General features: G+C 47.6%; 5 protein-coding genes across 10 annotated transcripts; 4 read left to right on the plus strand and 1 right to left on the minus strand.

Annotated features, from left to right (window-relative positions):
* The first annotated feature begins 13,782 nt into the window (after positions 1-13,782).
* LOC123448259 (trafficking protein particle complex subunit 1) lies at positions 13,783-25,660 on the plus strand. The gene is made up of 5 exons (XM_045125089.1): positions 13,783-14,106; positions 22,240-22,354; positions 24,091-24,209; positions 24,819-24,880; positions 25,329-25,660. The coding sequence occupies exons 1-4, from the start codon at positions 13,856-13,858 to the stop codon at positions 24,868-24,870; spliced, it is 537 nt and encodes a 178-aa protein (XP_044981024.1). The 5' UTR covers positions 13,783-13,855; the 3' UTR covers positions 24,871-24,880; positions 25,329-25,660.
* A 1,129-nt stretch (positions 25,661-26,789) lies between these two features.
* LOC123448260 (probable GTP-binding protein OBGM, mitochondrial) lies at positions 26,790-40,208 on the plus strand. Of its 6 annotated transcripts, none has more exons than XM_045125090.1 (9): positions 26,790-26,930; positions 29,408-29,480; positions 30,126-30,208; positions 33,243-33,325; positions 37,538-37,682; positions 37,786-37,894; positions 38,272-38,354; positions 38,656-38,718; positions 38,807-40,208. In XM_045125090.1, the coding sequence occupies exons 5-9, from the start codon at positions 37,548-37,550 to the stop codon at positions 39,968-39,970; spliced, it is 1,554 nt and encodes a 517-aa protein (XP_044981025.1). In that variant the 5' UTR covers positions 26,790-26,930; positions 29,408-29,480; positions 30,126-30,208; positions 33,243-33,325; positions 37,538-37,547; the 3' UTR covers positions 39,971-40,208. The 6 variants fall into 6 exon arrangements, with proteins under 6 accessions (XP_044981025.1, XP_044981028.1, XP_044981029.1 ...); XM_045125094.1 differs by having other exon boundaries at positions 26,803-26,930; positions 37,533-37,682; XM_045125096.1 differs by lacking the exon at positions 33,243-33,325 and having other exon boundaries at positions 26,803-26,930; positions 37,533-37,682.
* On the minus strand, positions 30,178-32,632 carry LOC123448262 (probable GTP-binding protein OBGM, mitochondrial). The gene is made up of 5 exons (XM_045125097.1): positions 32,093-32,632; positions 31,881-31,989; positions 31,421-31,503; positions 31,057-31,119; positions 30,178-30,968 (listed from the first exon to the last, which is right to left on the minus strand). The coding sequence occupies exons 1-5, from the start codon at positions 32,225-32,227 to the stop codon at positions 30,198-30,200; spliced, it is 1,161 nt and encodes a 386-aa protein (XP_044981032.1). The 5' UTR covers positions 32,228-32,632; the 3' UTR covers positions 30,178-30,197.
* Positions 40,209-44,859: 4,651 nt separating the features above from the next.
* Positions 44,860-45,670, plus strand: LOC123448263 (metallothionein-like protein 1). The gene is made up of 2 exons (XM_045125098.1): positions 44,860-45,105; positions 45,254-45,670. The coding sequence occupies exons 1-2, from the start codon at positions 45,053-45,055 to the stop codon at positions 45,426-45,428; spliced, it is 228 nt and encodes a 75-aa protein (XP_044981033.1). The 5' UTR covers positions 44,860-45,052; the 3' UTR covers positions 45,429-45,670.
* Positions 45,671-54,026: 8,356 nt separating this feature from the next.
* On the plus strand, positions 54,027-59,255 carry LOC123448264. Its single transcript, XM_045125099.1, has one exon. The coding sequence runs from the start codon at positions 56,223-56,225 to the stop codon at positions 57,057-57,059; it is 837 nt and encodes a 278-aa protein (XP_044981034.1). The 5' UTR covers positions 54,027-56,222; the 3' UTR covers positions 57,060-59,255.
* The last annotated feature ends 11,012 nt before the right edge of the window (positions 59,256-70,267 follow it).

Consider the following 70,267-nt stretch of genomic DNA (forward strand, 5'->3'; position numbering starts at 1 on the left):
CATACGGCCTCACTCCGATTTCCGAGGCCCCTAGCCGGCTTGTGTCGATCCGCAGCCGTGGTCGGTTCATTGCCGAGGTCCTAGGCGGCGATCAGCCCACCTACGAGACCCCTGCAGCCAACATGTGGGGCGGTGCAGGCGGCCATGGAGGAGATGGCGAGCCTGGAAGGCGAGGAGCACGCTTTCCAGGAGAAGCGAGTCAAGGATCTCCTTGACGCCGGCACCAAGCAATAGACTCGGCTTGACCCCGGTCAGGCCCAGTTAGAGTCTCCGGGACCCAACTCTGAAGCACGCCGCAACCCAAGCGGTCAGCATCACGCAGAAGGATCTTCCTTGCATCGCACCACCGGCCGGAGGGGCGAGGGAAGCCAAGACCGGCGCTCCCAGCGGCAGAGCGAGCACACTTCGAGCAAGCATCATGGAGGTGACGAGGGCGATTCAGAGTGTGAGATTCTTCACTGTGGAAGAACTCATGTCTCGGGTTCGTGAGGCGCCTCCCCTCTCACTACTCGGATTGGCGCTTGCACTCCCCAGGATGATCGGGACGCCCGCAGGCGTCTCATCGTCCTGGCCCAGTCAGCCCTCCTGGAGGAGGACGGTCCCATTGGTCTGGCCTGCTTCGGCCCCCGGATCCGAGGGGAGCCGTTCCCCCGAGGTTTCACGTTGCCTCGGGACACACCCAAATACAACGGCACAGCCAAGCCAGAGGACTGGCTGATCGACTACACCACGGTCGTCGGCATTGCCAGGGGCAACAAGCGCGTAGCAGTCCGCTATGTGCCACTCATGTTGGCCGGCTCGGCTCGGACTTGGCTTAACAGCCTTCCGGCCGGAAGCGTCAACTCCTGGGTGGACTTCGAGGAGGCGTTCGTCCGCAACTTCACTCGCACCTACAAGCGCCCTGGCCGGCCTTGCGAGCTGGCCATGTGCGTCCAGAGGCCCGACGAACCCCTTTGCGACTACGTCACCCGGTGAACACAGCTCCGCAACTCCTGCGAGGGGGTGCATGAGGTACAAGCCATCCAGTACTTCATCGACGGTTGCCGAGACGGCACCCTCCTCAAGCACAAGCTTATGTGCTCCGAGCCCACCTCTCTGGCAGTGCTCATGGCCAAGGCAGACAAGTACGCCACGGCCGACTCGGCGATGCGCGTCAAGGTGACCGCCTCGGACAAGGCTGTTCCCACGCCGGCTACTCCCAAGCCGGCTGGGGACAATCGAGGCGGCCAGAACAACAACAAGCGCAAGGCGGATCAGATGGATTCGCGCTTCAACAGCAAGTTGGTAGCCAGCGTGGAGGGCGAGACGTCGGCTCCTCAAGCCGGCCCTCCACGGAAGCGCTCCAACAGGAACAAAGCCAACTGGCTGCCCAAGCAGTCCTTCGAGCAACTGTTCGACGCCCCCCTGCAAGATACATTCTGGGGCGCAGCCGTCCAACCACACCCTTCGACAGTGCATCTTCGCACGCCGGCTGTCGCAAGGGGATGGCCTGCCGGCTCCCCCAGGTGTGTAGGCGGCGCCTCGCGCACCGGCTCCTGGTCCTGCTCCGGCTCCACCACCGCCGCCTCACGACGACGGCCACCTCCATGACGACTACCCGCATCAAGATGGAGCATTCATCGTCTTCACCAGCGAAGGCGACGACAAGCACAGCCTGCGCCAGAGACGGCGCGAGGTGAATGCCACGGTTCCCCCGGTTCCCAGTACATGCATTGGTCTGACAAAACCAATCACATGGAGCCGGGTGGACCATCCTGCGGTGATGCCCAACCCGGGCTCATACACGCTCGTCCTCGACCCCACCTTCGCCTCCAAGAGGCTCACCTGCCGGTTCTCCCGGGTGCTGGTCGATGACGGCAGCAACATCAACATCCTCTACCTCGACACTCTCCTCAAGCTCGGGCTCAAGGAGACGGACGTCTTACCGACCAGTACTATCTTCCACGGCATCGTGCTTGGGCAGTCCTGCTCGCCCATTGGCAAAATCCAGTTGGACGTCCTCTTCGGCGACAAAGCTCACTTCCGCCGAGAGTCCATATGGTTCGAGGTAGTGGACCTCAGCAGCCCGTATCACGCGCTGCTGGGCAGACCGGCTCTGGCCAAATTCATGGCTATTCCGCACTACGCCTACCTGAAGATGAAGATGCCGGGTCCCAAGGGCATCATCACTGTTGCTGGCGACTACAAGAAGTCGCTCGAGTGTGCCCAAGATAGCAACCGCCTCACCGACGCCCTGGTGATCGCTGAGGAGAAGCGGCAGATCGACCGGCTCGTGGCCCAGGCTACTCAGCAGCCGGCGATTCCTTCTCCTCTGTCCCAGTCGGCCGGCGAGGGCTCTTTCAAGCCGGCCAAAGAGACCAAGCAGGTCCCACTCGACCCTGCCAACCCCAAGAAGTGCGTCACCATCGGGGCTGGCCTCAGCCCCAAATAGGAAGGCGAGCTCGTCGACTTCCTCCGTGAGAATCGGGACATCTTTGCATGGTCCCCCAAGGACATGCCGGGTGTTCCGAGGAAGTACGCCGAGCACAAACTTCACGTGCGACCGGATGCAAAGCCAGTGAAACAACCTTTGCGCCGCTTCGCCGAGGGGAAGCGGCGCACAATCGGAGAAGAGATCACCCGGCTCCTTGCAACCGGCTTCATCATGGAGGTTTTCCACCCGGACTGGCTGGCTAATCCAGTCATGGTGCTGAAGAAGAACAATACCTGGCGAATGTGTATCGACTACACTAGCCTGAATAAGGCATGTCCGAAAGACCCTTTCGCGTTGCCTAGGATAGATCAAGTGATCGACTCCACTACAGGCTGCGAATTGGTGTCATTTCTGGATGCTTATCCAGGCTACCATCAAATCAAGCTGGATCCAGTTGATCGCCTGAAGACCTCCTTCATCACGCCCTTCGGGGGCTACTGCTACACCACCATGACGTTCGGTCTGAAGAACGCTGGTGCGACGTTCCAACGCTGCATGCAGCAGTGCCTACTGCCACAGATCGATAGAAACATCCACGTCTATGTGGATGACATCGTTGTCAAGACGAAGCAGCACTTCAGCCTCCTCGACGACCTGCGGGAGACGTTCGCCAACCTGCGCAAGTACAAGATCCGGCTCAACCCGGAGAAGTGCGTCTTTGGGGTTCGAGGCGGCAAACTCTTGGGGTTCTTCGTGTCCGCTCGTGGCATCGAGGCGAACCCCGAGAAGATTGGCACCATCAAGCGGATGGTCCAGCCGGCTCGAATCCTAGACGTCCAGAAGTTCGTCGGCTGCCTGGCGTCCCTTAGCTGGTTCGTCAGCCGGCTTGGCAAGAAGGCCCTTCCACTCTACCAGCTCATGAAGAAGAAGACGAAATTCGAGTGGAACGACCAGGCGGACGAAGCTTTCCGCGACCTCAAGCGGGTCATCTCGAGCCTGCCAATCTTGGCAGCGCCGGCTGAAAGGGAACCCATACTCATATACATTGCCGCGACCACTCGCGTGGTTAGCATGGTGTTGGTGGTTCAGCGCAAGGAGGAGGGCAAGGTATTGTTAGTGCATCGCCCTGTCTACTACCTCAGCGAGGTCTTGTCCACCTCCAAGCAGAACTACCCACATTACCAAAAAATGTGTTATGGTGTTTACCTTGTTGCAAAGAAGTTGAAGCAATACTTCCAAGAGCATGCCATCACTGTGGTGAGCACTGCTCCACTTTCAGAGATCATGGGCAACCGTGACGCAACTCACAGGATTGCCAAATGGTCCATCGCCATGGCGGACCATGATATTCGGTACGAGCCTCGCACCGCCATCAAATCTCAGGTGGTGGCCGACTTCTTAGTCGACTGGGCCGAGACCCAGTTCGAGCCGCCGCCTCCAGACTCTATGCATCGGCGGATGCACTTCGACGGCTCGAAGATGCGAACGGGTCTAGGAGCCGGCATCGTCTTGACGTCTCCAAAAGGGGACCAGCTCAAGTATGCTCTCCAGATCCACTTCGCCGCCTCCAACAACGTCACCGAGTACGAAGCACTGGCTCACGGCCCCCGGCTCGCCAAGGAGATTGGCATCCGGCGGCTCATATGCTTCGGCGACTCGGACTTGGTGGTACAACAAGTTTCTGGTGAATGGGACGCCAGGGACGCCAACATGGCAAGCTACCGCTTCCTCATCCAGCAGCTCAGCGACCCCTTCGAGGGCTGTGAGTTCCACCATGTTCCCAGAGCAGACAATGAGGCGGCTGATACACTAGCAAAGATTGGCGCCATGAGACAGGCTATCCCAGCCGGCGTCTCCCTCGAGCAACTCCATAAGCCGTCTATTAGGCCGTCTCCTGAGTCGGCATCGATCTTCATGCCGGCTGATTCTACGGTGCAAGCGCCGTCGGCTCCACCAGCTACGTCGGCTACAACTCCTGTGCCGGCTACGCTGGTGATGCCGACTCCAATGGCGGCACCGGCTGAGTCCACGGTGCAAGCGCCGTCGGCTCCACCAGCTACGCCGGCTACAGCTCCTATGTCGGCTATGCTGGCCATGCCGACTCCAATAGTGGCACCGACTACAACAACGACTCCGGCTCCGCCCTGCCTCGAATCTTGTCGTCTCGACACCCAGTGGGTGGACGTCATGGAGGTAGACGGCGAGCCAGCTACTGCAGCAGCACCAGGGACACCTCGTCTCGAGTCCACGACCGCCGCTCCACCAAGCACGGGGGCTACGGAAGCCCCTAACAGTCAGGTCGATGCAGAGCCAGCCCTTATGTCAGCTCCGGCATAGGCTCAAACTATCCTGGCCTTCCTCCTTCACGGTGAGCTTCCTCAAGACGAGGCGTAGGCGAGGCAGATCCAGCGCAGGTCTGCAGCCTACGCCATCATCAATCGCGAGCTGGTGCGATGCAGCGTGACCGGCGTGTTCCAACGTTGCGTCGAATCAGAAAAGGGACAGGAGAACCTCAGAGACATTCACCAGGGGGGGTGTGGGCATCATGCCACCTCTAGAACCCTGGTGGCCAAGGCGTTCCGCCACGGATTCTACTGGCCCACGGCCCTCGAGGAGGCCGTGGATCTGGTCGACAAATGTGAAGGTTGCCAGTTCTTCAGCGCAAAGAGCCACATGCCGCCTTCGGCCCTCAAAACCATCCCCCTGTCATGGTCGTTCGTCGTCTGGGGGCTGGACATGGTGGGACCCTTCAAGACGGCTCATGGTGGAATGATTCATCTCTTGGTAGCCGTCGACAAATTTACCAAGTGGATTGAGGCCAGACCTATCAAGAAGCTTGATGGCCCCACGGCCGTCAAGTTCATCACGGACATCTCTGTTTGATATGGCATTCCCCACAGCATCATCACCGACAACGGCACCAACTTCGCCAAAGACGCTCTGGCGCTCTATTGTTCCAAGGTAGGCATCCGGATCGATTTGGCATCAGTGGCACATCCCTAGTCGAATGGCCAAGCGGAGAGGGCCAACGACCTGATTCTGGCCGGCATCAAGCCAAGACTGGTGGCACCACTTGTCAGATTGGCCGGCTGCTGGATTGAAGAACTGTCGGCTGTGTTATGGAGCCTCCGCACCACGCCCAACCGGTCGACCGGCTTCACTCCGTTCTTCCTCGTATACGGGTCCGAGGCTATTATTCCCACGGATATCGAGTTCGACTCGCCTCGGGTCACCCTATACATGGAAACGGAGGCGAAGGAGGCAAGAGAAGACGGTGTGGATCTCCTCGAAGAAGCAAGGGACTTGGCCTTGAGCCGGACGACCATCTATCAAGAGAAGCTGAGATACTACCACAGCAAAAAGAACAAGCCTCTCTCTTTCAGGGAGGGAGACTTGGTCCTCAGAAGAATCCAGCGCACTGCCGGCCAGCACAAGCTCTCATCCCCATGGGAGGGCCCTTCATCATCAGTAGGATGTTGCACAACAACGCTTACTACTTGATCGATGCCCAAAAGCCAAGGAAGCGCAAGAGGGACGATTCCGGCCAGGAGACGGAACGTCCATGGAACGCGGCGTTGCTTCGCCCGTTCTACTGCTAGAAGGCAAGTACCAAACATGGAAAGAGCATGCATACGTATCTTTCTCCCTCTTCTGGGATCCTCAATGAATGCAATAGAAAGAGCATGCCTCATGCTTCTTTTTAGAATTCATATCTAGAGTGCTCACTCTGCGTACGCCCCTTGCTAGCTTCAATAAGCTTGGGGGCTCGCTAGCCGCCCGGACGCCTTCCTTATGTTCTAGAAGAACACATAGTGTAAGCCGGACCGATCCCTGGTCACCTCGTATCAGCTTGCAGACCGGCTCCGACCGTCCGGCTTGCGAGGCGACGCCAGGTAAGGCCGGATGCATGCAAAGTTCAACTACAAAAGGGTTGCCGGCTCGGGTTGGCTCGATCAAATTTACGATCTCATTCAGGACGACCTCTGCTGGTTTGTGTCTTAATCTTTAAGTCTTGATGGCTTTGAAAAATCTAAGTCTTGTGTTCTAAGGCCAGAAACCTCGACCCAGTCACAGACCGGCTCCCGGCTGTCGGGGTGGCGGGGTGGAAACTTGGGGATACAGGGATTGGAGAAAAAGAAGTCAACCAGGAATCAAAAGATAAAGATATAAAACAGCACACATGGCAATACGAATATGATGCTGAATACATACATTCAAAATGCATTGGCCCACGGCCGAGGTTCATTACACCCCGCAGTGGGTGGAACTGTTGGACTGACAAGAAAATTGCAGACAACAAACAAGACACCGGCTACGGGGCTGCGGCCTCATCGGTCGCCCCGGCTGCTGCTCCTGAAGTGGTGGCTTCACCATCCCCGGCTGCTCCCGAGGCGGTTGCGCCATCTCCTTCGCGAGGGCTCCCGGCTCCATCCTCACCGGAGTCGGCGTACGCCGCTCCGCTGGAGGCGACAGCAGAATCTACACCGTGGGCCGCCTCGCCGGAGCTGCCATCGGGGTCATAGGGCTGAAGGTCGCGCAGATCTTCAGGGATCACACCACCATCTCCACCCCGCTCCAAAACGAACTCGTCCCAAGCGACGTACTCGGCAATGCCGCTGGCCCTCACGCGCAGCGCCTCCTCCATGGCCTACAGCTCCGCCTCCGAGCCGTCGCGCTGAGCGACGAGCTTGCCCAAGTCCAGGTTTCGATGCCAGGACTTGGCCAAGCGCAGGGCCATGTAGGCTCCAGCGCGCGCGACAGAGGCGCGCCAGGCATCCATGCGTTCATCGCCAGCTGCAAGCCAGCGGGCGAGTCGGCTCATCAACGCTGGCTCCACGCCAGACGGCCACAAGGCCGCCACCATCGACGAGCCTGCAACCTGGAGCTGAGCCACAGACTCGCCCAGGGCGTGCAGGCGGGCCCGGAGGCCCATCCCGATCTCCTCCACGCTCCAGCCGGAGGTAGTATCTACCTCCTGCCCAGCCGCGCGGCGCTCCTCACGGCTCACCTCGACGGCCGTGTCGGCTACGACCTGGGTCGCATGGAAGAGGCCTGAGACAAGAAAACAAGGGCGCAGAAGCGAGTAAGAAGAGGAGACGGTCAAAAAAGCTCAAGACAAAACAAAAAAGAGAGACTCACGATGGAAGGCGCCATCGATCTCATGGTCATGGGCGCTCTCGAGGACCTCGAGCTCCCGTAGCTTGCTCGCATGAGTAAGGCGGGCAACCTCCTCCTCGAGAGTCGCCGCAGACTCGAGGGCCTTGGCCAGCTGCGACTGCATCTGGACAAGGGCCCCCTCCTTCTCCCTCAAGGTGGCGCCCTTGAGCTCCATCTCCTTGAGATGAACCAACGCAAGGCGATCCACGTCGGCAGAATATGAGGCTTCCTTCTCCTGCAGTGTGCCGCGCAGCTGCTCCAGCTCGACCCGGCTGGCCGCCTCGAGCTCCTTCTTCTCCGTCTGGAGAAGAGCCATCTGCTCCTGGAGTCGGTCGCCAGCGCCTCACACAGCGTCCCGCTCCATGACGACCTCGCCCAGCCGAACTTCGAGCTCGGCGATCTAGCCATCAGCTGCCTGATGCTGAGTCCGCAGCTCATTATAGGGCTGCGCCTCAGCATCATAAAGCTCGTGCCAAAAAGCAAAGAAGATGCAGGAATAAGATTCGGCCTGGTTAAGACATAACCAGCCCGATTCTCGGGGGCTACACCCAGTGGGTGCGCTGGTGCGCCCCCACTAAAGAAGCAAAACAAGAAAAGAGGCTCAAAGAGATTCGGCCCGGCCAATGATCGGACGACCCGATTCTCGGGGGCTACACCCAGTGGGTGCGCTGGCGCGCCCTCACTGAAGCAAAAGGAAAAATTCAAACCCAAGATGAGGCACTTACCCTGGTGCGGGCCTCCAGGCGCTCCAAGTCGCCGCACACCATGCGGGCTGACTGTTCCACCTTGGACCGGCTGCTGGAAAACAACGACACCAGCTCCGGGACACCGGTGAGCGCAGTGCCGGCGGGCAGTCGCATGCGCGCCGAGTTGGCCGCCCGCCACGACTTCATGGGTCGGCTCCCGACCCAGCCTCCAACTCTCGACGCAGCTGGACCGTGGTGGGGGACGATGGCGCCGGCTCCAGGTGCCGGCTCGGCCGGCGCTGCCTCCTCAACGGGAGGTGGATGGGCCCCATCCGACGCATCCATGGCCACCCCTGGCGCATTAGGGGCCACGTCCGACACGTCCAGGATCAGTTCCTACGCGTCGGGCGCCGCCTCGGCCGTGGGGGAGTCGGGTATCGTCTCCAGGTCCACCAACGCCGAAGCATCCAGCTCGGAGGGCTGGCCCCCCTCAGCCCTTGGGGCGTGCCTCGGAGCCGCCTCGCTAGCTGGCTCCTCCGTGCGAGCATGCGCGGAGGGGTCATGTCTAGCCTTCGCACGCTGCTCCGCCGACCTCTCGGCCCGGCTGGGGCGAGACTGGCCCACGGCCGTCTTCCCCACGGCCGCATCCCATCGGCGATTGGAGTGCTCCTCAAGCTCTCTCTGGGCAACATCGGCTGCTGCCCAGCCAGCCTGCTCGGCAGCGGTGGTGGTGTCTTCCTCCACGTCCTCCGTCTCCCTGTCGAGCGAAATTCTTAAGGAACAAATCTTCCCACAAGATAAATGAAGAAAAGGAGGAGGGAATCTTACCCCGCGACCATGGGCACCTGCCTCCTGTCGGCACCACGGCGCTTCTTGGCGCCGCCTGCCCGTGCTCCGGCTGGAGGACCCGGCGCCGACCGCTTAGGGGCCGGCCTGGATGCTGTGGCACCCTTGCCCTTCCTCCCGTCCGCCTCGTCAGCAGCGGTTGCCCCGGCCCTTTGACGCCGACCGCACGTCAGTGACGGGCTGGTGACCTCCTCCACCCCGTCGGAGTCCTCCTCGAAGGCTGCATCAAAGAAGAATGAGGGAGTCTCATCGTCATCCGTCCAGTCTACGACGGAGGGCCGTGGGTACTCACCAGACGGCTCTGTCCCTTCCGACTCCAGGGCGTTCTCCGAGCCTGCGGAGGAATCCGAGCAGGACTCAATCACGCCCTCGTCCTCAATCTCCGAGGCGTCGGACACATCCATGTCGGGAGCGGGCAGACGGAGGGATCCCTGCAGCTTCTCGAACATCTACGAAAAAGGATTCAACCGCCGGCTCAGCGAGACGGTCGGTTGCAAGACGAACAACGAAGAACAAAGAAACCACTTACCATTGGAGGTGGACGGGACCTGTTGAAGGGGTCATCCCCCACGACCATTTCCCACTGTCGTCCATGCGGGCGGTGGAGATCAGGTTCACCCTTCGCGCTACCGTGCCGGGGGTGAACCTCTTGGTGGACACCCTGCAGGGATCATGCCGGCCGCTCATCTGGCAGACCAGATGTGGCCGCCTCTGCAGCGGTAGGATCCGGCGGGTCACCATAGTGGTGAGCAGGTCGCGGCCGTGGAGGCCGCTCTTCTCCAGGATCTCGAGGTGGACACAGATCAGCGCCACCTCGGGAATCGGCTTGGGGGTCTTCGCCGCCCAGTTCAACCTCGTCGGCGGGTCGATGTTGAACGGGGGCATGTTGAGGGCGTCCTGGGCGGGGTCGGAGTTCTTCACGTAGAAGAAGCCCTTCTGCCACTGCTTGATGGATTCCTGCAGCGGCATCTTGGGGAAGCCCGACTTCGAGCGGTGATGCACCAACGCGGCTCCGCACAACGTCATCGGGCGCGGTCCGGCGAGCTTCTCCACCTCGGATTTCTCCATGGCGATGGATTGCTGCTTGAAGAAGAACAAGCTGCGCCAGAGATCGACGCGGGGCTCGATCCCCACAAAGCCTTCGCACAGGATCACAAAGGCCGACAGCTGCAGTATGGCGTTCGGCGCCAGGTGATGCGGCTGCAGGCCAAAGAAGCGAAGCCACTCGGAGAAGAAGGCGTTGGCCGGAAGCCCGAAGCCCCGGTAGAATTGCTCATTGAAGACCACGACCTCTCCCACGACGGGTGTGGGAGCGGTCTCGGCGCCGTGGAGCCGCACCAGCACCTGGGAGGCTGGGGCAGCAGCCGATGATGACGGAGCGCCTCGATGTGGTCTTCGCCGATCTCGCTGCCCAGCCAGGCTCCCTGCGACGAGGCCTTCTACGACGAAGACTTTTTTGAGGTGGAGCCGCCGGCTATGGCTGTGGGAGGCTAAAGCTCGAAAGGGCTGGTGGCTTTGTGGCGACAAAGGCAAGGAAGACGAAGAAGGCGAGCTCTTTCTCTCTGGGCTCATGGAGGAAGAGAGCGTCGATGCGGGGCGAGAAGGGGGGCGAATGGCTCCTCGGAACCCCCGCATACCATTTAAACCCCACGAAGCGTCGTGGGGAGGGGATCCGGTGCGCGCGGGACCCCCACTAACCTCATGTATTACGGGTGGTAACGCTTCCCTGAGCCCAACCGTCGCGGTGTAAATCTGCAGAGGATCTCTCGCGCGGAGGCCGAGGGGGCGTCGTGGCGGAACCCAGGGCCCGGTCCCGTCACCAGTAATCACCATCATTACGTCAGGCGGGGCCTGGCACGTGGCGCCTTCGGGGCGACCTACGACGAAGCCGAGGCGTCGCTTCGAAGCCAGCCGGTTTCGGAGCCGGCGCTCCTCGTCACGAATGGCGGTAGAAATACCAAGACAAATCATCAAGCCGGTGAGGCCGTCCTTCCGCAGACGGCAGGCCTCTCCAGCTTCGGGGACTACTGTCGGGGGCATAACCCCGGGGTAGGCTCATCAAGCCTGCTCCTTCATTTCCTGCCCAAAGGATATGAACAAATACAGTTTCCTAAGGCCCAAGTCTTCTGGCTGGCTAGGGCACGCCTACCAGCTAGAGGACGATGCGGCCATCTCTCTGGCCGGCCAGGCAACCCCTGCCGGCTAGAGTCGAGACGGTTACCTCTTCCTGGCCGGCCTGGTCCAGCCAGCCGGCTAGGAACGAGGCGGCCGTGCCCAAGCTGGCTGGCCAAGCAGGCTAGCCGCCCGGGGATCACAAGTCACATTAGATCGTAGGTCAGGATGAGACTTACGATTAAAGGTAGCTACGCGTAAGCAAAGGTACTAGATCGGAGTGTCTGGCAGGTACGAGCGTCGGCGGCCACGCCGCTGACCTACCCCGGCTCTGATCCATCACCTAGCATAGTGTCGGACCGTCACACTCCCACTCCATTACTGCACTCGGCGTGGGGAAGAGTGGAGACGGTCGTACTACCTGCCCATGACGAATCTCGCTGGACGACGCTCGACGTACAACGCGTGCTCGGCGTCAACCTTACGCGAGAGCTTCATTGGCCAGCTGGCGGGTCCCACAGCCAATCGAGACCATGCAGCCGGCGGGCCCCTCAAGTGACAAAGACAAGACTCTCGTGGGCCCCTGGTCAGCCGGCGAGGCTGCCAGCTTGGTCCCACTCTTGTACCCTTTATCCATATTGTAGGTCGGTGGGTTCGTCTATAAACCCCCCCGGTCACCCTCCATGCAGAGGGTCGGTGGAACAACACTTCACACCCACCAACCACATAGAGAGAGGCAGAGACGAGCCGGCTGCTCCCCTCTTCCTCCTCCCAACACAGCTCTAGGAGCAACCATGTAATCCCTTCATACGCATCAAACACTCCGGCAGGACTAGGGGTCTTATCTCTACGGAGAGCCCTGAACCTGGGTACATCGTGCGTTCCATGCTTGTACCAACCTCGTTCCGAGCGCCCTCCTTTGTCCCTTCGGTTCTCACCGACTTTAGCCTACCTATGGCATATGTTGTGAGTATTCATCGACAGGAATAGAGTATGATGGTAGGTTTAAAATGAGTATAAGTGGAGAAGAAAGTCTGGCGTCAACTAGGCGGATCAACGTGCTATGGAGATGCCCATCAATGGATATCACTACAAGGAGTAGGGATTACCATGCAACTGATGCACTAGAGCTAAGTGTATGAAAACTCAACCAAAGCTAAGTGGGTGTGCATCCAACTTGCTTGATCATGAAGACCACACGCATTTGAGGAAGCCCGTCATCGAAATATACAAGCCAAGTTCTATAATAAAAACTTCCCACTAGCATATGAAAGTGATAAAAACATGAGACTCTCTATATGAAAAACATGGTGCTACTTTGAAGCAGAAGTGTGGAAAAACATGTAGTATAGCAATAGTATGTAAGTTCAGAAGGATGACAAAAACTTGCTATGCACATGAGGTGTTTGATGAAATACTAAGGCTGGCTAGGGATTTTTGTTGAATTTGGAAATTGGCAAGATGATGGCTCATTGGATGATAAAGATGGTGGCGGAGTTGGTTTGATAAAAGAAAAAACTTTCTAGTGCAAGTTTTACAAAAACTAATAATTCTGGACCGAAACTACAAGAAATCATTTGATGATCTTACAATGCTCAAATGGGCTTAGCTTCTAGACTTAAGGGTTCCTTTGGAAGGACCATAAGATGGGAAAGTTTCAGAAATTATTGAGCTAGGGAAGATAGGGTTGTAGTTCAATGCTCAAATTAGACCAGAATTGAAAAATGGAAGCTGTGCTCAAAATTTACAGAAGATATGAATGTGCTTTTGCATAGAAGTAATCAATAGACATTAGAGGACCTCTCAGAAGTTTTGTGAAAATTTTAAAAAAATATTTGAACTATTTTTAATGCAACAAAACACATCTCACAATTTGAAAATACCATTAAAAGAATTACTTTGGGGCTAATTTATTATGAAAATATTTCCTACTGAATTTTAAAAATTAAATGAAAGGATTCAAGAAAAACTTCCAAACTCACAATATTTTCAAAAAAAATCTATATAGAAGGAAGGATTTTGAAAAACATAAAACAAAAAGAGTCTGAAATTAATAAAAGACCCAATATAATTTAAATTTTTTATAAATTTTACTTAGTAAAAACTTGGATTAAAAATTTAGGGTGTTACAAGGTGGAGGCATAATGTCACTTATGTTGATCTTATTAGGGTAAACAGTAAAGCCATAATATTTATTTCATCTACGCTTTGCTATCACCATGGAGACGTTGTCGTACAAGAGATACAACCTAACATGATGAACACTTCAAATACGCTGCAAACACACATTTACCATCTTTTTAGCATACACACATGAGAATTATTTTGTGTGTGTGAGGGGTTATACACATGAGTTTTTTTTTTTTTTTTTGGAATACACACATCTTTTTTTTTCTTTGAGACAATGGAATACACACATCTTTTTTTTTTTTTTGAGAAAAATGGAATACACACATCTTGTCTCCAGGCAAGGCACATTTGGGCCCGAGCCTTGAACCACTTCGTTCGTGTGGGCTCTATGTGTTGGCCCATAATATCTATGCCATACCGGTCCACACGATCTTCTCCAGCAACAACTCCTTTTCCCCGGCGGAGATCTACGCCATACCGCGGTGCCGCTCCGCCCGCCTCGGCAGCTGCTATGCAGTTCTTCAGCGGGTCGTCGCTGACGTCTGTCGCGCCGGAGTCCAGTCCCGCACCGGCAGCGCCTCCTGGGACTGGAACGGGCTCCAACGCCCAGGTGATCTACGTCTTCAACCGCAACGGCGTGTGCCTGCTGTACCGCGAGTGGCACCGGCCACTCCGCACGCTCGCTCGCAACCAGGACCAGAAGCTTATGTTCGGACTCCTCTTCTCCCTGCGCTCATTTACCGCCAAGATCGACCCCACCTCGTATGTTTCTTTCTATCACACTATTTCAGTAGTTGATCTCGGCCACTGGTTATTGAGTTAGCTAGTTTTGACTAATTTTTCGGTGGGTGACAATGGACTGGACGCTTCTTGAAATGAAGATCCATTGAATTTATCGGTAGTATATGCTAGTCCACGATTTGTTTCGGTAGGAGCAATGCACAGTATGACCAATTTGATAGACATTATAGGATTTTGTCCGTAACTTCATATCCATGATTCTAGAATTTTCTCCATCCACGACATTTGAACCTTTGATCTTCCTCCCCGAGTGGAACTAACAGAGTGGTTGCTCCCACGATGCGCGTCAGGGAGGAGACCTAGCCGCGGTCACCTTAGACCCGCCTCCTCCATTCCTCGGCGGCGGTGGCGGGGCGGCTTCTCCTCTTCGTTTGGAGGCGGGTGGCGCGGGACGACGCATCCAGGCGGAGGTGCGGCGCATGCAGGAGGCGTGGTGGCGCGGCGACTGGCCTTCGGGCGATGCCGCCTGGTTGTGGTGGCTGCGCGGGCAGCTCCGTGTTTGCGAGGGTGGTGCCGGCGGCGAAGGCTGAGCGTGCCCAGATCTAGCACCTGGTGTGCTTCCGAGAGGCTTGGGCTGGATGATGGCTGGGCTTGTTCGGCTTGCGTGAGAGCTCGGCTGGCGGTGGATTTGGTTGCCGTTGCACCCGTTGTTGGTTCTGCGGAAGATGGTGGTGGATGGCGCCGGATCTGTCGCGTGGATCCAGGTGGATGATATGGGTGGGGTAGTTGCTCGATGTGGTAGCTGCTTTGGCCGTGGGCGGCCGCGGCGCGGTGAGGTCTGGCCTCGTGGTGGCCTTCTTGTGATGTGTCGGCTACACGGTGGTTCGACGGTCACGGCTGTGGTGGTGGTCGGACTCTGCTCCGGCGTCGGCTCGCCTGCCGGCGGATCGGTTCGTCCTTCATTCCCCCTCGTTATGCTTGTGCTGCCTTCGCCTGAGGGCTGGTCCGCTCCCGGTCAACGTCCATCGTTGAGGGATGATTCCGCCGCTGGGAGGGCCGGGAGTCATCCTTGCCTCCCGTCGGTGATGGTGTTCCACCGGGGAGCTCGTTCGTTGCCCGGGAGGGGCAGGGTGGGGCGGTGGTGGCCGGTTCTGGCCGACCCAGGGGTGGTAAAGAAGTGGCCTTTTTCGCTCGTCTCTTCAGTCATTGTAGCTGCGCGTCTCGGGTGGGATGGTGTCGGGGTCTTGGATGCCGGGGCGGCAGCCTTGGTGGTGGTAGCTGTGGTGCTCGTGGGTGGAGTTCGTGGCTTGGGTGTGGTCTGGCTGCCCTGCCATGGTCATGGGGGCGGCGTGCTGGTCAGGTTGCGACAACCGGTGGCGGTGGTGCGGCGAGCAGTGGCTTCATGTACCCCGTTTGGGTGATGAAGAGGGCTTGCCGGGGTGAAAACCCATTCTGGCCCTGCCAGGTTGACGGTGGTGGCGTCTATGGTGCCGTTACCTTCTTGAAGGCGTCGTCGCGGTTCATGGATCCCTAGATCGGACGGTGGCGACTCTACGGTGTCGTATCCTTCTTGAAGGCGCTGTCTTGGAGCTCCTGGTTCGTCTTGCTCGGCTTCTCTTCGTCAGGAGAGAGCCCTGAAAGCTTCAAGCGATGCCCTCTCTTCCTACCTGTCGTTTGCTTGGAGTAGTAGGGTGCTTATAGCTGTTCTTATCACCCTTGTGTCTTGCCTTGAGTGTTTGTGTTATGGTGCCGAGTGGTGTTTGTTGAGTTGTATGCTGGATTGGTCGTTGCTTTATTTATAAAGCGGGGCGTGAGCCTTTTTCGGTTATCTTCCTTTCCAGATCCTTCCATACATACTTCGTACATACTTCTCTGAGGCAGTAAATGTAATAAACTCTGGAGTTTTTCGTAATTTTGGTACTCGCTCGTGTATTATATACTAGTATGTGCCAACAAAAGTCAGTGTATACTCACCTTTTTTGCAACCAGGCACCCCCTTTCCATTAATTGCTCAACGGAAAGAAAACAGTATCAGTTTTTAGTTTTTACAACCATAAAGACTGAGTACGAACAGGAGACTAGTAAAAAGAGAGGGAGTTGGGGCATCATCAGGAAATCTGCTATAGATGTTCGACATTGAAACGTCTATCACGGGACAAAAACCTGATACCACCAGAGCTAAACGAACAAAGTACTGGAACCAGCTGTCCAGCTTACAGTAGCCAAAGACACCAAACCAAAAGCCATACAACAAAATGAAGCACACCCCATCAGGAATCACCAAGATTAGGCCACCCCCAGGAACCAGCTCTTCCTCCAGGAATCAGACCTTAACAGCATTAGTAAGTGTGCACGTGCAATGCACATCTTGACTAATATTACAATTTAAAACCATATGTGAAAACCCACTTGTATATGTTAGAGTATTCAACATGCACCAGTGAATTAGTCCTGTGAAAGCAGCAAGTAGACATTAAGATTTACAAATCAATCTGACAGAAAATCAAACATGACGATAAAAGGCTTTCCACCCTGCTTTATAGATAAAGCAACTTCCCAGCCACACACTGCTCATAGCGAAAGCATTAACCTGCTCATAGTGCTGTTTCAGCTTGTAGTGCAGCAAGCTCTTCAGTTGTATCTTTCGGTGGAGCAGGGAGAACTGCTTGCCTATTGATCAGACACACACTGCTTCCTCCAATTCTTTAAGTTCCTCCTCTAGTTAATCATGCAATAGTATAGCTGATAAGTGATTCAGATAAAACAATGAAATGCAAGATTGTAATAAATCTTAAATATTACGTTGTTGAAACTAGCAGAGGCTCCAACGGAAGCTGACAAAGCATCCTGGATTTGTTTCATATTTTCTGTCAGTTTGTTAATTCCATCCATAGTCTTTTCAGCGCACCAATATTCCAACAATATGCATGTGTCAATCTTGAAATTAGCAGAGGCTCCAAGGGCAGCTGACAAAGCATCCTGGATTTGTTTCATATTTTCAGTCAGTTTGTTAATTCCATCCATAGTCTTTTCAGTGCACCAATTTTCCAACAATATGCATGTATCAATCAAAACCTCTAATTTGCAAGGCTGAAAAGCTACACATGCTGCATCTGCAAGATCACGAGAAGAGTAATGGTATACCTGCGAATGAAATTTGAAATTACACTGACAAAGCATAAAATAAAGTAAGTTCTGCGCAAGAGAAAAGCTCCACCTACAGTGAGATGACCCGTACATCCATAAGAATACATGGTGTCGGTTTGGATCAACTTTTTTTCCATCCAAAAAGCCCAAGTCCATGCCATCCTAAAAGCAGTGAGGCTATCATATATATATATATCAAGATGTATCCAGAGTATATTAAACTTACTTGCAAGATATCTTCTTTAAGCTTGGTATGCCCAAAATCATCATAAACTTTCAGAAATCAGAAAAGGCGGGTGGATTTCCTCATATGATCAATAAAGAATGGAAACAACACCTAATGATAATTTATCCCTGGTTACTTCCAAACACTAAATTAACAACTATGACACCTATTGACCAAGTATTTGCAAGAAACATCCATATTATTTCGTCATACAGTAAAATAGCAATGGAGACAACACCTAATGGGTAATGTCCAAGGGTCTTTTCAGAACATCTTGCATCCAAACGAATCGTCAACCACTAATCAAGGGTCTGAAGCCACTTGCTGTTTTTTTCCTACCGGTTCTGCAGCACAATTCAGTTCAAACTTCAAACAGACGTTATCTTCAAATCCACCGAAATCCCAAGGGAAATGCAAAACATTTGTGTCCATATGGTAGAAACAATGGAGTTTCGGCGGTGAAACTACCTTTGCAGGCTTGACGTGTCCTTGTGTGGGGTGGTGGTGATGGGCGCCACCGGCTTCGCCTTGCTCGTCATCCTGCTCAATAAACCTGAGAGCAAGAGGGTTGACCATGTTCAGCATTTTTTTTGTAGTGTGGAATATAATAATATGTATGCTTGTCAATTAGAGGTCCACGACAACACTTTCTATTCACTTACATATATTAAAGTTTATTTTCTTCCTGTGGGACATTTTTTGTATCAAACAGTATTAGAGAGATCAGAGATAAAAACTGAATTAACAACTTATTCACTACATCTTCTAAAAAAACTTCACTGTATACATGCTCGTCAAAGTAAGCCTTGCGTAGTTAGAGAGCAATGTTGACATATTGTCACAGCCTAATCCAAAGCATGATTCATAGAGAAAGGAAAAAGACAATCCAATCAAACCGTTAATCAAGCGATTATCAATTGGTTAGTGAAGGTGGGCATACCTACATGGATTGCTATGTGCAAGAAGATTTACATGAACATAAGAGAAGAGAAAGAGGTAGCGGTATCACACTATTGGAATTCTGTATAGCAACAACAACACGCCTATTTGCAGATGAAGATTGCAGCCGATCTAGAGCTTGTGGTGGCCGAGCTCGGTCCACGCGCGCCCGACACATTGCAGGGAGAGTTCACCATATCATGGGGAGGAGCGCGTAGGCCAGCAGTGTGTTCCGGGAGGCAGGAAGATGGTCAGGCAGCGGCATAACCACTCTGCATGCCAGACGGCCATTACGACGGGGAGGGACACATATAACTTGAAAACACGGCTTGCCACACCGCACATGTTGTGCAGCTCTACTGGTGGAGCACTTGAGCAAGCAAGACCAAGACAACGCTAATATAATGAGCCAACTTGATGTAGAAATCCCCTTTACTGCCACGGCATCAAGGCATTATACCTTACCTGTATAAATGGAGGCTTCACGAGCAGCGACGGGCATGTTAGACGCGTTTTCCACCAGTGTTGTTCTCTTCATGACAAACTCTTCACGTCTGTCGGGCAACATCATTGTCAATTGGGAGAAGTTCATGAGAATCTCAGCCATCTCATTTCCTCTTTCACGACATCCCACATAAACCACTGCTTCAGAATTGGAGTACTGCAGAGATTGTAAATGTAATCAGTCAGTATAGAGATGCCACCAAGAAAATATATGGTAGGAGCAATTCTCTGCAGCTATGACATCAGGGCAGTAAAAAATGGAGAATTAATGATCACCTTGGAAAGTTCCTGACTAATAACAGTTTTTCAGCAACCAAAAGCACCGGGAATAGCACATGTTCCTCCAAGAACCGAGGGGAACAATGCATCAAGCACAAGCTGGAACCATTTCAAAATAGATAAGAGTGAGATTTAATGGAGTCGGAGGGCAATAAAAAAACCAACATCTGAGAATACATGATGATAAAACAAAAGAACAGATTTTATTATGGAAACTGAAGCTCAAGATAAGTTGTACACAAACCTGTCCTTTAAGAAGAGGTGTATCCGCAGCAAGCTTTGACGCAACAGGTCTTGGTGTACGCACAGGCCATGTCTGTTGTTCTAGTTCAACATAATAAGCTACTGCCTCTGAAATTTTCCTGAAAAGAGTTGTATGAAATAACTTTCTTACCTGAAGCATAGCAAATTCCTTTTTGAGGCCCTGAAATTCCAACTCTAGCACTGTATCGTGCATACATGAGAAGAGTAGTGTTTCAGATAAAGTTAAGCACGGGTAGAACACGTGCAGATAAATTAGAAATTGGAATAAAGTGATAGCATCCACTAACCTGTAGGCTGTATTGACCAGCTGAAGGGCGACATGGTGGTTCATCAAATTGTTCTCAAGACGGTCTGCCATAGAGTCAGCGAACATTAGTATGTGCACACAGGCCCAAAGCTGCTATCCTTTTGTACATACCCATAAAAGAAATTTCAACATCATAAGAATTTACAGCATATAGATCTCTGCCGGTGAGAACATCTCCAACAGCTGAGGCAAATAATAAAAGGGACATGTTTTGGAGGGCCTTCCAAAGATTAACAGGATGTCTCTCATTCACAATTAAAATATGCTAAATGCATTACACAGCTTTTTTGGCTTAAATTCCCAGAGTGCATCGTCTTCAGATCTAATAGCAATAGTTTTTAGGGGGCGCTGCAAATTTAACAGGAATGAGGTTATGACAAGTGACACAGATAAAGAGTAAATCAATGAAATGGAATGATTATCATGCTGAACTTACCTGGATTCCATAAAAAATGTTCCCAAGGATACCAGGACCCAGTTCAACTGAAAGGGGCTGCATATGCATAGCTAGTATTATGTGTTAGAAGAGCAAACCGTGGATCTCAAGGGAAGAATAAAAATTGTAAAAATTGGAACTGGAAAATTCTCATTAATAGTTTTGATAGGTCACGCTGCATAAGTTTTCGTTATATTCACACAATTTATTGTTTGTACACTACCAAATAAGCTAAATCTGACCAAAGGTATGGATCTCCTAGGAAAAAAAGACCCTGATCTGCAATGCTACAGAACTAACAAGATTAAGCTTAGAATTGTGACTGTACAATGCAAATAACTTGATAGAACTGTGCAAAACGACATCCTAGTTCTAATATTTGTAGCACCGCTTTTCCTTGTAGCTTCAACCATGACAAAGTTTACAGTCCTAAATAACATTATCCAAGCTGAATGTGAATCACGAACATTGCCTGCCAAAATTGGCAGTACAACAAGAGTTCTCTTCCTCTCCTGAAATTGACAGGACCAGAACAAAGCAAGGCGCACGCACAGCCTGTCGGCAGCCGCACGCACACACCTCACACACGCGGGTCAGCCGCGTGCGCCTCTGTCAGCCAACACTAATGCACAACAGTAGACAGCATTGTGCATGCACAGCATGCTGGGCGGCTGCCGTGCCCCAATTTTGCCGGCCGCCGAGCGACCTAGCTGTCTCTGGCCCTTTACGCCCTGGTTGGCCCTGCTGTTGAGCGCCCTAGTAGTTGCCGCCGCACGGCACTGCGCTGCCACCACAACGCACCCCACCCAGGCTGCCGCACGCCTCTTCTAGCCGGTCATCGACACACTGGCTGCTGTCCGTGCGGCACTGCGCTGCCACCACAACGCAAACGCCCAGGCTGCCGCAAGCCTCCTGTAGCTGGCAGTCGACGCACTAGCTGGCGCACGCGCTAGATGTCACCGCCGATGCGCCGAGGAGCGGCCGCATTTGTGACCTGCCTCGATCTGGTGCGCCCTCCGCTCATCCTCGAACTCCCTCTTTGCCGTGCGCCATGACTGGAATCACCGGCGGAGACCCTGGTCGTCCCCGCCACCGCGCCATGGTCGGCCTCGCCACCATATTGCATGCTGCGGGCGGCGGCGAGGGGTGAGCAGCGGCGTGAGGCGAGGGTTGATTCTCGATTGAGGCGAATATGCGTTGAGGTGCAGACGCATTCGGTTCTTTTTTTAATTTGGCGTGTCGTGAGAATTAACCTAGCTAAACAAGTACGACGAGCATGGCAGAGTTTTCGTCTGCCCCTTTAAATTGCTAAGCATACTTTTGATGAGGGTTAGTTGTTATCTTGACGGTTAGATCTAATGAGTGGGCCTGATCATGAGGCTCTAATTGCTCCCTGTTGTTCTGTGTACGTTAGGTGGGGTGCGTTTAGGAAAGATAATGTTTGCTCTTTTAATAGTAGTAGAGATAGCAGGTTCCACACGCATTGGCGACATTTGGTGTGCCAGCGAAGAAGCTTCTTTAAGCACAACCTGAATAGGGCCTTGACAGCTGGGCCCTCCTCTTGCTTCAGCAGACTGTCCAGTAAGATAAAAAAGAACAAGCAGTGAATATCACCTCAATTGGTGTCCTCATAATGTGCCCCACAAAGGTAATCTTTTTTTGAGTACACCAGATACCCCTGCAAACAGCAGCCACACAGGTTATATAAATTCTCTCCCCACCAGGAAGGAAAGCATATAGCCAGGATATACCTCAGTGTATACGCATCTGTGGTAGTTTAACGGGAAAATGATATATTCAAAAGGGACGATATGGTTAAAAATTTAAAATTGCAGCAACGCAATATTACTTACACCGTCATACTGCTCCCTGCTTCCGAACTCTGTATTTTTATTTCTGGACAATGTTCTCTGTTATCTCTTTCCAAAATTGTGGCCCTAAGAAATATATCTATAACTGTATGACCTAGATAACTGGAACTGTCGATGGATATCATGTTTGACACTTTACATCCTAGAGTCATACTTGGCTCATGCACTTTTTCATATGCAGAACAGAACACGCCAATCTTGGGGCGCCACTACTGCCAGGTCAGGGATGCTCATTTCATAGCTTCAAGACAAACACGTATAAATTGAACTACATGGAGAGCCCATCTGGTATAAAGGTTAGTCGATGTGTTATTTGTTATCTTCCCCAGTTGTCTTCCATTCTAACAATTATCACGTTTTTATTTTGGCTGGTGATGTAATTTGGTTAGATCCTGTGAAAATCGAAGGTCTTTTTGGGGATAACCAAACTTAAGTGTTTGTATTGGATGAACACTGAGGTTGAGTTCCATGACTTAAAACTAATTAAAATCCAGCCATTGTATCACTTCAATGGAAGACATATTTAACTATTGTGAGCTTAAGCGTAGAATCATCAGTGCAACATTATTTCATGCAGACCTATTCCACAGTCCATACTGAGCATGTTTTGAACTATGATCATCACCTTCCACCTTTACCATGGTACTTAAAGCACAGATATGTATTCCATCCATCCCGACATTAATGGCGCACGCGCCATAGAATGATTTTTTTTTTTTTGCAAAAACAGCCTTGCATGCTTGCATCTTCTCCATCGTGGTCCTCCCTGTGCCATGGGTTCGCAGCTCCACCCGCCGATGCTCTGACGTACTCCCCTGCCGTAGGCAGACCCCTCGCCGTCCGTTGCCGCTCCTTTGTCCTTCCCCCCGTCGGCCGCTCCCTCGCTGTACGCAGTAGCTCCGCTGCAGCAGCTCCCTCGCTGTCGAGAGCACGAGGTCCGCCGCAGCTCTGCCGTTTCGGCATCCTCTCCCTGTCGTCCGCCCCAATCATCTCCTTGAATTGAACTCCAATCAGGGTCGTTCTTTGATCCTCTGCTGGTCCTGTGTTCTCCTCTGCTCGAATTGAAATCGAATTGGGCGGTGAACCGCTCCTCTGCTCCGTGAGCTCCTCTGCTGGTTCTCTTCCTGGGCGTGTGTTGTTCTCTCAACCCAGCGAGCAGTGGGCGGCGGTTGCTTGTTCTCTCAACCCAGCGAGTAGTGGGCGGCGGTTGCTTGTTCTCTCAACCCAGCGAGTAGTGGGCGGCGGTTGCTTGTTCTCTCAACCCAGCGAGTAGTGGGCGGCGGTTGCTTGTTCCTCTCAACTGATCCTCTGCTGGTCCTAGTTTCTCTCAATTTGTTCTTGATCCTCTTCTGGTCCTTGCTCCTCTCGACTGTGTTCAATTCAGGAGCAGCCTATTATCCAGTCTGAATTCTAGAGTCTGTTGTGGAAGCAAATAATTCTGCATCAGTCTGTTGTGGGAGCAAAAGTTTCTGCAGAGCGGCGTGGTGGATCTGGGAGGGAGAGATGATGGGTTGAGGAAGACAGGATGGGATGTGGCAGAGTGGAGGGACTTACTGGAGGGAGTACACCGTAGAAGCCCACTGAGGAGGAAGAATGGATTTTTGGGGTGGAAGGGCGGAGCTGCAGGAGGCAGGCGAGTGGGGGCAGAGAAGCTGCACGAGGCAGGGGGGAGTGGCGGAAGAGGTAGCTGCGGCGGCGGAGGAGGACGCTCGGGAGAGCAGGGGAGCTGTGTCCATGTTTTAGCAGGATGTGATGCGTCCATGTCGGGAGCGCGTGTTGTCGATTGGAGACGACAGGGAGCGCGGGTTTTGTGGGGAGTTTGGGAAAAAAATCCGCAAAAATGCCATCGCGACAGTAATTTCGGGACGGAGGGAGTATGTGATAATCCTTTGTTCAAAAAGATATACACAGACATGTTTTGAACTATGATCGTCACCTTCCACCTTTACCATGGTACTTAAAGCACAAATATGTATGTGATAATCCTTTGTTCAAAAAGAAATACATTCACTGACGTTGCCATTTTATACAGCTTATTCTCCTTACCCATCCAAGAACTGGTGATCAACGAGATGCGCTGAAGCATATCTACAGCCTATATGTGGAGTATGTTGTAAAAAATCCTCTGTATGCTCCCGGCAGCCCAATCAAGTAAGTCATGCCTATCAATTGAAAATTATTGTACTACATCATTAGCTAGAAGTAGTTGTTAATACCAGGATGGTTGAAAGTTGAATGGAGATGGCATCATTTTTGTCACTTTATTTATACAAGGATACCTTTTTATTTCATGATTAAGCAATTATCCTGCAATTGTTCAGGGAAGCATATATATGCAGTGGGTTAAACTGGATAGACAAATGCATCAGTTGTTTAGGGAAGCATATAGATGTTGCAAATAAGATGTAACTAAATAAGGAATTGTGTGAAACATACATATTAGCAATTCATTTTAGATCTTCTCATGCCTACTCCTCTCGATCTGCCTGACTTGCCAACATCCTACCTATGAATAATTCATTTCATGGAGGAGAATAAATTGAAGAAATTGAATTTGCATGCAGTCATAAGGGCTACTGCTCTAGTAGTTTATTTGCTTTCTCTTCATCAAGAACAACGGTCTTTTGTAGGATCATCTGAACGAAAACATTATTTTGTTGTCCATACAGAAGTTACACAACCATTTCCAAGCTTAGTGGCTACATTTGTTCTTGTTTTGCTCGATTCTCTAGTGTTGTCTGAACATATTTTTATTTGCAGGTGTGACCTTTTCAATAAACATCTCGATCAGTATGTGAAAACATTGATTTGATCCCATTCAGGTAATGTTCAGTTGTTAGTGTTTTGCACGGTGCTGTATATCAATGAACTTAATTTGTTTGTTCTTTTGGTTGAACAATGTCATTCTTCACAGCTCTTCATGCCCTGTAGGATCTGTCAATAACTCCATATGAAATCCAGAATGTTGATCTAATATCAGATGGAAATACTAGTTTTCAATGAAAATGATATTCGATCAGTCAGCTAGCCTATCCTTTTTCTTTTCTTTCATAGCGCTTCTAAAGATGAATAAAGGTCTTCACTATCTATCAGTCAAAACACGCACCGCCCTTTGTCCTGTCTGTGTGCTTGTGAACTTTCAATCCTATGTTCTGTTTCAGTTTTCACTCGATGCTTAACTTTTGTCAAGGACTGACACGACAGATAAAGGTCTAGTTGTCTATTTTTCTTGGCGGACATCCTCATCAGCACTGTAATGTTCCATTGCAGGCTCGGGAGGAGGTGCATGCTCACTAGCGGAGAACATTGGCACTTCATGTTTTGGGAAATCCTGGGCCATGGAACAGTTTCGTGTGTGGTGTTATCTCTATGTTATTTGGTTTGATAATACTATTTGTTGAGAAATTTGTTGCTTCAAGGATGATACAGACTTGCCTCGTGCAAAAGTGGTCCCGTTGAATCTCACTGTATTGTACACTTGCAGCCTGCATTGATGGTCTTGTGTACCGACTGCGATTTGATAGCTATACACTCTGATCACTGTCCTGTAATTTACACCCTTCATCATGACGGACCCCCTTAAAAAATGGATTGCTTTCAAATATCCTTTGTTGGATGAAGTCCAAAGTTAGCTGGTTGCAAATATTTTTTTTTCTTTAGTGGCTTATTTATCGAATATCTTCCCTATAATAATCGATGTTCTTGCAACATGCTACGATTCAGCTGGGTAGAAGAGAATAAGAAACACATCGCCACAGAAAAGCATGGGTTATGTGCACGTTGTGCTGTCTAAGAGCATCTACAACCATGATAACCTAATTTCGTGCCCTATAGGCCTGTCCGCTGGCAGTTGTCGGCGTATGACAACTATGGGGCCAGCACAAGCCCCTTATCGGTTTCGTGAGGCCTCGTTTGGTTAAGGGGGATTGGGGAGGTTTTAAAAGGAAGGGATGTGATTGGGTGAATCCCTTTGTTCCACCTAATCCTCTCAAATCCCCGGTGCTTTGCTTTCACTAGTACCCCGAGGAGGGTTTTGAAACACATGGATAGGAAGGGATTGAGGCCTCGTTTGGTTAAGGGGGATTGGGGAGGTTTTGAGAGGAAAATCCCCGGGGGGCTCAGAAACCTCACAGATCCTCGGGCGCCCATTTGGTAGGAGGGGTTTGCTCAGCCCAATCCCCTCTGTTCCGCTTCAATCCCTTTCTATCCATGTGTTTCAAAATCCTCCTCGGTGGACTAGTGGAAGCAAAACACCGGGGATTCGAGAGGATTGGGTGGAACAAAGGGATTCACCCAATCTCTTGAAATCCCTCCCTCTCAAAACCTCCCCAATCCCCCTTAACCAAACGAGGACTGAAGGGGAATGGAGGGGATTGAGTTAAGCAAACCCCTCCTACCAAATGGGCGCCCGAGGATCTGTGGGGTTTCTAACCCTCCCGGAGATTTTTCTCTCAAAACCTTTTCAATCTCCCTTAACCAAACGAGGCATGAAGAAGAAGGCAGCGCGCAAAAAGCCACACCAACCACACCCAGCATGCAAGGGCTTTACTCAGGTCCGAGTTGCACGGATGCGTAAAACACTACTGCCCTGTTTGGTTGCATAGAATTGAGCATAAAATTAAGAAATCTAGAATTAGGCCCCTAATTTTTTTGTTTGGTTGTATTAGGAATTTGCATCTGGAAACCGAGGCCCAATTCCGAGCAGACCCGCCCCGCGTGCGAACCGAGCAGAAACGTTTCCGAGCTCTCGAGGTGGGAAATCTCGTGGAATCTGCTTGCGAAGGGGTATCGTCTCGCGTTTCCTCCCCCGACCTGCTGCCTCGAGCGAGCGACCACAGACGAGGCGGGAGTCCTCGCCGGCGGCCCGAGCAGGTGAGCCTCCATCTCCAGCCCTTCCTCCTCTTCCCCGCCCACCTTCTCCTCGCCGCCTCCCTCTCCCATCTCGCCCCTACCTCTGGCTGGCCCCTCCCCGCATAGGCCGAACCCTAGATCGGGGATTGACGGCGGGATGGTGACCGACGGCAGCCATGGATGCTGCGCCGTGGCGGGTCCACATCCCTTCCCCGCTCGCTGACCCCGCCGCCGCACCGCATCCTCCTCCGCCCTGGCTGACCCGCGGCCACCCCGCGCTCTGACCCCGCCGCCGCCGCACGGCCGCACCGCACCCCTGCTCTGCTTCCTCCTCCCTCGCCTCGCGCCGTCGCTCCCTCCACCGTGCTCTGCTTCCTCCTCCCTCGCCTCGCGCCAGCAGGATTTGAACGAGTGGCCTGGTTATTGTTCAAAGTCCAAAAAAATTCAATTCCACATGATGTACATTCAAACAGGATTTGGAATTCCATTTCAGCCTTGATTCTACGGACGAATACCATGCGCATCCAAACAGCAAAACTGGAATTCCATTGAAATCGTTGATTTGGAATTCCATTGCCAATTCAATTCCGCGACGAATTCTGCGCAACCAAACAGGGCATACTCCTCTTTTGATGTATTATCTGGCTAAGTCCTATTATAGAGACTGCAGCTCCTCCTGACAACTAAGTCATATTATAGAGACTGCAACTCCTCCCGACGAGGTGCTTGAGGATGCTACTAGCTCAAGTGCCGACCCTTGTAATGGACGCCTTATGCCTCCTTTTACACTGAAAGGGTCATCAAACAATGGTTAAATTGTTGATGATGGCTACATTGTTATCATTCCTAACCCTGACTGTATAGGACAAGATCATTTAATGCTCCATTAGGTGTCTAGCCCAGCTTGATGCCGCGAAGAGCCTCCTGCTCCACCTGCATCATTGGCCAGCTACCTATTATTACCAGGACACGCATGTGGGCGGATGTCGATAAAAGTGATTCCCTTAAGCCTCGTTTGGTTTGAGAGGATTGGGGAGGATTTGGGAGGATTTTCCTCGCGTGGGCCACAAACCTCGCAAATCCCCGAGGGCCCGTTTGGCGTGCGGGGTTACCTCGGCCCAATCCCCGTCTTACCTCTCCGATCCCTCGCTTTCCACGCGGTTCAGAACCCTCGAGGTGGCCTCGTGGATCCGCCGCCGCCGCCGTGTGACTCCTCCTCGACACCCCGCCGCCGCCTGTCTCCTCCTCCTCGACACCTCGACGCCGGCGAACTCCATCCCCACTGGATTTCTCCCCGGTCGTAAGTGCCCCTCCCCTCCTCCCCCTCCTCTCCCTATTTTGACATCTGTTTCGATCCGTCGATTCCGCGGTGGGTGCTGCGGAATCGGCCTCCGTCCGTCCGCGCTACGCACCGCCGGCCGGCAGGCGCCCCGTCGTGGCGTCGATCTGCCTGGGGCACGTCTCGCTCCGTGACATGGAGATGGAGCAGCTCGAAAAGCTCCAGCGCCAGCAGCACCTGGTGTTGCAGCACCATCGGCGAGGGCGTGCTGGACCTGGACGGCGGCGAGGACGCGTCGTGGGTGCCCGACCTGTACGGAGGCGTTGGCGGGTCGGCGTCGGTGCTGGACCAGGCGGTGTTCGCCCGGGAGGAGGAGATGGAGGACGTGGAGAGGCCCGCCATGGACCTGACCGATGCCAACGGTGGCAGCAAGCACTAGCTCCATCGATCAGAGGCATGTAGTTTCAGTAAGCTAGCTAGTGTCATTACTCCATGGTAGAATTAGTAGCTAGAATAAATCCCATGGAATGGATGCGTCTCTGGATGCATGTCTGTAGTGATAAAAGGCTCTCAGTTTCAGTTCACTGCTGCTAATCAGTAGGAGTAACCTTAGTCTCCTTGCCATTATCAATTCAGGAGGCCAACTATCATGGAAGTAGTGTCCTGCCTGTCCAGTATAAACGCCGAGCCAGAGATGCAAAGATCAGCCAACATATAGCGGACTTCAAATGATAGACAGTCCTGTGTTTTCGTGCACGATGTAGTTGCAACTTTTTTAGTTCCGCTAGAACTAGTGCTTCTGATAACCGTACAGTTTGTTTTGCACATAGCCTGACAGACTGCCATTCTGATCTTTGTAAGTCTTTAAGGAAAGAGTTTTGTAAAATTCATCTTACTTTCGATGTTTGCTGAAGTAGTAATATTCTTAATTCACAAGCATAGGAAAAGGTATAAACATGTGGAATGATTATCTTGTTTTCTCATGGAAGCACTGAGAATGGTTTCCATTCAGATGTTTGCTTTGTATAAGCGGATTTTAGGAGCTGGAGGTGAGTTACCCAAGTATACTTTACAGCAAGTGTTTGTTGGTTCAAGTGCCGAATGATAAGAAAACCAAACAGACCCAACAGATGTTATGCGCTATTATGCATCAACAGAAAACACCCGCTATTCTTCTCAAATTATGAGTTTCCTCTTGACCTTGTTTTTATTTTGACAGCCTACCGCTCGGGTTCTTGTTGGGGTGGACGAGTTGCCTCCATCTTGGGATCCGGTTGTCACGCCTAACTTCGGTACTCCCTGGCCTCTTATGATTTTCTATTATGTCTGTATGAAAAACTTGCTTCAAGTCAAGTTCTAGGCACCGCTAACTTATTGTTGACTCGGTTGTGTAAAATGCAACACCCAACTAGAGTTCTACATTATATATATATATTAATATATATATATATATATATATATATATATATATATATATATATATATATATGAGTGACTATTTGTTGTCTTACACGTTGTTTATTATCCTGCTTGTTGCTTGCTTATTCTAGTTTTAGTGCCGAGATGAATTCCGAAATAATCTGTTGCAAGTCCCTTTTGCTCACCCGCGCCCTCTGTGATGCTGCTCCGGTGCAGTTGCGAGCTTGCAACATATTTTGTAAATGTGAGATAGGGATATATATTTGCATATTTGCCTGCACATATCCATCCACGCATGATGCCATCGTGCCCACAATTAAGCTAGTTCTGTGATTGATAGTAGGAGGTTGCTGGATGTGATTGTGCCTCTGGTAGTGAGGTTAATGAATGGGATTGTGCCTCTGGTAGTGCACACTTGGTTAACCCACATGGCACTTTATATGCTAACAATGCAAAGATAGAAAGCTGTTTGGACGCAGGAAACTGAGCTTGTTCTTACTGATTATGAACTGTCACAGGTCAGGCTACCAATATTGGGCCTTAGTGTGGTGACAAGTAGTGTGGTGAATGAGCAGTGTGGTGACAGCACTTTATAGACCAGGTATGTCAGCAACTTTCACTGACAAGTAGTCGTCGTAGGTTAGGCTACCAATATTGGGCCTTAGTGTGGTGAATGCATAGTCAGCGATCTCCGGGCGAGCCCTAGAGAGAGCACTCAGAAGTGTGCTCTTTCCAGCATTAGGCAAACCAACGAGGCCAACATCAGCAATGCTCTTCAGTTCTAAGACAAGAAAAGACTCTGTTCCTGGCTGTCCAGTACTTAAACAGGCTACCTCCTCTTGTCTATTTCCTTTGGATAGACGGACGTCCCTGCCGATAGAAGCATTCCCTAGCCCACCCTCCCCTCCATGTGCTACGATCAACCGTTGCCCAGGTCTTGTCATTTCAGCAACAGAATACTGTATGTCATCTTCTTCCTTCTCCTCATCTGCATCTAGAGCCTCTTCCTCTGTCTCGTCTTCATCCTCCCAAAATTCTTCATCGTCGTCATCAAACTGATCATTTTCATCCAACTCGACCTGATGTTGAAAGCTACTTGCATCACTATCTTCAGCTTTCGAAAAACCAGTCTTGGAGCATGTACTAGGGTATGTTTGCTTCTCCCACTGATTGCTACTTTCTCTTTCAGCTTCATTTCCATCAATGTCATCCTTGTTCTTCTGATTGGAACTGTCTGCAGAGGCATCCACAGCATCTGGAATATCCCAGGGATCTAGAGATCTGGTCGGTTTATTTACAGTGAAAGACGGTCGCTCCCCTCGGACTAGATGAATCACTGTGCCAACTGGTACTTGTGCGACCTGTCAGATACACGAAGAGAAGGTTATATTTCGAAAAGGAACTTAGTAAATGCGAAATGCACATGTATGTACATATATTTCTGGTAACCTTGTCAGGACCTCTTGTCCCTATCTGTTTCTTAGAAAGTCCATTGCCTCCTCGGACTGCTTTCTGGAAACACAAAGTAAATAAGTGTACAACCATGACACGGAAAAACATAAATTCTGCAGAATCTTCTTCATTTGCGAAGGCTCAATGTGATATTAAGTTACAGTGTAAATAAGTGGCTCTTAGTCTTAAGTCCGACAGAAGTAAGGGTGAGCTTTTAACTCAATAATATACACAAGACAAGAATTTACACCAAGAGATTAGTTCTTTTACGAAGAGGGATCATGCATCTAGCAAAACAAAGAGCGTGTGACATCTATATATCTTATACTAAAACACAAATATGATGATGCAAAAAGCATACCGTGTGATGTTGCAAGTTACTGAAATCCCAGACAGATCTTGAGCACTCAAGAATGACATTACCACCTGTTCCTCCATCGCCACCTGCAATATTTTATTGTGAATAAAGAATTCTGGGCACATTAAAATTAGACTAAGTAGAAGAAAATAACTTCGGCTATTAGAAGCATTTTGACATAGTGCCGATGGCACAGTATAAATCTACAATGATTTTTCACGGCATCCGGAGCTCAATGAAACACAACCAAATCAGATGATACGTTGCACCATAGTAACATATAATTGGATTGTCAATGGTGGAAACAAACAGAACTGATAACACCACAACCATAGTTGCATCAATATTCAGACTCTGAGTTCAGAGCTTTATCAGTTTACAAGGACTTGGCTGGTTGGCATACATATGACAGCAATGAGCAGTGCACAAAAAAAGAGAATGGATTAAATTTGGAAAGGCTCACCATCGGGCCTCCCTTGGCGGTCAGACCTGGAGCGCCTTTGGCTGATGCAGCCATTGCCACCATCGCCACCCCTGGCAAGTAGCCGGAACCTGTCCACCATCCCACGTGCCTGGAACAATGGGTATTCAGTGCCTCCGCTCATCGTTGATTCGTCGAAACAAGCTTGAGGAAAAGCTTAGCCCATGTAAAGCTGTAAGAAGATAGACTGTGACCTGCAAAGGAGCCGCCTTTGCCTTCCCCCCTTCTGGTGAGGAGCCATGGTAGCTCGCCCCACCACTGGCCCATGCCGCTGGTGACAGGTTCACTGGCAAGACGCGAAACAGGACAGCTTGCGGCCGCCGCCACATCTTCACTACTCTAGTCTTGGCAGAAACAAGAACTGCTGGATTAGTACTTGAACGGAAAGCCACAATAGCGTTGATTTTGGCAGTGGCGGAGCTACAAACAAATTGTTGGGCGGGCCAAGCTAAAGAAGAACGAGGAAATTTTCAAATATTGAATCGTTGTCATTAGTAAGTACCCTCTGTTCTCATTTGTTACAAGATCTATTGAGTAGATATAAACAAAAAAAGCTACACCAAAATAAAAGTTTCCCCATTAAACGATTTTAGTTAGTCATTACAAAAGCTTAGAGATATCAAACCACAGACGAATTGAGTGAATTATTTATACTGCCAAATTGGAATTTTTTGTCAAAATGTACAGAACAACACCTTTGCATAAACTGTAAACAACAATGCGTCGCATAAAACGCAAACAATAATATTGTGAGGGTACATACATAACAAAATGAGTGAATCTATTGTTTGTGGTGGCATAAATAAACCACCCACTCACAATATTATTGTTTGCGTTTTATGCGACGCATTGTTGTTTACAGTTTATGCAAAGGTGTTGTTCTGTACATTTTGACAAAAAATTCCAATTTGGCAGTATAAATAATTCACTCAATTCGTCTGTGGTTTGATATCTCTAAGCTTTTGTAATGACTAACTAAAATCGTTTAATGGGGAAACATTTATTTTGGTGTAGCTTTTTTTGTTTATATCTACTCAATAGATCTTGTAACAAATGAGAACAGAGGGTACTTACTAATGACAACGATTCAATATTTGAAAATTTCCTCGTTCTTCTTTAGCATGATGGCATCGTGCCCACAATTAAGCTAGTTCTGTGATTGATAGTAGGAGGTTGCTGGATGTGATTGTGCCTCTGGTAGTGAGGTTAATGAATGGGATTGTGCCTCTGGTAGTGCACACTTGGTTAACCCACATGGCACTTTATATGCTAACAATGCAAAGATAGAAAGCTGTTTGGACGCAGGAAACTGAGCTTGTTCTTACTGATTATGAACTGTCACAGGTCAGGCTACCAATATTGGGCCTTAGTGTGGTGACAAGTAGTGTGGTGAATGAGCAGTGTGGTGACAGCACTTTATAGACCAGGTATGTCAGCAACTTTCAAGTAGTCGTCGTAGGTCAGGCTACCAATATTGGGCCTTAGTGTGGTGAATGCATAGTCAACGATCTCCGGGCGAGCCCTAGAGAGAGCACTGTTCACCAATATAAAAAAATGTTCATAGAATTCTAATTTTGTTCATCAAATTTAATAATTTCTCATGGAATTCAATAAATGATCATCAAAATAAAAACATTGTTTGGCAATTTCGAAATTTGTTCATATTTTGTTTGAAAACTGTTCATCAAATTCAAAATTTTCTCATTTATATTTCAAAAAATGTTCATCGAATGGAAAATTTGTTCATACAATTTTCAAAAGACAATGTTCTTGAATACAATTTCTGTTTATCTATATTTTTCATTCATGAACATTTTTTCAATACCCGAACATTTGTTTTCAAAATACTGAACATTGTTTTAACCACCGAACATGTTATGATTTCTGGAACATTTTCCCAAAATTCATTTAACATTAAATTTTGATCTTTCTTTATATCCCGAGTTGTTTTAAAGATGGAAAAATAGAAGAATAAAATACAAAAATCCGGAATAAGAAAACCAAGAGCGCGTCATTTGGCGTGTTTTCAGCATTTGCCACATGTCGTGTTCTGAACGCCCCCTACAATTCTTTTTATTTTTCTGCATGTATTTTTGTCTTTTTACATGGTTTTCCCATGGGTTTTTTTCACCGGTTTTAATTAAATTTTGTATAAAAAATAGTGAAACAAAATTGCGTAAAAAAATGTGTTTTTTTGCTTCCGCAAGAGGCACGATGTTGCTTCCGCGAAAGACACGGTCGTGCCTCTCAAAAAAATAAATAAAAAACATCATGTTTTTTCTATGAGAGGCCACGGGTTTACTTCCGTGAAATGCACGGATTTACTTCCGTGGGACGCACGGTCGTGCATCTTGGAAACAAAAAAAATGTGTTTTTTCTTTGCTTCCGTGAGAGGCACGGTCGTGTCTTCCTAGAACTGGAAAAAAAATATGTTTTTTCTTCTCGGAAACACAAAAATATGTTTTCTTCTTCTTACCTTCCACTAGAGGTGAGGTCGCGATCCTTTTAAAAAAGGGGAAAATGTACTTTTGTTTAGGGTTTTTTGTCGTAGTTTTTTTTAAAGGTTTTTTCATGATTTTTTTCTATCAAAACCTATCAATATGAGATTTAGTTTTAAGGATCTTGATGTGAGGGATCCAACGATAAAAATGGTTCAAGATTTAAATGTACGATTTAAGAGATAAGACATTTTGAATAAACAAAATCTACGAAAAAAGAAAACTTTAAGGTGACGACAAGTAGCATGCATGCAACGTTCTACTTGTGGAGATCTGGAGCATATTTGATGCCGTTTCTCTTTTCGCAAATGGGCGCTCACAATGCTTCTACTTGGGCTCAGCCCATCTTTCATTTTTTTTGTGAAACAAGAAAATGTATCATGCCACAGCATTTGAAACCAGCAACCTCCTTGTCGGTACCAAGATGCTAACAACACGACTGCCTTAACATCACATGCGCATTTACATCTTGTTTGCTCTTTACTTCTGACTTTTTTATTTATCCTTTTCCTTTTTTACATTTCGTTTTTATTTTTATTTCTTTTTGTTTTTTCACTTTAATTTTTTATAAATTGAATGAACTTTTTTTCAAATTTGAATGATTATTTTTCAAAACCAGTAAACTGTTTTCAAAATTGATGATTTTTTAAAACATTTGTGAACATTTTTAAAAAATTCTACAAACGTTTTTAAATCCGATGAACCTTCTTCAAATTGAATGAATATATTTTCAAATTCGATGAACTTTTGTCAAATTTGTGAACTTTTTAAAATATCCATGTACATTTTTGAATTCATGGTATTTTCTTTTATATTATTATCTTTTGTCATATTAATTTTTTGAAAGTGAACTATTAACCGGTCAACGATGTTCAGTCAGGAGCGAAGTGATGTTTTTTTAGGGAAGTCATGAAGCGACTTTATCAAGCTGGGGAGCACGCATTGTTGGGTCAGGGCCAAGAAGTGGGTATGTGGGCGCTGGATCCCTTAGTTGGGCGCTTAAGGCGCTGACTAGGAGCTCCCGCAATCGGAGTTGTCCCGAACGTGGGGCATCATTATGTCTCGCGTTAAGTGAGTCGAGCCTTCCGACTTGCTGAATTGAGCCAGCATATGGGCTGACCAACACGCACGAAAAGCACCTCCTTGTTTCCTGTTTTGTGTTTTTTATGTTTTTTAGTTTTTGCTTCTTTTTTTACTTATGTTTATAGTTCAAAATATTCTATATAAATTTTTATTTTCACTCTACGTGAGTGGAAAGCACAGATTGGGGAACTTCAATATCGACGAGCTTGCTAGCTAAATGGAATTGGCACATACAATTCGTTTAGTTGCTTCTCGTGGATTTTCTTGCAGGCACGATTTTGTCGAAATGCTTCAGCGAGACCGAATCCCATATAGGTCTTTTCTTCATGCTCGACCAACCCGTTTGGCTTATAAGTACTCAATTGAACCACTTGTTTTTTCATTTCCCCGTCCAAGATGAGATGGGAGAAAGAAAGCTAAAAAATATGGATTGTGCATTGGTCGGGGAACAGAACCTCTTCCGCACAGGAACAAATAAATATCATTGTCGACCCCTTGCCAATTGATTCTCACTTGTTTTATCTAGACTAGAAAGAATAAATGCTAATAGCTAATTGATGGCCACCAAAGCAGGATTTCGGGCAGTAGTGGGGTGGGGAAACGCAACCGAAAGGCGGCTTACTAAGCGAGAAGGCTCCAAGCATATCCAGCCATGAAAGAGATTTTATTAAAGGACTACATACATAACAAAATGAGTGAATCTACACTTTAAAGTATGTCTATACATTCGTATGTAGTCTTTTAGTAAAACCTTTAAAAATACTTATTTTTAGGAATGGAGGGAGTATAAAACTTGTTCATGGTTTAAAAACAATGGTTCACGTTGTAGAAAAAAATGTTTGTGAGTTTTAAAGAACGTTCACGGTTTACAAAAATCTGAGGGCCAACCTGGGCCTAGACCCAGCCCACACCACCTGGCCAGCATAACGCAACACGCAGCAGCCCAGCATCCAGCATCCAGGACCAGGAGGAACTCACGGCACGCACAACACTCGTTTTCTTTGAGGCCTCGTTTGGTTAAAGGGGGTTGAGGAGGTTTTGAGAGCGAGGGATTTCAGGGGATTGGGTGAATTCCTTTGTTCCATCCAATCCTCTCGAATACCCGGGGTTTTGCTTCCACTAGTCCCTCGAGGAGGGTTTTGAAACACATGGATAGAAAGGATTGAAGCGTCCAATCCCCTCCTACTAAATGGGCGCCCGAGGATGTGGGGCTTCTGAGCCCCCGGGGATTTTCCTCTCAAAACCTCTCCGATCCCCCTTAACCAAACAATGCGTGAAGAAAGAAGCAGCACCTAGCTGCCGCCGCCCGCCGCCGGGTCGTCACACAGGGCACAGCAGCGCCGCCACAGGCCAGCGGCACAAATCGCCCACCTTCCGCCGCCCACGGACGACCAGTCCACCGGCACACAGCAGTTCGACGACGGCGTGTCAGCCGACCTACGACCCCACGCCACACGGCCACGCAACCACACGTAGCAGCGCCAAGCCGGCGACGCAGCTCCTGATCTGAATCTGATCCTTTTCAACTTTTCTTGCATCCCTGTAAGCTGCACAGATAATTTTCTTTGATTCATTCCCAATTTCTTTCGTTTAGGTTATTGTCTAATCGTATGTGGACTGTGGTGGCATAAATAAACCACCCACTCACAATATTATTGTTTGCGTTTTATGCGACGCATTGTTGTTTACAGTTTATGCAAAGGTGTTGTTCTGTACATTTTGACAAAAAATTCCAATTTGGCAGTATAAATAATTCACTCAATTCGTCTGTGGTTTGATATCTCTAAGCTTTTGTAATGACTAACTAAAATCGTTTAATGGGGAAACTTTTATTTTGGTGTAGCTTTTTTTGTTTATATCTACTCAATAGATCTTGTAACAAATGAGAACAGAGGGTACTTACTAATGACAACGATTCAATATTTGAAAATTTCCTCGTTCTTCTTTAGCTTGGCCCGCCCAACAATTTGTTTGTAGCTCCGCCACTGCCAAAATCAACGCTATTGTGGCTTTCCGTTCAAGTACTAATCCAGCAGTTCTTGTTTCTGCCAAGACTAGAGTAGTGAAGATGTGGCGGCGGCCGCAAGCTGTCCTGTTTCGCGTCTTGCCAGTGAACCTGTCACCAGCGGCATGGGCCAGTGGTGGGGCGAGCTACCATGGCTCCTCACCAGAAGGGGGGAAGGCAAAGGCGGCTCCTTTGCAGGTCACAGTCTATCTTCTTACAGCTTTACATGGGCTAAGCTTTTCCTCAAGCTTGTTTCGACGAATCAACGATGAGCGGAGGCACTGAATACCCATTGTTCCAGGCACGTGGGATGGTGGACAGGTTCCGGCTACTTGCCAGGGGTGGCGATGGTGGCAATGGCTGCATCAGCCAAAGGCGCTCCAGGTCTGACCGCCAAGGGAGGCCCGATGGTGAGCCTTTCCAAATTTAATCCATTCTCTTTTTTTGTGCACTGCTCATTGCTGTCATATGTATGCCAACCAGCCAAGTCCTTGTAAACTGATAAAGCTCTGAACTCAGAGTCTGAATATTGATGCAACTATGGTTGTGGTGTTATCAGTTCTGTTTGTTTCCACCATTGACAATCCAATTATATGTTACTATGGTGCAACGTATCATCTGATTTGGTTGTGTTTCATTGAGCTCCGGATGCCGTGAAAAATCATTGTAGATTTATACTGTGCCATCGGCACTATGTCAAAATGCTTCTAATAGCCGAAGTTATTTTCTTCTACTTAGTCTAATTTTAATGTGCCCAGAATTCTTTATTCACAATAAAATATTGCAGGTGGCGATGGAGGAACAGGTGGTAATGTCATTCTTGAGTGCTCAAGATCTGTCTGGGATTTCAGTAACTTGCAACATCACACGGTATGCTTTTTGCATCATCATATTTGTGTTTTAGTATAAGATATATAGATGTCACACGCTCTTTGTTTTGCTAGATGCATGATCCCTCTTCGTAAAAGAACTAATCTCTTGGTGTAAATTCTTGTCTTGTGTATATTATTGAGTTAAAAGCTCACCCTTACTTCTGTCGGACTTAAGACTAAGAGCCACTTATTTACACTGTAACTTAATATCACATTGAGCCTTCGCAAATGAAGAAGATTCTGCAGAATTTATGTTTTTCCGTGTCATGGTTGTACACTTATTTACTTTGTGTTTCCAGAAAGCAGTCCGAGGAGGCAATGGACTTTCTAAGAAACAGATAGGGACAAGAGGTCCTGACAAGGTTACCAGAAATATATGTACATACATGTGCATTTCGCATTTACTAAGTTCCTTTTCGAAATATAACCTTCTCTTCGTGTATCTGACAGGTCGCACAAGTACCAGTTGGCACAGTGATTCATCTAGTCCGAGGGGAGCGACCGTCTTTCACTGTAAATAAACCGACCAGATCTCTAGATCCCTGGGATATTCCAGATGCTGTGGATGCCTCTGCAGACAGTTCCAATCAGAAGAACAAGGATGACATTGATGGAAATGAAGCTGAAAGAGAAAGTAGCAATCAGTGGGAGAAGCAAACATACCCTAGTACATGCTCCAAGACTGGTTTTTCGAAAGCTGAAGATAGTGATGCAAGTAGCTTTCAACATCAGGTCGAGTTGGATGAAAATGATCAGTTTGATGACGACGATGAAGAATTTTGGGAGGATGAAGACGAGACAGAGGAAGAGGCTCTAGATGCAGATGAGGAGAAGGAAGAAGATGACATACAGTATTCTGTTGCTGAAATGACAAGACCTGGGCAACGGTTGATCGTAGCACATGGAGGGGAGGGTGGGCTAGGGAATGCTTCTATCGGCAGGGACGTCCGTCTATCCAAAGGAAATAGACAAGAGGAGGTAGCCTGTTTAAGTACTGGACAGCCAGGAACAGAGTCTTTTCTTGTCTTAGAACTGAAGAGCATTGCTGATGTTGGCCTCGTTGGTTTGCCTAATGCTGGAAAGAGCACACTTCTGAGTGCTCTCTCTAGGGCTCGCCCGGAGATCGCTGACTATGCATTCACCACACTAAGGCCCAATATTGGTAGCCTAACCTACGACGACTACTTGTCAGTGAAAGTTGCTGACATACCTGGTCTTATCAAAGGTGCACATGAGAACCGTGGCCTGGGCCATGCCTTCTTGAGGCACATTGAGCGCACCAAAGTTCTGTCCTATGTGCTTGACCTGGCAGCAACACTCAACGGTAGGAAGGGTATCCCACCATGGGAGCAGCTACGCGATCTGGTTGTGGAGCTAGAACATTACCAAGAAGGCATGACAAAGCGTCCATCGTTGATTGTCGCAAACAAAATAGATGAAGAGGGAGCTGACGTGATGTATGAAGAACTGAAGTTGAGAGTGCAAGGTGTTCCGATATTTCCAGTGTGTGCCATCTTGCAAGAGGGAGTACCTGATCTGAGAGTTGGCCTGAGAGACCTTATGGATGCCTTGGATCCGCAAGGCGTCGATCTGAGCAAAGTTATTGTAGACTAAAAGGCTGTGCCCCTCCTTGGAGAAAAATTGCTCTAATTTTCTGTGTTGCAGAATAGACCATCCAGCGTTTTAGGAAATTCAGTATCATAATAACTAAGGGTAACCAGTATGTATGCTTTGGTCTTTCATAGGAACAGCAAATGCGTACTACCAGAAAGGTTCATTCAAGTGCTATTCCTAGTGTCTGAAACATTAATATGCCTTTTTCTGGAAATAAAGATAATTTGATTTGCATTTAGGACAATGTAATGGTGAGTTTTACATGGGACCTATCACCAAGAACTTGACTGAAACCTCGGCCTAGTTTGCTTTGTTTCTCAAAGGCATGGTCTCATGGAGGTGCACTGACGTCCATGTGGTCCAGATGCCATGGATTTTCATTGTTGGTGACTAGTGTCTGCTGACTCTTGCGCCAAAGTTAAGCAACTATGCTGATCTCTATTTATTTTATCTCAAGGTTTTGTCAACTTTTTCCTACTAGAGTGAAGAATTAAGGTGCTAAAAATATATTATTCAAACAAGCCCATCTAGCTCAGTTGGTATAACGCCCCACCATAAAACCTAAATACTAAATTGTGACTAGATACATTTATATCTAGAAAAACCTAAGACAAGAATTTTGGGACGGATGGAGTATCATACTTACGCCTTGTAGACAAAATAAACCAGTTTTCCTTAATTACCGACGCTTCTGTTGATTTTTCTTAACTCTTGTCCTCCTCTCAGGATCATCTCATGTTGGTGAAGCTACTCTACTACTCCCTCCGTTTCTAAATATAAGTCTTTTTAGAAGTTTTACTAGAGGACTATATACGGATGTATATAGACATACTTTAGAGTGTAGATTCACTCATTTTACTCTGTATGTAGTCCCCTAGTGAAATCTCTAAAAAGACTTATACTTCCTCCGTCCCAAAATTCTTGTCTTGGATTTGTTTAGAAATTGATGTATCTAAATATCAAAACATGACTAGATACATTTATATCTAGACAAATTTTTTGAAACGGAGGGAGCATTTAAGAAGGGGGGGGGGGGGGGGGGGGAGTATCGTACTTACGCCTTGTAGACAAAATAAACCAGTTTTCCTTAATTACCGATGCTTCTGTTGTTTTTCTTAACTCTTGTCCATCTCTCAGGATCATCTCATGTTGGTGAAGCCACTCTACTATCATACTTACGCTTTGTAGACAAAATAAACCAGTTTTCCTTAATTACCGATGCTTCTGTTGATTTTTTTATCTCTTGTCCTCCTGTCAGGAGATGTTGGTGAAGCTACTCTACTATCATACTTACGCCTTGTAGATAAAATAAACCAGTTTTCCTTAATTACTGATGCTTGTTTTAGAAAATGGCGTCTGTTTGTTTTTTTACCACTCTTGTCTTCCTAGGAAGCGTTCATCAGATTCACCCCACTTTTTACCACTGTTCTTAAAATTGTTCATTACATTCACCCCACTTTTGTGAAATTAATTTACTTATTAATTTTTCACTCCAAATGTACAACACTAGAGCGTGCAGTCCAATGGAGTCAGTTTTTTCTGAACATTTCCAGTATTTTGAATCCACCAGGCCATTACTTTTCCTGTGAAATCTCAACTGTAGATCTGCATATCAGTAAGTCCATGCTATATGCTACCACTTCAATGGAGTCAGTTCATGATTTCAAAATAAATAAATCCATGTTATACATATATTGGTATATTGTTGACAAGATCATGCCCCAGCTCACTTGGGTATTAAGTCTGAATAAAATGAACCTACTCCTCGAAGCGTCCTCATTTCCGAAAAAGCACGGCACAACTGCCAAGCCAATCCTCTAAAAATGCTGAATTTGAATGGCCATGTAAAACAGGCAGCGTTTCAAAGTGACAAGTAACAGCAACCATCTTCCGGCTTGAAATTTAGGCATGAAAGCTATCTTTCTGGTACAAGTGCAAAGCAGTTCAAACCGACAAGTGACAGGAACCAACTTTCAACTTGAAATCTAGGCATAAAAGCTTATCTTTTGGATATGAGTGCAAGCATTTCAAACTCACCAGTCACATCAACAATTTTAAGAAACTAGGCATTGCCAAATGACATAGCCAATAATTCCAACAAATTAGTTAAATCTAATAGAAATTTACTGCAAAATATGCCGCTTTGTTTTTCACTGAAGACTCTTGCGATCTGATGCTCGATGTTTCCACGTTTCTAACCATAGTTTAGAAACCTACCCAGGATTGTTTGTCTTTGAGATTCGAAGTAATTATTGGAACAAATAGCTTCAACCAGCTTCATAATCTATGTGAAGCCAAGAAATCATGAAAATAGAGTATCTTTAAACTGTGATATGAAGATTTATTCTGAAACTATGATTCATAGGAAAAATAGGCCTTGTTGAGTTTTTGTTGATGACATATTCTCTGCCATGGAGTTTGTTTAGTACTCAATTCTCTTTAATTTTGACGTGCATGACTAGTTAGTACCTATGGATGTGACATAATCTTTGTTAATGTTTCGTGATAAAGTTTTCTATGTACGCGTCAAAATAAGATATCTCCTTCTAGATTGTCGACGTATTGGATGTGATGTTTTGTTGCCGTTTCGATGAAAAGAAGGAGTAGAACAAACAAGTTGTGATCTAGCGTCATCAATGCTTCTAAAAATATGCTTCTCATTTAGTAGTCTTCATAATGATCATTGCTGGTAATGCGTAGCATTGTGATTCATACGGGCTCTTCCTGAAGCAGAAAACATGCAATGGGAGTGGAAAAAACAGTTGCTTCCAGTACAAGTTTACATGAAGAAAATGAGAGTTGAGATGTTGACATGAATAATGAGCAATTTTCTATAGCTATGAATATTTACACAATTACTCCTTTGGTTCCAAAGTAATTGAAGTTCTAAGTTTGTCCTACTAAGTCAAATTTATGAAAGTTTGACCAACTTTATATAAAACATGTTAAGGCCTACAACAACAAATACACATAGTATGAAATATTTTTTATAAAGAATCTCACGGGACTAATTTGATGTTAATATATTTTCTATAGGCACGGCCAAACTTAAACAATTTAACTTAGGACAAACCTAAAACTCCAATTATTTTGATACAAAGGGAGTTCTGGAGAACATTTTATATTCAATTTGCTAATATTTGCCTTGTCATTGTCCTGGTCAGTTGCAGTTCATACCTTCCCAAAGTACAGCTCATGCTTACAAAATACTAATTCGTTATGCACCCTCTAGATTCCAGAGGGGATTAGTAAAATAAAGAAAGTTACCTGCAAAAAAATAAAATACAAAGAAAGTAATTATGTTTGCCATACTTCCTTTAGAGCATCTCCAACAACCGCGCTATACTAGCGCCGCGCCGCAAAAAAGGCAGTTTTAGCGCGCGCGCAACGCGGCGGGCAGCTAGAGCGGGCGCGCAAAAACGGCGCGCGCGGCATTTTCAGTTCAGCGCGCTGGCCGAAACGCAATCGCGCGCCCCTTATTTGCTGCGCCAGCTCCCGCGCTCGCTCCTCCTCTCTCCCGCGCTCGCTCCTCCACTCTCGCGCGCTCGCTCCCCACTACCACCCCCGTCCAGCCGCGCCGCCGCCGCTGCTCGCGCCCCCGGCGACCGTTCAGGCGCTCCCCGGCCTATCACCGCGCCGCCGTCGCCGCCCGCGCCCGCCGGCGACCACTCATGCGCTTCCCCGGTCTGTCTCCGCTGCGGCCGCCGCCCCCGCCCCCCGGCGACCGTTCAGGCGCTTCCCCAGCCTCCCCGCGCCGCCGCGCTTCCGCCCCACCCGCTCCTAGTCCCGCCGGCCCTCGCGCGCCTCCGACGTCCGAGGAACAGCGTCCGAACGCTCGCTGCCTATTTGTTGTACTGAACGATAAACTATTTGTTTGAGTTGTAATGACTATTTATTGTTGATTTATTTTATTTGTTTGATCATTTTTGCTTGTATTTTCTGAAATGTACATGTGGTTTGTGCGTGCTGCGCGCTGCATTTTTGGGCGCTGCTGGAGCGACGCGCGCGCGCTGCATTATAGGGCGGACGTTGGAGCCAGCGTCTATCCCCGCGCTAAACCAGCCGAAGCGCGCGTGGCAAACACATTTTTTGGACGCGGCGCGAAGCGCAGCTGTTGGAGATGCTCTTTGAAAAGTAGAAATATTATGATTTTATTCCCTACAACGTGTAGATGGATATTGACCAAATGGTGCTTTGTTTAATATCTAAAAACTACTTCCTTATAATTTGGGACGGAGGTAGTACACAAAGAAATTTTGAGAAGCAACAAAGAAAGCCTTTTTCTTGCTGTCTTGTACTTCCTCTGTACCTAAATACTTGTAGTTGGGAAAAACTAGTCCAGTTTTCTGCAACTATAAATATTCAGGTAATAGTTGAGAAAGTCATATATAGAAAATCATGGAATTTTCTTTCTTTTCGAGAAATACAAAATGATGCTGAATAGTATGAAAACAAAAGAAGGTGGAGGGAAGGGAAGTCAACTACGCATTATTTCTTTTGACACAAACCATCCACGTCTTCATCAAGGAACAGTATACTCCGAATGCAACGCAGAGATAGGGATTTGAAGGCAAAGGAGGTCCATTCGTCAGATTTGTTGGCGTGCCGAACTACTATTAGTGGGCTTGGATATTTTTTTGTTCGTTTTTCAGAAAGCAACCAGAAAGATCAACCCTGATTGTCTTTGTGCTTAACTTAACCAGCTACCGCAGTAAGCCGGTAACCCCAACACTTATCACTATGAGAAATCCAATAGTAACATCTACTGGCCCCCAAGGATAATCAAAATTGTCGACTTGGGAGCTTTCTGTCACTGTCTTCTTAAGACAATCGATCTCGAGAAACTGGAATAATTCCGGGAGGCCGGCGTACCTGTAGCATCGTGGCACGCAACAGCAACTTATTAGCTAGACCGCGTGTCCTCCTCTTGTACGCTACCAAAGCTTGTGTGCGCCATTTGCCTATAAATGGTGGCGCCGGCTAGAGGCTATCCATTCAATTCAATTGTGCTCATCACCATCTCCGATACCAAAGCTCATCTTCTTCTCCTTGAAATCTTTTCGGGTTCACCAGATCTGAAGGATGTCTTGCAACTGTGGATCCGGCTGCAGCTGCGGCTCAGACTGCAAGTGCGGGTATGTATGATTCTTCTTTCTTCTCCTTGTAAACATACTCTCATGCTATGTATGTACTTGATCTGGTGATATCTTTAGCTGATCAAGCATCAGACCCTATTATGGTGATGACCTATTGATTTGATTCACCGTGCCTTGCCCGTTGCAGGAAGATGTACCCTGATCTGACCGAGCAGGGCAGCGCCACCGCCCAGGTCGCCGCCGTGGTCGTCCTCGGCATGGCGCCTGAGAACAAGGCCGGGCAGTTCGAGGTGGCCGCCGGCCAGTCCGGCGAGGGCTGCAGCTGCGGCGACAACTGCAAGTGCAACCCCTGCAACTGTTAAAGCTGCTACGTAAGTGTGATGGTGTGAGAGTATACGTGAATAACGAGCGTCTGATGATCTGATGGAGTCGGGCAAGGGTGCGTGTGCGTGCGCGTGTGCGTGTGGTGTGGTTTACTTGCTCGCTCTCCGCCTATGCTCTGCCCTCGGTGTCGTGTGTATGTATGTGCTTGTGTCTCGGTAATTGCTCCATTGTCTCCACTACGATGGAGTCATGAATATATAAGATTGAAAGGTTTACCTAATTATTAACTACTAAATCGCTACTTCAGTTAACTGATTTTTTCGGCCACCCATCTTCAGTTATTCTCTAACATGAAATATACAGCCAAGGAATAATTTGCCTCAAGAATTTGTTGATTCCTTGTGTAGAATGAAGATTTCGATCGACAATTGCAATCGCTAAAACTTCCAACGATTCTTAAGGGGAAAATGACAGAAAAAAAGGTTGTACGCAAAGTGAGAACTATGTTCCTGTGTTGTTTCTGGACAGCCCTCTGTGCCGGTCGACCGACACTAACCCTAGATAGGTACGCGTCCAATCATTGGATAGAGATGTATGTAACTGTTGGATCTATTTCCTATGTCGTTCCCTTCGTCTCATGCAAAAAAAAAAAAATCCACACCACACAAGCACGCACAATAGAGTTAACTAGGGTGCCCAAAAATCCGACGAGACTTTGCGGCTTGCACTAGACCGGCCCCCACCCGCGATTGCAGTGGCTAACCTCGTAAAGTCGGGCATCTTTGCTCGCTGGGCCACGCCCACCTGCGGTCATCAGCTCCATTGCGGTGTCATCGCAACCCCTTCGGCCACCATGGTAGCTCATCGTAGCACCCTCACCTGCCGCAACATCCACCGCTCGATGTTGCATGTCATCGGTGGTGGCGTGTCCACGGACACACATCACCCCGGCCGCAGCCCATGCCTTGCAGCCTTGTGCACGACATCGATGGGTTGCAACACAGTTGCCTCGGTTGCAGCTTCCGCACCAATTATTGCATCTTTTTCGCTGGAGGTCCAAGCATTGTCACGGACCGCTTCTAACGATTGTTTCCTATGGTTGCAGCGACGATGTCAGCCAGTTCCAACACATAGTCACCGCATCTTCAGCACTGCATGTCATTGCCTCCAACTCGACAATTGCTAGTAATTGTTCGTCGCAATTTCACAAACGATACCGGTTAGTTCCAGCACAAGGCCGGAAGTGTCAGAAGGCCCAAAACGGAGTTCACACGAGGGGGTTAGCAAGGTTTGGGCTCTCTCATAGGGGTAATACCCTACGTCATGCTTTTCATATGTATTTATGATAGAGTACCTCGTGCGAGGGGTTACAATGAGGATGACCTATAACTACTAAGGGTATGCTTTTACGGGGGTAGATCCCTCTAGCTAACCCCTAGCCTGGTCTTATATAAATGACAGTCTGGGGTTTACACATGGATTCAGCCAACCTCATGCCACCACTATCTTGGCTTGCACTCCAAGATGACCGCTTGGCTTTATTTAGATCGCCACGCTCCCTCCAATCATCGGATCCCCTCTAGGCTGTATGGGACCTGTGGTGGACCTGCTGCCCGGCTCCCCCTGAGTAACCCACCCCGGGTATTGCATCGTCAGTAGCCCCCGAGCGTGTCTGGAGTTGCATGTGTATTCATGTCCGCCCTGTAATGAATTTGTTAACAACCAGCCTATCCAAACGTACTATGTGAACCGGTTTGCGGAAGCCTCTCCCAATTCTTGCAAGCTTCTCGGCCTAGTTTTGAGAAGCTTATGGAAGGGGTAGGCGATTGGAGCTGAAGGGGAAGGTGAGACTCGTACGAAGCAGAGTGGGGCAATAGGGATATAAAATCTTTCGCCCTTTCACCCTGGCTTTGTATAGAGGTCTCTAGTCGTGGCCCGATTGGATGCTTGAGTCCCACAATGGTAATCCTTGTATTTTCCAGGAGCCGTGTCGTACGTGCATGCATAAATCGAGGAAAGAAAATAATGATACCACTTAACGTGTCTCGGGGCCTATAACAACATCATTTGATTGGACATCTCAATGGTGGGGCCTTGTGTCGTAAGCGGACGCCGTAATCAGGCAGCATGTTGGAAAGTTCTGAGAGTGGGGCCGGTCCATTAAAACATGTCTCGATAAAAGGCTAATCTACAATTAAAGCAGCTAGCTCAGCACTGAATCTTCATATCCAAGGATCTTCTCGGGCATAGTGCAAGTCCAGATGGAACGATCATTGAACCTGTTTGCAAGACTGAAGACCGGAGATGAAGAACGCCTTAGAGGGGTTGAGAATAGTCCTCGACTTGAAGTGTTCATGGATTGCTGCCTGTAAGCCCGGGTCTGGGCTTGACCGTCACACGACATCCCAACGGCGAGCGACTACTCCATCCTTGACCGGCCCCCGGAGGTCTATGGCTGCCAAACCTTGCCGGAGGGTAGTGAGGGAGTCCGGGATTCTAGGGTCCTCACACGGCCAGTTAGTAAATACTGGGTGGGTCCAGTGGGCCATGCTAAAGAATACCGGGCCTGATGATGACCTCTACTCTGGAAGGAATATCCCGAAGATTGGCATGTACTTCAAGCTTAGAAAGAATAGGTCGGCTCATCTATTCCCGATTATAGTCGGTAACTTGTAAACCCGAGGGACCCTGGTGTCTATATAAACCAGGGACCACTATCCGTGAGGTAGATGTTGAATCATCTAGGGTTTAGCATATACGATCTCGAGGTAGATCTACTCTGTAATCATCTTCATCAATACAATCGAGAAGGGCGTAGGATATTACCTCCATAGGAGGGCCTGGACCTGGGTAAACCATTGTCTCCCCCTTCTTCCTGTAACCCATCGATGCAAGGTCCACAGTTCGAGACCCCCTACCCGAGATCTGCCAGTTTTGACACCGACATTGGTGCTTTCATTTGAGAGTTCCGCTGTTGAACCGCCAAAGATCGATGGCTCGCTTAATCGCCAGCGACAGAATTAGCAATGGAGACATCTTTGTCCTCGGACAGGTTCTCTCATTTGGCAACATCACACTGCGCACAGACCCAACTGATTGTCTTGGCTAGATTGGAGGTTTCGTCCCCGATCAACAAGCGAGGTCAGGGAGTTTCGAACTCTGAACCCATTCGTGGACCGATCTGGTCCCCATAAGATTCCCGGCCTCGGCCCATGAGATCAAAAACCCTGAAGCTTTAACTTCGGGTCCCACGTTCGTCCAAGTCCTCATATCCCTCTCTCTCTCGAAGAGACGCCCCCTAGATCGGACCTAACTCGGACGCCGGGATCAGAACAAATGGCTTTAACCGAATACGCCTCCCTCACGGCGGCCCCAAAGGCTAACTCCGAAAACCATCCGATAATGCATCAGGACGAGCTCTCGGTGTTAAACGAGATGCTCGACCAGATCCAATTGTTGCACATCTCAACCAGCCCAAACCGCTTACAGTACGGCTCGGAATATGGGGACTTTTACGACCCACCCATCACCCACTTGGTAGCAAGCGTCGAAGACTTAACCGACGCATTAGACTATGTCTCTGAGGAGCTGGAGGGCATGGACAAGGAGGCCGAGGAACCCACTCCCACACACACATGGCGATGGACGTCTATATGGTGGACACGCCCGGTAACAACGGTGACCTCCCACCTCAGCCAAACGATGACAAATCGGGGGAGGAGAATTCAAGGCGCCGAAAGAAGCATAAGCGTGCTAAGGCGAACAAGGGAAAAGTCTCTGTGCAAGGCACTGGGAAAATAAAACCCCACAAGACCGCGATAACCTTGGTATACCAGAACTTCCGCTCGAGGATGCTGAAAGTGCGTTATATCGACTAGAGGGGGTGAATAGGCGATTATTACAATTTCATCATTGAGGAAATTCATAGTGAGGAAAGTCCTCAGTCATGAACTGAGTGGAGCGGAAATAGTACAAAGTCAGAAGTGCAAAAAACGTCTACAACAAAGTACTCAAAATGATTTCAGAGAATCGATTTGCACAAGTCACAAGTATAGGATAAGCAGGTGAAGAATAACTCAGGTGAAGAATTTGAGGTTGAGGAAATTCAGAGAAAGTCTTCAGTCAAATTATTCAAACAGTACTGATGAAAGTCTTCAACATGCAATTGATGAAATGAGAGTGTTGAGGAAATAGAACCAGTAGCTCGATGAAGACAGTTATTGATGACCCAGTTCCAACTGCTGTGACAGTTGTACGTCTGGTTTGGAGCGGATTGGTATTGAAACCAAAGGACACACAGTCCCTACCGTATTCTCCTTGAGCTAAGGACACAGAGTCCTCGCCCAACACTCGTGGTAAGTCTTCAGGACAGACTTCCAAACTCTCACAAACTTAGTCACCCGGCGATCCACAATTGACTGCTGGATGCTCTAGACCATGACACCTAGCCGTTTGGAGGATGCACAGTCCTCAAAGGTAAGAAGCGTCGGTTCCACACATGAATAACTTCTTCAGTGATGATCAATCACTTGGGTTTTGGTTTGAGTTTCGGTGTTTGAGGTATTTCCTCACTTGATGATTTTTGCTCAAAGGTTCTCAGGAATTTGGGTTGCTCTAAATGACTAGTGTCAGTTTCTCTCGGAGCAGCCAACCAGCTAGTGGTTGGGGGGGGGCTATTTATAGCTTGGGAGCATCCTGACATGATTTGACATAAATGCCCTTTAATAATATGACCGTTGGGTGGATAATATCTGGGACACGTGGCGGCAATGGTCGAAACTTTCAAATGTGAAAGTCCTCATGTCTCTCATGTTCCTCACTTTGAGGATTTGGTAGGTGTAGGTTTGCGTTGAGCATCATGAGGAAATTCGTTCCATAGTTTTGCCTCGACCCCCTTTAACAGTACAGTGTTCCTATGACTCAAGTATAAATAAAATGAAACAGAAAGAGTAAATCTTCAAGCTTCAAAGTCTTCAGTGTATTTTCTTCAGGAAACACCGAATTCCTCATCTTCAATATCTTCATGAGGAATATCAATTTCTTCGCGATCAAAGTCTTCAAGGAATGACCAAAGTATTCACCCGAAGACATTCATTTGTAGGGGTCGATATTCATCGAATAACTGAAACTCCTCAGCGACTTATAGATCATGTGTATACTTACAAACATATCGGTCTCTTAACCTATAAGTCTTCAAACCACCAAAATCACTAAGGGGCACTAGATGCACTTACAGTCTCCCCCTTTTTGGTGGTTGATGACAAATAGGTTAAGTTTTCAACGGGGATAACAATATGAAATGTAAGTACTGAGTTTGAGGAATTTGAAGGTAAGATACAAAGAAACCCCCCTGAAGATGTGCATGTTTTGAGGAATTTGCTTTGAACTGCAAATGCACATTGATGATATATATCATGGAGATCTCCCCTTGTATCTTGTAATTCATGCATGCATTTGACATATAGTATGAGGAATTTGAAATGCATGATGAAAAATGGTGTCTCACGAATTTTAGCAAGCATGCATTAATTAACTTAAGGAATAAGCATGGGAGGAAAAAACGTTCAATGGTGTGAGAACACCATCGGTCTTAAGTTACAACTCATTACATCAAAAACTTCGGAAGAACCAAGAGATTGGACCTTAATAAAGTTTATAGGCCCACAGATTTATCACGCTTGAGGACTAACTCTCAGATCCCCCCCTTTGTCATCAAGTGACGAAAAGGGATGAAACTGAGGACTAACGCCCATGAAGATCTTCACTTCTGTGTTGAGGAAGAGGCGTGAGAATTCTTCGAGTTTGACTTCCTTGTTGGGCCAGTTGCAGTAGTCACACGTTTTTGATCGGAATCAGCAGTGCAGAATGAAGAAAATGAGCTGTCCACCAAGTTAGGGACTGGAATATTCTTGAATTTCTTCTTTGGTGGCCATGACCAATCGAAGTCACGAGTGAATCCCAATTCTTCAAGTTCCTTAGGAGTCTTCAGGTGTGACAATATGGCCCATGTGCGATTAAATACCTCATGAAGATAATAGTGATTTTTCTTCACATCATTTTGAGTAACATTGAGGGTTTTCACAATGGAGCCAAACAGGCGTTTTACCCACTTGTGATTGTGATCGACTTTCTGATGAAGACTGAGGAGAAGCTTTGTGTTAGTCATCATCATTGTGGCAGTTGGGCTTGGAGGTTTTTCTCTACCATCAAATTCTTGAGTGGCAGTGTCATCATATGAGGAATATGAGCCAGCCTTGCGAAATTGACCATCCAGAGGTCGATTTCGTTCATCAATCACTGACTTGCCTTTGCCTTCAACTGGTTCAAAAGATTGCTTAATGAATTTGAGAGGCGGCAGATAACCGAGGTGATTCTGATAGTCAGCTTGATAGTGGATGGCTGATCTGTTCCTGATGAATCTCATGATCCAAGGCGCATAAATCTCCAGCTCAAACGGTGACAAGGCATTATCACCCAAAGTCCTCAAGAAGAAATCGTGAAGGTTCATTTTGATGCCATGTATGACGTTGAACAGGATGTTCTTCATGATTCCAACACCATCTTCTTCCTTATCATGCCCTTTGATAGGTGCGATGGAATATGCCAAACTTCTGTAGACTGTTATAGGCACATACTTCAATTCCTTCACGAGGAATTTAGTCCTTGGAAGTTGGCCCGGAGCCAAAGGTTTCATGAGGACCTCCATGAGATGATTTGTCAACTCTCTTTCATCATACAGTTTTGTTGCTTCATCTGAAGGAATTGAGATAGGCAGAGCTCGAAGCAATTCTGTGGCTGGAGCTTTGCAGTGAGTGTGTTGTGTCATCCAGTTGAAGACCCACGAGTTGATGTCTTTGGGGTCACCAGAGATATGCAGTGTGGCATAGAATAAAGAATAATGTATGTATTCCAGTCACCGATATCTATGCAGAATGGCATTAGCCCTGCTTCATGAAGACCACTTAGTACTGGGATGAAGCAAGGAATTTCCTCCATGTCACAATGAGGAATGTAGGTGTGATGAAATATCTTCCTTTTCCCACAAAGCACAGAAGCATAGTAATTCAGTTGAGTTCTCGTCCAGAACTTTCTGTGCGTGATACAAAACCTATCGTAAGGATTTTCTCCAGTGAAGAAATGATGTTCATCATAGAAGTCTTCCTTCAGAAACTTTGGTCTTTTTGAGAAGGGCTGATGAGGCTTTGGTTGAAGATTATGATGTTCATCATCTTGAGGAGTTTTGACCACCACAATTACAGTTTCAGGATTTGCAACCATAATTGGAGTTTCATCAGTAGTAAATTTTATCATGCGATGAGGATTTTCATCAGGAGCTTGTTCTTCAATTTGAGGAATTTGTTGTGCCGACGGAGCAGATGTAGTTTCTAGTACACCAGTTTCCTTTTCAGTTTCTTCAGCTGACGCAGTTGATTGTTGGTCTGGTGCTGATTTCACATGTGAGCTCTTTTCTTCAGAGCCAGTCAGAATTTCAGTGGCCGCAGGAGTTTGAGGAATTTGTGTGGTCATTGGCGAGTTTGGGTGAGCCTTTTCCCAAAACTAATCATGGATAACAGGTGTGCTACTGCCAATGTTTTCATCAGCCTCCTTGTCTTCAACAGTCATTTCTGGGTTTTGAGGAGGAGGTGTTGAGACTTGAGGAATTTGATCAGCTTGAATTTCCTCATCCAGTGGCGTGGATGCAGCAGAGCGATTGTCATCCATTTCCTCATCTTGTTCTAAAATAATGTGTTCTTCACCAAATGGTACTATCATATATGATGGTGCAACACTGAGGGGGGTAGCATCCATTGGAGCTGATGATGTAGTAGGCAGAGTCTTCAGGCGTTTTGCCTCTGAAGACTTTGAAGGTGTTGATGTCTTTCTCTTATTTGCTTTCTTCTCAGAAGATTTTGTTTTCTTCACGTCTGATGCAGACGGAAGTCACTTTCTTCACCTTTGAAGACATTGGTGAAGGAGCATTTTCATCACGCATTGCATGAGCAGTGTTAGGCCTGGCAGATTCTTCAGTAGGAATATGTTGAGTAATTTCATCAGCCGCTACTTCTTCATCTTCATCAGAATTAGGTAATTGTACAGTATAGCTGGGCTGAGTATTTGTTGGTTGCTTTGGGGCTGCAACCCTGCTGTTTTATTCATCAATTGCATGAATTGTGGCTTTGACAAACCTCACTTTGACACCCTTTCGGTCCGCATGAAGACTTGTGTATGCGTCACTGAGAGTTTTCAGCTCTGCCTGAGTAGAAACAAGTTTCTCAGGCATCAGGTTAAGGATGCTTTGTTTCAAGTACTTCTCCTTTTTAACCTTTGCAGCCCGAGCTTGTTTGGCTTGCTGATCCTTCCATTTTGCTTCGTTGATGAATGAAGTGACCACATGACTAAGTCTAGGTGGAAGTTTCAAATCATCAATTGGAGTGTTTGGATCCTCATACCAAAGGTCTATGAAGTTTAGCACCACTTTCGGATCCAGTGTTAGAGGAATGGTGTTGCGAGTAGCTTGTGCAACCCTTTCTTGCTTGTTTCCGATGATGGCTTGATGAGTTTCATCATCATATTCTTCACTTCCTTTTAATGCAGAAGGAATGTTGACAACCTTGCTTGGGCTTGGCCTTGTTCCTCTTCCAGCAGTCATCTTTGTCTTTAGTATGCCAGGTGAGGATTTGAGAGCTGAACCTGAGGCTGATGGTACTGAGGAACTTGGATTTTTGCTTGATGTTGGTTGAGCCGTGACTACAAAGGAGGTGAAGACTTTGCTGCAGTTGAGGACTTGGTAGCCGTTGTTGCTACTTTATGAGGAATTTGCTCTTTTGACAGTGTTGTTGAGGGTTTTTCCTTGGGACCTGGTTTCTTCATCATGACCTTCTTTTGAGGTTGTTATGTAGCAGAGGCCTCAACAACAGAAGAAGTGGCAGCAGCAGATGCACCACCAGAATCCTTATTAAACTGTGTTACAACAACTTTTGCCTTTTTTGTGTAGCTTAGACAAATACTTGTCTTTTTCATCAGGATAGTCCTCAATCGTGGCTACACTGGAGGGATGTGTTGTTTGTGGGTCTCCCTGTGGTAATCTTTTGCAAGGAGGTTTGAGGGCAAACTTCTTGGCATACTTTGGAGTGACATACCTGTATTCCTTCCACTCCTTTGCCCATATGCGTTCAATCCTTTGAAGCCTTATCTTGCGTTTTTCCATGGTCTCTTTTCCATGAATTTCTTCATCTGGCGTGCAGTACTCAGCATATATTTCCTCTGGAATTTCAAAAGCAATGTTATGTTCTAGTTTCTTGCCACCCTTTTGTTTTTTGTCTTCCTCCATTTTCTTCAGCTGAGGTTTTTGTTGAGGAATTTGTATTCTTGAGGAATCCGAGGACACACGTAATGTTTCTTCAAGAAATGATGAAAATGAGTTAAGTTGATGAGAACCTAGTGATTCATTAGCTGACATATTGTACGTGTGAACAGAGTATAGGTGTGAAGAATTTGGAGAGGTCATATGCGTTCTCAGATTTGAGGAAATTGAAAAATTACTTAAGTTGAGGAATTTGACCAGTGTGTTGAGGAATTTGACCAAGCATTCTGATGTTGGGTTCCAGAGTTGTGCAGATTCAAAAGTTTACACAATTGAGGAATCTCGTGATGAATTTTGGGGATTAGTAAATGTCAGTGTTCTGGGAATGGGGGTACCCAGACCTACGTGCCTGCGGCCCAGGGTCGGCCCACTTCATCAAGCAAACCGACAGGCCCGGCACCACCGAGGACAAGGCCCTCGCGAGGGACCAAGCCTCGCGAGGAGGAACAACATCAAGACCCGTAGGGGGCCTCCTCAGGAACCCTCCGGAGCGGCGGATATTCCGAGGCGAGGCCCGGCCTCAGGAGTCAAGGATGACGTAGAGGAAGGACAGGCGAGCAGCGGACAACGGGGCAACGCAATTTCCCCTTTAGTGCAAAGGGGGGATGGACGTACCGGGGTTTCGAGGGCATCTCCCAAAGGTTTCCATTCTGGTGCAAAAAGGCCGTCGCCGCCTGCCAGTAGAGCAGACGTCACCCCTGGGCCTGTCCCTATAGTGTTGGCAGCTACTTTGCAGGCAAAGACCACCTTTGGGTAGGGGAGCATGTTCCCCTGTTCCCCTTCAAAATTGGCCATTGTAGGATCCCTTCCTGCCAAAACAATAAGGGAAGAGGACCTGGGCCGCCACTATATATAGAGGATAGGCTGCTTCGTAGAAGGGGGAGATCCTCGAATTCACCCGCTAGCACCGTGCAATGCCATCCAACCTCCGAAGGCACTTGAGAGGAGAGGTAGCTTTATAGAATGGGGTCAAAGCCTGAACCATTCATTCATCCACTAGCACCACACAAGGTCACCCAGCTTCAGGAGGCGCCTAAACACTATACTAGTTCGTCCACCAACCTCCACGACAAGCAATCCACCAAAGCAGGAGTAGGGTATTACGCTTTTCAGCGGCCCGAACCTGGGTAAACTGCCATGTTCTGTGTCTTCCTCACCATCGAGTGAGTTCCTTGCCATTCTCAACGAGTAGCGAGCTAGTGAGGCGAGCCAGTGAGAGATCTTCGTACACGCCCCTGGGTTCGAATATTTAGGGTTTCACGGAGCCCGAAATCCGACATTTGGTGCGCGAGGTAGGGGGCGTGTCTAGGTCTCTCCCAGGGCCCGGTCAGCTGAAGCTGATCAGACTCATGGTAGGGAGACGTCGAATCCGCGCGGAGAGGTGAGCCGCTTGTATGGCGCGGACGGCACAAACGGGCCGAGACGCCGCACATCATTGTGCTACACCGCCGGCCGGTGTTCACACCAGATGAGCTTCCAACGAGCACCGGGGGCTGCCGCCTTCACCAACCGCAGGGCATCCCCCTGTCGCTTCGACCCTTCCACGCGTCTAGGTTGTTCCTTTCCCCCTCCGAACCTGCCAACACTCGATGCACAGACATGTCGCACTCCTGGTGGTGCACGAGCTCAGGCGCCCGCAAGCCACCCGCTGCCGCCGCATCGGCGGGAACAAGCGCGCTCTTGGGTGGAATGCCGCCGACGAGACCCAAGCGCGCCCCCACAGGAGCCGCGCTCATCGGCCCGCATCGCCAGGGGCTACAACCGAGGAACCACACGGACGCGTCCCAAGCATCCACTCAGGCCCTCTCTTATGGGGATTCGGCAGGAGCTGCTTGAGGCACGGGATTCGGCCACACTGGGGAGGCGTCACCCGGCACCCACCGGCGCTGTTAACAGAACGTGGAGGGAGTACCGGAGGCCCGACGACATCAACCCCTGGAGGCGCGCTCAGTTCGATGACGACCGTGCAAGCACACAACCGGGCTACGAAGGAAGCAGCGCAGACCATTACCGCGGCCCGAGACGCGCACGCGACCCCGCGGGCAGCCCCCATGCAAACATGTATGATCAGCACTGCGGGGGCGGCACGCAGGGGTGGCTTCGCGAGGACATCCAACGCGGGTATCCTCACGGGGCACACCTGCTGGTCGGGAGCTTCTTTGGGCAGACGTCTGGGTCTGGGGTCCGGGGGCCTATCGCCTGGGGCTGGGTGGATGCACCCTCGTATCCAAGTCAAGAGGCCCCAGCCTGGGGACTGAGGGTGGAACACACACCCATGTTCCCGAGCTGGATGATACCAACCTAGAGGCCGAGGGTGGTATACCCGCCCTGCCTCTGGGGCGCGCTACGCCCGCCTAGGGACTGGGGGTGGAATACATGCCCATGTCGCGAGTGTGAGCTTTGTTCAGTCGCCAGCAGGTGTTCGGGTACCCGTCGTTGCCCTCAGGATGGGCCAACCCGGCCTGGGATCATGGTCCAGGGTACCAATGAAGGAACATGGGGTGCCCCAGCGAGGCGCGTTGGGGCAACGCCCCCGGGACTCATGACCTACCATCTGGGCGAGCTCTCTGGCCAGCGAGCGGTGGGGGCTCCCCCCACGCTCGGGGGCTCGCTCAGGACGGGCCATGCTACACCGTTGCGAGCCCGAGGATCACGCGCGTGTGACGCATGGGGCTCCCGAAGCGTCCCCGGGACCTGCATCAACCCGTAACACCTCTGCATCATCCTTCAATCCTTCCGGAACCTACTTCATCCCGTGACACTCTCACGTAATAACGAGCTGAGGCTGTATACGCCCAGGGCCCCCCGAGGAAGCGGAAGGGGTCCACCCCACGCCTAGTGGAAGACATATGCTTCGCGCTGGGTACAGATAGAGGCAATCAACACAGTCCACCAATGACTTCCGGAATCAGGCGCTTATGCCTCGGGGGTAGGTACACTCGCGAGGCCAAAGCGTCCTCGCGACCTCCCAGATACACCATGCTACTGCAACAAAAGACCTTCCAACGCGCCAGAAATAGGCACGTCGACGGGAGAATACTTGGCTTGATCTTTCTGCTACGGCTACACCTTAAGGGACTTCCTAGGCAAGTATGCAAATGATTTCCCCCGTGGCCTTGGAGCCTTGCGTTGGTGTTCCCTCGAAGCGGAAAGGGTGATGTAGCGTAGCGGTGGTAAGTATTTCCCTCAGTTTGAGAACCAAGGTATCAATCCAGTGGAGGAGTATCTCAAGATCCTGCACAAACACAAAAACTTGCTCCCAACGCTATGAAGGGGTTGTCAATCCCTTATAGATTGTTTGCCAAGTGAGAACTGAAAGCAACAAAGTAACAAAGCAAAGTAAAAGCGGAGATGTAAACGATGGATGTGAATAGACCCGGGGGCCGTAGTGTTTACTAGTGGCTTCTCTCATGAAAGCAAGTAGACGGTGGGTGAACAAATTAGTGTCGAGCAATTGATAGAACCGCGCAAAGTCGTGACGATATCTAAGCAATGGTTATTTCTATAGGCATCACGTCCAAAACAAGTAGACCGATACTGTCTGCATCTACTACTATTACTCCACACGTCGACCGCTATCCAACATGCATCTAGTGTATTAAGTCCATAAGAACAGAGTAACGCCTTAAGCAAGATGACATGATGTAGAGGGATAATCTCAAACCAATGATAAAACCCCCATCTTTTTACCCTTGATGGCAACTACTTGATGTGTGCCTTGCTTCCCCTACTGTCACTGGGAAAGGTCACCACATGACAGAACCCAAAACCAAGCACTTCTCCCATTGCAAGAATCATAGATCTAGTTGGTCGAACAAGACCCAAGACTCGGAGAGACTTACAAGGATATCAAATCATGCATATAAGAAATCAGCAAAGACTCAAATATATATCATAGATAATCTGATCACAAATCCACAATTCATCGGATCTCGACAAACACACCGCCAAAGAAGATTACATCGGATAGATCTCCATGAAGATCATGGAGAACTTTGTATTGAAGATCCAAGAGAGAGAAGAAGCCATCTAGCTACTAACTACGGACCCGTAGGTCTGAAGTGAACTACTCACGAGTCATTGGAGGGGCGATGATGATGATGAAGAAGCCCTCCAACTCCAAAGTCCCCTCCGGCACGGTGCCGGGAAGGGTCTCCAGATGAGATCTCGCGGAAACGGAAGCTTGAGGCGACGGTTTCGAGGCTCCCCTGATTTTTTGCGGAATTTTTGGGAATTTATAGGCCAAAGACCTAGGTCAGGGGGCGGCCAGGGAGGCCACAAGCCTGCCCACCGCCGCCTCCCCCTGGTGGCGGAGTGGGGGCTTGTGGGCTCCCTGGAGCCCACCTGGCTTGGCCCAAAGGCCCCCTGATCTTCTTCCGTTCGGGAAAAAATCATTTCGGGGTTTTTTCTTCCGTTTGGACTCCGTTCCAAAATCAGATCTGAAAAGAGTCAAAAACATGGAAAAAACAGGAACTCGCACTTGGCACTTAATTAATAAGTTAGTCCCAAAAAAGATATAAAAGGTATATAAAACAACCAAAGAAGACAAGATAACAACGTGAAACCATCAAAAATTATAGATACGTTTGAGACGTATCAAGCATCCCCAAGCTTAACTCCTGCTCGTCCTCGAGTAGGGAAGTGATAAGAATGAATTTTTGATGCTTTCATGCTACCTAGCATAGGTGTCCTTTGTAATTCCTCTTATGTGACGTGAATGTTCAGATCCATTAGATTCAAAACAATATTTTCTATTGACGTGGAAACAATAATAATTCAAGCAAACTAGCAAAGTAATCATGAACTTTCAAAATAACAAGGCCAAAAGAAAGTTATCCCTACAAAAGCATATAGTCTGGCTATGCTCTATCATCATAACACAACGAATTTAAATCATGCACAACCCCGGTATTGGCCAAGTAACTGTTTCACACCTTTACTTTCTCAAACCTTTTCAACTCTCACGCAATACATGAGCGTGAGCCATGGTTATAGCACTATAGTTGGTGTGGAATGTAGTGGAGGTTGCAAGACAAAAAGGAGAAGATAGTCACATTAACTAGGCATATCAATGAGCTGTGGAGATGCTCATCAATAGATATCAATGTGAATGAGTAGGGATTGCCATACAATTGATGCACTAGAGCTATGAGTATGTGAAAGCTCTCAAAGAAAACTAGTGGGTGTGCATCCAACTTGCTTGCTCACGAAGACCTAAGGCAATTTTGAGGAAGCCTATCATAGGAATATACAAGCCAATTTATATAATGAAAATTTCCCACTAGCTATATGGTGGTGAAAAAAGAGAGACTCTCAATCATGAAGATCATGGTGCTTAATATGCACAAGTGTGGAAGAAGTAGTAGCATTGTCCCTTCTCTCTTTTTCTCTCTTTTTTTATTTTGGTGGGCTCTTTGGCCTCTTTTTTTGGTGGGCTTCTTTGGCCTATTTTATTTCCTCACATGGGACAATGCTCCATTAATGATGATCATCACACTTTCAACTCAAAACTTAGAGGAACGATGACTCTATATGGAATGCCTTCGGTAGTGTACTGTGGCAAAGATCTAGCATGGCATAGACATTAGTGGAAACATCATGCTAGCTATCTTACGATCATGCAATGGCAATGTAGACGTGGTGGCACATGTCATGGTGGTAGTTGCATGGCAATATATCTCGGAATGACTTTGAAAAAGCCATAGTAGGTAGGTATGGTGGCTGTTTTGAGGGAGGCTAGTGGTGGGTTTTGTGCATCAGCGAAAGTTGCACGGCACTAAGAAGATAGTGATGGTGGAAGGTGAAAGTGCATCTAAACCATGGACTCAACATTAGTCATGAAGAACTCATATACTTGTTGCAGAATTTTTATTAGTAATCGAAACAAAGCATTCAACGCATACTCCTAGGGGAAGGGTTGGTAGGTATAAACCATCGCGTGATCCCGACCGCCACGCAAAGGATGACAATCAATATACTAATCATGCTCAGATTTCATCATATAGTGGTTCACCATACGTGCATGATATGGGAATCACTAACTTCAACACAAGTATTTCTTGATCCACAACACATTACTAGCATGACTTCAATATTACCATAACCACAACTCAAAACTAATTGAGAGGAATCAAACTTCTCTAACTATTCAATGCACATGAAGGTGGAAGTTCTCGTATCCCTTTGGATAACTACCCCTTTTGAGACTACTTTCAAAGCATAGATCAACTACCAAGCCACGCACTGCAGTGCTCTAAAAGATATAAGTGAAGCACATAGAGCAAAAGTATCTAGCTCAAAAGATATAAGTGAAGCACATGTGAGCTGAATGGTCTACCAAAAGATATAAGTGAAGCTCGACAAAATCACAGTGTGTGCATGTCTCTCTCTCTAGGTGTGCAGCAAGGATGATTGTGACACAACAAAAATAAAAGACTCCTACGATACAAGACGCTCCAAGAAAAGACACATAACATGTGGTGAATAAAAATATAGCCCCAAGTAACGTTACCGATGGATTGAAGACGAGAGAGGGGATGCCTTCCCGGGGCATCCCCAAGCTTAGGCTTTTACGACATCCTTGAATCTCTTGGGGTGCCTTGGGCATCCCCAAGCTTGAGCTCTTGCCACTCTTTATCTCTTTGTCCATAAGAACTTCACCCAAAACTTGAAAACTTCACAACACGAAACTTAAACAGAAACTCGTGATAACATTAGTATGAGAAAGCAAACCACCACTTCCTTAGGTACTGTAGCAAACTTAAATTCTATTTGTGCTGATGTTGGGTTACTGTACTTTCAATCTTCCATGGCTAGTACCCCCCGATACTATCCATAGTTTCATCAAAATAAGTAACCAACACAACAAAAACAGAATCTGTTAACAGCAGACCAGTCTGTAGCAATCTGTATATTTCGTATACCTCTGGTACTTCAAAAATTCTAAAAAATTACGACAGTTTGAAGAATTTGCGTAGCAATCGGCATGACCAAACGATCATCCCCAAGACTAATCATAACGGTTTTTCTTGGCACAAAGGCAAAAAGAAACACAAAAAACACAATCATAACAGAATTATGAAAGTGTGGAAAACACAAAACAGAAAGAAAAAGGATAGATTCGTTGGGTTGCCTCCCAACAAGCGCTTTTGTTTAACGCCCTTAGCTAGGCATTCAATGATGCTCTCACAAAAGATAAGAATTGAAGCACAACGAGTGCATCCTAAAGCATGTGAAAATCACATTTAAGTCTAACATACTTCCTATGCATAGGCATTTTATAGGAAAACAAATTGTCAAGACAACCAATAGGTGCCAAATGCAAGGAAGAAGAAAGAGACAAGAGCAATCTCAACATCACGAGAGGTGATTTGGTAACATGAAAGTTTCTACCAAAATATTTTCCTCTCTCATAGCAATTACATGTGGGATCATATTCAAATTCAACAATATAGCTATCCCATAGGATATTCTTTTCATGATCCACATGCATGCAAAGTTGACGCTCTTCAAAAATAGTGGGATTATCATCAACTAAAGTCATGACTTCTCCAAACCCACTTTCGATATTATTGCAAATATCAAATTCATCATGAGGTTTGAATTATTTTTCAAGATCATAAGAAAGATCATCACCCCAATCATGATTATTGCAACAAGTAGTGGACAAAGCAAAACTAGCATCCCCAAGCTTAGGGTTTTGCATAATTTCAGCATGATTATCACTAACAGATTTTATAGTGAAACCATTGCAATCATGCTTTTCATCCAAGGAACCCTCGTGAATCACTTCATAATTTTCTTCCACACAATTTTCAGATTCACGCCTCTCAAGCAAAACTCCATAAAGATAGTCAAGTGTCCTCTACTCACTAGCAATTCGTTCAACAATTGTGGGTCTCTTAAAGAGACTAGCTAGTGAATGAGGATCCATATCAATAGATTTTCAGCAAGCGAAGATGCAAGCATATTGAAGGCACATGGCACACAAGCGAACAGAAAGCAAGCGAGAGAAAAGGGTGAATGAAAAGGCAAACGAAAAAGGCAAACGAAAAAGGCAAAGGAGAAAGGCAAATGAAAACGGCAAAAGTGAAGTGGGGGAGAGGAAAACGAGAGGCAACTGGCAACAAAAGTAAATGCAAGAGAAGAGTTTGTGAGACCTACTTGGATAGATCTTGATTTCTCCTCCCCGGCAACGGCGCCAGAAATACTTCTGCTACTGCAACAAAAGACCTTCCAACGGCGCCTGAAATAGGCACGTCGACGGGAGAATACTTGGCTTGATCTTTCGGCTGCGGCTACGCCTTAAGGGACTTTCAGGGTTTTTCTTCCGTTTGGACTCTGTTCCAAAATAAGTTAGTCAAAACAGGAACTGGCACTTGGCACTGAATTAATAAGTTAGTCCCAAAAAAGATATAAAAGGTACATAAAACAACCAAAGAAGACAAGATAACAACGTGAAACCATAAAAAATTATAGATACGTTTGAGACGTATCACACCCCCACCGTGACACTCTCACGTAATAACGAGCCGATGCTGTATACGTCCAGGGCCCCCCGAGGACGCGGAAGGGGTCGACCCCAAGCCTAGTGGAAGCCCTATGCTCAGCGCTGGGGGGAGACGGAGGCGGTGAATAGCTTAGGAGCTGGACGCGACCGTTTTCTCGTTCTTCTCTCACGTTTCAAGTTGCATCCCTCAGGGGCCTCCCCTTTTGTATTTTGAGCTATCAAAGGCTCGAAGATCTCTTTGTTTCATGTTTTGAAAAGAAAAGAAGGGTGAGGATTTCTTCTCTACGTTTCTCTCGTTATACCAAACTTGAGTCCTCTTTCTCCTTTTGCTTTGATTAGTGTTTCGTGGGAACCACGGGAGACCGCCGGGTCTCCCGAGGCAACCACAAAGCGGGCGAAATGACGAATCGCTCGAGCGCCAAAGGGGGTTCCTGAGGTGCGCCTCAAGATCCTTACCGGTCATAAGGCCACTTGCCCTCCTTGATGCCGTCCTGGAATTCTGGTCGGTATCAGGGAGCGGGGCCCCGCCCCTTAGGTGCGCCCTTTGTGGCCATACCTAATGGGGGTGGGGAAATGTGCGGGACTGGGACCTGTTGACGTAGAGCGGTTTGAGTGTCAAGGGGGCTCCTGAGCAACATGCCTCAAGAGCCTTACCGGTCGTATGGACACTCGACCACCCAGGTGCCGCCCATGCCGGTACCCAGGGCGTCGGGGCTTTTCCCCTTGAGGGACAACCTTGGTAACGGGTTGTGCCTCATGGCGGCAGGGAAATGTGCGGGACCGGGACCTGCAGACACAAAGTGACAAAAGGGTCCTCAAACCGCCCCGCAAGCAGGAATGAAGCGTCACGAACAAAGCCATGCTCGCGGGTCAGACCGACAGCTTCACGACAACGCGGGGCAGGCAGTTGCCATGGCCAGGAGGAAAACATCGCATGCACCTCGCCCCCAAAGGACGCGTTGAAAGGTACCCCCCGAGTTACATCCAAGTTGCTATAAAGCCTATACATAACCATATCAGGAGGACAAGGCCACGGATCAGGAGGACACATCGTCGCCAGAGCTCGCGCCGCCGCCTTCGGGAGCGAGCCTTGTCACCAGGTCTTCAACATGGACCTCGACCCATTCAGCTAGGGCGGCGCGGATCGTCTGTGGCACCGGATCTACCACAACGGCGAAGTCAAAGTCTGGGTTGAGGCGAAGGAGGTGGCTGAAGACGTCCGAGGCTCCTTGGCCAAAGAGGTCACGACTCTTCTCCTCTGCAAGCGTGTGGGCCTTCTCGGCACCCGCTTAAAGACGCTCCATGATGCGGAGGAAGAAGCCTAGGTACCCACCATCATCGGGGACCAGGGGCCGGAGACACCCTCGCTGCAGATGTCGATCACGGCCCGGGAGGCTCTCCCCTCCAAGGATCCGAACATCCGGGAATGCTCAAGTTGGAGACCGAGAGCGTGGATCGCCTCCCCGAAGGCATCTCTGCTATGTCGACAGAAACCTTCTGTCGTCTCTTGAGCTTGCGTTGGTTTTCCCTTGCAGAGGAAAGGGTGATGCAGCACATGAGCAATAAGTATTTCCCTCTGTTTGAGAACCAAGGTATCAATCCAGTAGGAGAATCTCGTCAAGTCCAGAGTACGTGCACAAACACAAAGAGCTTGCACCCAACGCTATAAAGGGGTTGTCAATCCCTTCAAGATTGATTGCAAAGTGAGATCTGAAGGCGGAAAGTGCAACAAAGTAAAAGAGTAAGACTGAAAATATGGTGTGAAGTAGACCCGGGGGCCATAGTGTTCACCAGAGGCTTCTCTCAAAATAGAAAATATTACAGTGGGTGAACAAATTACTGTCGAGAAATTGATAGAACTGCGCAAAGTCATGACGATATCTAAGGCAATGATCATACATATAGGCATCACGTCCGAGACAAGTAGACCGATACTTTCTGCATCTACTACTATTACTCCACACATCGACCGCTATCCAGCATGCATCTAGTGTATTGAGTTCATGATGAACAGAGTAACACCTTAAGCAAGATGACATGATGTAGAGGGATAATCTCAAACCGATGATGAAAACCCCATCTTTTTACCCTTGATGGCAACAACACGATGCGTGCCTTGCTACCCCTTCTGTCACTGGGTGAGGTCACCACACGTTATGAACCCAAAACCAAGCACTTCTCCCATTGCAAGAATCATAGATCAAGCTGGCCAAACAAAACCCACAACTCGAAGAGAATTACAAGGATATGAAATCATGCATAAAAGAGATCAAAAGAAACTCAAATAAGATTCATAGATAATCTGATCATAAATCCACAATTCATCGGATCTCGACAAACACACCGCAAAAGAAGATTACATCGGATAGATCTCCATGAAGATCATGGAGAACTTTGTATTGATGATCCAAGAGAGAGAAGAAGCCATCTAGCTACTAGCTATGGACCCGTAGGTCTATCGTGAACTACTCGCGCATCATCGGAGAGGTCATGGTGTTGATGAAGAAGCCCACCGTATCCGAATCCCCCCTTCGACAGGGCACGAGAACATGCCCGAGATGGGATCTTGCGGAGACAGAAGCTTGCGGCAACGGAAAAGTACTTTCGATGATCTCCTGATTTTTTCTGAAATTTTTGGGAATATATAGGCGAAATACCTAGGGCAGAGGTGGCCGAGGGAGCCCACAATCCTGGGAGGTGCGCCCCCCTGGCCGCGGCTAGGGGGCTTGTGGGGTCCCTGGTGGCCCCTGCCCTAGTTCTCAAGTTCCCCGATCTTCTTCTGTTTCAGAAAAAATCTTTTTGGAAGTTTCTTTCCATTTGGACTCCGTTTAAAATCCTCCTCTGAAAAGGGTCAAAAACAGGAAAAACAGGAACCGGCACTTGGCATTGAGTTAATAAGTTAGTCCCAAAAAAGATATAAAAGGCATACAAAACATCCAAAGTTTGACAAGATAATAGCATGAAACCATAAAAAATTATAGATACCTTGGAGACGTATCAAGCATCCCGAAGCTTAACTCGTGCTCGTCCTCGAGTAGGGAAGTGATAAAGACTGAATTTTTGATGTGGAATGCTACCTAGCATAGTTGTCCTTTGTAACTTCTTTCGTGTGACATGAATGTTCTGATCCGTAAGATTCAAAACAATAGTTTACTATTGACATGAAAAGAATAATACTTCAAGCAAACTAGCAAGGTAATCATGAACTTTCAAAATAACAAGGCCAAGGAAAGTTATCCCTACAAAATCATATAGTCTGGCTATGCTCCATCATCCTCACACAACTAATTTAAATCACGCACAACCCCGGTATTGGCCAAGTAATTGTTTTTGCACTCTTACTTTCTCAAACTTTTTATAACTATCATGCAATACATGAGCGTGAGCCATGGATATAACACTATAGGTGGAATAGAGTGTGGTGGCGGTTGTGAGACAAAAAGGGAGGAGATGGTCACATTGACTCGGCGTATCAAAGGGCTATGGAGATGCCCATTAATAGATATCAATGTGAATGAGTTGGGATTGCCATACAAAGGATGCACTAGAGCTATAAGTATGTGAAAGATCAAAAGGAGAACTAGTGGGTGTGCATCCAACTTGCTTGCTCACGAAGACCTAGGGCAGTTTTGAGGAAGCCCATCATTGGAATATACAAGCCAAGTTATATAATAAAGATTCCCACTAGCATATGGTGGTGAAGAAACTAGAGGCTCTCAATCATGAAGAACATGGTGCTATTATGAAGCACAAGTGTGGAAAAAGATAGTAGCATTGTCCCTTCTCTCTTTCTCTCTCTTTTTATTATTATTTTTTGTTTGGGCTCTTTGGCCTCTTTCCATATCTCTCCCTTTTTTTGTTTGGGCTCTTTGGCCTCTTTTTTTAATTTTATTTCCTCACACGGGACAATGCTCTAATAATGATGATCATCACACTTTTATTTACTCACAGCTCAAAAGCTCAGAATGATGATGACTCTATAGGAAATGCCTCAGATAGTGTACCGGGATGTGCAACGATCTAGCTTACGATCATGCAATGGCAATATGAGAGTGACGACACAAGTCATGAGACGGAACAGTTGGAGTTGCATGGCAATATATCTCGGAATGGCAATGAAAATGCCATAGTAGGTAGGTATGGTGGCTGTTTTGAGGAAACCATATGGTGGGTTTGTGCACCGGCGAAAGTTGCGCGGCACTAGAGAGGCTAGCAATGGTGGAAGGTGAAAGTGCATCTATACCATGGACTCACATTAGTCATGAAGAACTCACATACTTGTTGTGAAAGTTTTTATTAGTAATCAAAACAAAGTGCTAAACACATACTCCTAGGGGAAGGGTTGGTAGGTGTTAACCATCGCGCGATCCCGACCTCAACACAAAGGATGACAATCAATAGATCAATTATGCTCCGACTTCCTAACATAGCGGTTCACCATACGTGCATGCTACGGGAATCACTAACTTCAACACAAGTATTTCTAGATTCACAACACCCTACTAACATAACTCTTAATATTACCAAATCCACGTCTCAAAACTAATTGAGAGGAATCAAGACTTCTCTTTCTACTCAATGCACATGAAGATGGAGGTTTTTTGTATCCTCTTTGGGTACCTATCACCTTTGGGACTACTTTCATAGCATAAGCCAACTACCAAGTCACGCACCGCCGTGCTCTAAAAGATCTAAGTGAAGCACATAGAGCAAAATTATCTAGCTCAAAAGATATAAGTGAAGCACGATGAGCATTCTAGCAAAATCACGATGAGTGCATGTTCTCTCAAAAGGTGTGCAACAAGGATGATTGTGACACAATAAAAAGAAAAGACTCCTACGATACAAGACGCTCCAAGAAAAACACATATCATGTGGTGAATAAAAATATAGCTCCAAGTAATGTTACCGATGGATTGAAGACGAAAGAGGGGATGCCTTCCCGGGGCATCCCCAAGCTTAGGCTTTTTGGTGTCCTTGAATTTGTCTTGGGATGCCTTGGGCATACCCAAGCTTGAGATGTTTCCACTCCTTATCTCTTTGTCCATGAGAACATCACCCAAAACTTGAAAACTTCACAACATAAAACTTAAACAGAAACTCGTGATAACATTAGCAGAAGAAAACAAATTACCACCTCTTTAGGTACTGTAGCAATCTTGATTTCTATTTATATTGGTGTTAGATTACTATATTCTCACTTTTCCATGGCTAGTACCCCCCGATACTATCCATAGTTTCATCAAAACAAGCAACCAACTCAACAAAAACAGAATCTGTCAAAAACGGACCAGTGTGTAGCAATCTGTATACTTCGTATACTTCTGGTACCTCAAAAATTCTGAAAAATTACGAATGCCTGGGCACAAGGCATATCAACCAGCAGCAAAAATAATAAACTCAAAATCTCTTTCTGAATAAAAATGAAAAATAATCTCGTGAGCGAAAAGTTTCTGTCTTTTTCCAGCAGGATCAAACAACCATCACCAAGACTAGTCATAAAGGTTTTGCTTGGCTCAAACACAAAAAGAAACACAAAAGACACAATCATAACAGAATTATGATGGTGTGGACGCAACAAAACAGAAAGAAAAAGAAATAAATTCATTGGGTTGACTCCCAACAAGCGCTATTGTTTAACGCCCTTAGCTAGGCATAAGGCGTTAGAATCACGCATCGTCGTCTTTGGTGCTCAAACCATAAGTAGCCATCATCATGGATTCATAAGGCAATCTTATTTTATTTCTAGGAAAGTGCTCCATGCCCTTCTTTAAAGGAAATTGAAATCTAATATTACCTTCCTTCATATCTATGATAGCACCGATAGTCCTTAGGAAAGGTCTACCAAGAATAATAGGGCATGTAGGATTGCAATCAATGTCACGCACAATGAAATCCATGGGTACATAGTTCCTGTTTGCAATAATAAGAACATCATTGATCCTTCCCATGGGTTTCTTTACAGTAGAATCCGCAAGATGCAAATTAAGAGAACACTCTTCAATCTCATTAAAACCCAGAACATCACATAAATACTTTGGAATCGTGGAAACACTAGCACCCAAATCACACAAAGCATTGCATTCATAGTTTTTAATTTTGATTTTGATAGTAGGTTCCCACTCATCATGAAGCTTTCTAGGGATAGAGACTTCCAATTCAAGTTCCTCTTCAAGAGATTTTATCATAGCTTCGACGATATGATCGGTAAAGGCCTTGTTTTGGCTATAAGCGTGTGGAGAGTTTAGAAAGGATTGCATCAAGGAAATGCATTCAATCAAGGAGCAACTATCATAATTGAATTCCTTGAAATCCAAAGTAGTAATTTCATTACTGCTAAAAGTTTTAATATCTTCTACTCCACTTTCAATGCTTTTAGCATCAATATAGGTGGACTCCGAATCATTGGGGCATTTTTCAACCAAAGTGGACTCATATCCAGCCCCATCATCATTAGGTTTGACACAAGAAAACAAAGATTCAATGGGAGTCACACCAAGCACTTTAAGATCTTCGCGATTTTCATCACGAGAACACACCTTTTTAAGCCATTCATGTCTAGCACGAATTTGGGCGGTCCTTTCTTTGCTCTCACTCATGGAAGCACGCATAGCTTTCAAAGTTTCATCCATATTGATCTTGGGAGGAGCACATCTAACTTTCAAAGCATCAATATCACTAGACATTCTATCAACGCTCTTAGCCAAATCGTCAATTTTGAGTAGTTTTTCCTCTATGGACGCATTGAAAATCTTTTGCGAGTTGATGAAATCTTTGATATTACTCTCTAGATCAGAGGGTAATCTATTGTAATTTCCATGAGTATTGTTGTAGGAGTTGCCAAAGTTATTAGAGGGGTTACTAGGAAAAGGCCTAGGAACATAGTTTCCTCTAAAAGCATTATTGTTGCCAAAATTATTCCTACCAACAAAATTAACGTCCAAGCTAGCGTTGCTACTCTCAATCAAAGAAGACAAGGGCATATCATTAGGATCTAAAGGAGC

Source organism: Hordeum vulgare, chromosome 4H (assembly GCF_904849725.1).
Source record: "Hordeum vulgare subsp. vulgare chromosome 4H, MorexV3_pseudomolecules_assembly, whole genome shotgun sequence".
Lineage (NCBI taxonomy): Eukaryota > Viridiplantae > Streptophyta > Magnoliopsida > Poales > Poaceae > Hordeum > Hordeum vulgare.

Excerpts from the sequence above, each read along its gene's own strand:
- LOC123448264 (XM_045125099.1), top strand. The coding sequence starts at position 56,223 with ATGAGCTTCCAACGAGCACCGGGGGCTGCCGCCTTCACCAACCGCAGG.
- LOC123448259 (XM_045125089.1), top strand. The coding sequence starts at position 13,856 with ATGCAGTTCTTCAGCGGGTCGTCGCTGACGTCTGTCGCGCCGGAGTCC. Across the intron at positions 14,107-22,239 it reads GCCAAGATCGACCCCACCTC|AACAGAACACGCCAATCTTG; the intron begins GTATGTTTCTTT and ends TTTCATATGCAG. Across the intron at positions 24,210-24,818 it reads GCTCCCGGCAGCCCAATCAA|GTGTGACCTTTTCAATAAAC; the intron begins GTAAGTCATGCC and ends TTTTATTTGCAG.
- LOC123448260 (XM_045125090.1), top strand. The coding sequence starts at position 37,548 with ATGTGGCGGCGGCCGCAAGCTGTCCTGTTTCGCGTCTTGCCAGTGAAC. Across the intron at positions 37,895-38,271 it reads CCGCCAAGGGAGGCCCGATG|GTGGCGATGGAGGAACAGGT; the intron begins GTGAGCCTTTCC and ends AAAATATTGCAG. Across the intron at positions 38,355-38,655 it reads GTAACTTGCAACATCACACG|AAAGCAGTCCGAGGAGGCAA; the intron begins GTATGCTTTTTG and ends TTGTGTTTCCAG.
- LOC123448263 (XM_045125098.1), top strand. The coding sequence starts at position 45,053 with ATGTCTTGCAACTGTGGATCCGGCTGCAGCTGCGGCTCAGACTGCAAG. Across the intron at positions 45,106-45,253 it reads GGCTCAGACTGCAAGTGCGG|GAAGATGTACCCTGATCTGA; the intron begins GTATGTATGATT and ends TGCCCGTTGCAG.
- LOC123448262 (XM_045125097.1), bottom strand. The coding sequence starts at position 32,227 with ATGTGGCGGCGGCCGCAAGCTGTCCTGTTTCGCGTCTTGCCAGTGAAC. Across the intron at positions 31,504-31,880 it reads CCGCCAAGGGAGGCCCGATG|GTGGCGATGGAGGAACAGGT; the intron begins GTGAGCCTTTCC and ends AAAATATTGCAG. Across the intron at positions 30,969-31,056 it reads GGACAAGAGGTCCTGACAAG|GTCGCACAAGTACCAGTTGG; the intron begins GTTACCAGAAAT and ends TGTATCTGACAG.